The sequence below is a fragment of the Megalops cyprinoides genome, chromosome 6 (assembly GCF_013368585.1).
Source record: "Megalops cyprinoides isolate fMegCyp1 chromosome 6, fMegCyp1.pri, whole genome shotgun sequence".
In the NCBI taxonomy this organism is placed as follows: domain Eukaryota; kingdom Metazoa; phylum Chordata; class Actinopteri; order Elopiformes; family Megalopidae; genus Megalops; species Megalops cyprinoides.
In genome coordinates, this window is record NC_050588.1 from 30,718,226 (window position 1) to 30,787,191 (window position 68,966).

General features: G+C 41.0%; 3 protein-coding genes and 1 non-coding gene across 4 annotated transcripts; 2 read left to right on the top strand and 2 right to left on the bottom strand.

Moving 5' to 3' along the window:
* Window positions 1-2,727: 2,727 nt before the first annotated feature.
* Window positions 2,728-17,908, top strand: LOC118779573 (protein phosphatase 1 regulatory subunit 1A-like). The gene is made up of 7 exons (XM_036531742.1): window positions 2,728-2,972; window positions 9,727-9,787; window positions 14,410-14,447; window positions 14,654-14,717; window positions 15,769-15,975; window positions 16,737-16,850; window positions 17,674-17,908. Exons 1-7 carry the CDS (start codon window positions 2,892-2,894, stop codon window positions 17,742-17,744), a joined length of 636 nt encoding a protein of 211 aa, XP_036387635.1. The 5' UTR covers window positions 2,728-2,891; the 3' UTR covers window positions 17,745-17,908.
* Window positions 17,909-24,187: 6,279 nt separating this feature from the next.
* Window positions 24,188-36,473, bottom strand: LOC118779325 (calcium/calmodulin-dependent 3',5'-cyclic nucleotide phosphodiesterase 1B-like). Its single transcript, XM_036531372.1, has 14 exons — window positions 36,392-36,473; window positions 33,487-33,600; window positions 32,625-32,807; window positions 32,424-32,490; window positions 32,157-32,273; window positions 31,601-31,741; window positions 31,138-31,238; window positions 29,325-29,450; window positions 28,227-28,328; window positions 27,946-28,066; window positions 26,593-26,674; window positions 26,172-26,289; window positions 25,726-25,862; window positions 24,188-24,917 (listed from the first exon to the last, which is right to left on the bottom strand). The coding sequence occupies exons 1-14, from the start codon at window positions 36,442-36,444 to the stop codon at window positions 24,772-24,774; spliced, it is 1,608 nt and encodes a 535-aa protein (XP_036387265.1). The 5' UTR covers window positions 36,445-36,473; the 3' UTR covers window positions 24,188-24,771.
* Window positions 36,474-40,102: 3,629 nt separating this feature from the next.
* nckap1l (NCK associated protein 1 like) lies at window positions 40,103-59,878 on the bottom strand. The gene is made up of 31 exons (XM_036531006.1): window positions 59,486-59,878; window positions 57,788-57,898; window positions 57,501-57,593; window positions 57,021-57,077; window positions 56,559-56,701; window positions 55,532-55,622; window positions 54,884-55,021; window positions 54,696-54,744; window positions 54,281-54,437; window positions 53,376-53,432; window positions 53,089-53,185; window positions 52,706-52,815; window positions 51,725-51,857; window positions 51,384-51,465; window positions 51,197-51,255; window positions 50,951-51,096; window positions 50,494-50,626; window positions 50,043-50,162; window positions 49,072-49,211; window positions 48,534-48,665; window positions 45,950-46,168; window positions 45,507-45,637; window positions 43,444-43,541; window positions 43,219-43,312; window positions 42,951-43,033; window positions 42,480-42,560; window positions 41,832-41,925; window positions 41,588-41,704; window positions 40,966-41,075; window positions 40,731-40,820; window positions 40,103-40,307 (listed from the first exon to the last, which is right to left on the bottom strand). Exons 1-31 carry the CDS (start codon window positions 59,585-59,587, stop codon window positions 40,185-40,187), a joined length of 3,390 nt encoding a protein of 1,129 aa, XP_036386899.1. The 5' UTR covers window positions 59,588-59,878; the 3' UTR covers window positions 40,103-40,184.
* On the top strand, window positions 43,564-43,637 carry trnai-aau. Its single transcript has one exon. It is a non-coding gene; the product is annotated as a tRNA-Ile (tRNA).
* Window positions 59,879-68,966: the final 9,088 nt, after the last annotated feature.

A 68,966-nucleotide genomic window follows, 5' to 3' on the forward strand; every position in this document is an offset into this window, starting at 1 on the left:
TCTCAATGTCACCTTCATAGATTGTGCTGTTGTTGTTTTGCCGTGCTGGAATGGTCACACTGTTAGAGTAGAAGAGACTCCCATCGGTATACTGCCCTGACCATACTGTGCAGTTCATCTATAATGTATCAGGGATAGGTTTGCCTTCAAAGCATTGCTTGGGTCAAAGATGAGGATCGATTTTTGATTCACAATGCCATATAACCACAAGCTTGTACATAGGAAAAAACCGGAGAACGCCACACTTCCAGGACCAAGACTGGTCACTGCTGGATAATATATACATTTTTCATTGGACAATATAGCAAGAACAGACCAGTTCTTTACTGGCCAGTCTGGCATCCCAAGTACAAAAGACTGGTGTGACATAATTTAAGTAAACGCGACTGTGACAGTATTTCAGAGATTTATCAGTCCAGTCGTATGTACCAATTAAAGCTGAGCCCTGTAAATTGAACCGGATCATTTACAGATTGCAGGAAACAGGAGACGATACTAACTCATCATGGATCAGATTCCAATATTTTTTCCAGTGTTACAACAAGAAAGATGTGCTCCAGCCTGGGCTCGGCTCACGTTTCTTCTCTCTCAGCCACGGTGCACATTTGGGAATTTCCGGTGTTCCAGAGATCAATGCATTCGGTTGCAAGGGAGGAGGCCACACTCCACACGGTCACAGTTTGACTAAAGTGAACCACTGAGTGTGCTAAAGGTTCTGTCACAGATATCATTATGGCCAAAATGGTCTCCTTACTTAACACCAAAGTTAGGAATTGCCTCCTTTCTCTCCTATTCAGCTCAATATCAAACAAAATGAACACCGTATATAAAACATTATGTCAAAAAAATTATATTATATAACAGTATGTGCAATATTATGTATTATGAAGCCAATGTCATACAGTATATTGTGTCTAATGTGGAACCTGAAGGAATCAGAGGAATTCAATAGCTAGTCATTTCCCAGGGAGGTGTATTTGCAAATGTGTTCTGAAGCATGTTCTGAGCAGGAAGTAATCCACTGCCTCTCATTTGTCCTTTCATTTCCTAAATGGATTAATGTTATGAATCTGAAAAACATACAGTTATAAATCAGAAAAAAAAATTTAATTTCTAGATTTTTTTGTTCATCTGTTGTGGATATTTTTATGGATCTCAATGAAAAAATAAAGAGGATATACGGAAATTTGGATATATGGACATGGACAATTGCACACCAATGAACCAGCCCACAGTTCATAACATTTCACATTGGCTGCACGGGACTAGGATGAAAGAACAATCATGCTGATCCACACACATGGAGTAGAGCTTGTTATTGTTTGGCAGCCTCAACAAAAGGATCAAACTACCTGAATTGATTGCTATTCTCCTAGGGGGGAAATAGTATTTTTCTAATATCAATCAAATTTCACATACCTCATTACACACCTAAGTAGTGAGACATCAGGAGGGTATAGTAGGGTGTAATAATAGCGTAGGGTATCTCTAGAGTTTTTGCAACCCAATCAATAGGTTATAGTCAATGTCATTTTGGTGAACTTGCATATGCCTATATGAATTAATAATGTTGGCACTTCAAATAAATGAATGTATTGAATTTCAGCCATTACCAAGTTCCATGAAGCCCTGTTCTTAGCTACCTGTTGTTGTCAGGGCACTGCTGATAATTTACCTTTACCCTTTTGAGCATTGCTTTCCAGATCTCCCAAACCCCTATTTTGCTATCTACCATTCCATTTTGCTATATTTCTGTTTTAGAAACAACTTGGAAAATTCATCTTGAAAAGTCATCTTCTATCCAAATAGCACTGCTGGTACTGATTTCCTCAGCAGACCATCGAGCTGTTCCAGTCTCCATGGTTGCACCCTAATAGTTTTTTTTTTTTTTTTTGCGGTTGATGCTGTTGTAATCACAAGTGAAACATAACCAAGGTTTTTCTTGGTACATGCAAAATTGCTCAGGACCTCAGGTGGCTCATTTAAGAGCCAAGTAAAAATTGGCTTCAATTAAAAACACAACCCAAAGGCATCCACAATCACCTTTTTATCTTTTTTTTTTTAACTTTTTTTAGTAACCCATACATGCTTTGCTTTAGCTGCACAGCTTTGCTTTAAAAGATTATGTTTTAAAGGCATTTTGACTCGTGTATGAATATATTTTCAATAACGCTATCAGGCAAACTCTCTTGATGTTATATTGTTTCTGTCCTTCTGTCTATACCATACAGATAGATAGATAGATAGATAGATAGATAGATACTGTATAATTTATTATTCTGCGTAATTTTACTACTCTGATGCATGCCTGGGAGCGGTTTCTCCACCTCCTGCTAGTGAGAAATGCTTTATTTTCAGGATGGATGCAATCTGATCGTAACACCACTGCTCTAAAGAGTTAAAGCCTTTTTGTGCTGGGGTTTGCACTAACAGATATGCCTGTGCACAGAGAGCCAGTGGGGGGGGGGTGGAGCGAGAAAGAGGCAGAAAGAGCAAGCGAGTGAGCGAGAGAGAGAGAGAGAGAGGGGGGTGTTGAGAGGGAGAGTGTCCTTGTCCATGCATTAAACTGAGTGGAGCAAAAGCAGGGACAGGGGAAGTGTGAAGAGGAGAGAGTCAATGAGACCGAGACGGACAGGGGAATAGACTGAGAGTGAGAGAGAGCAGGAGACAGGGACAGAGGTACAGACAGAGAGTAACACAGAAAGAGAGGGGAGAGGGAGAGAGCGGAAGCAGAAGAGAGGAACAGAGGATTCTCAGGACAGCAGTGCCGGTTCTCCCCCCCCCTCCCCTTACCCTCTTCCTTAACCACCTCCTTCAAGCCCCTTCCCTATCCCCTCTCTCACCCCTCTCTCCCCATTCTCTCCTTTCTCTCCTTCCCTGGCATTACCAACATGGAGACCGGCAGCCCTCGCAAAATTCAATTCACGGTGCCCCTCCTGGACTCCCACCTGGACCCAGAGGCTGCTGAACAGGTGAGGGGGGCATTTTCCGGGGGGGGTGGAAGAGGGGCTGACTTGAATGTACCATCCTTTTTGGAATACATCACATGCCAAGCATTTAAAATTATAGTCTGGAGTGTTGACTCTGATATGCAATATTACAAAAAATGAAAATAATATTGAATGAATGTATAAAAAGCATATTGTTTTTTTCTAAATGATTGCCTGTATTTGTCATTTTAATAATTATTATGTCATTTGTAGTTCATTTTGTTTAAATAGTTACACGTAACTATGAGCTGGTATTTTGTTGCATGGATACAGAAAGATATCACTTGGATGTGGTATTTTTGTACCCTTTACTGACTCAGAGTTTTATAATTGGGGTATGTGGGGGAAAAAAGAAAAACACGTACACGTATATATGTATTTGGTCCTCCAAGGATGTTGGTATTGGTCTGGGAAAACAAGACAGTGCTGTGAACAATGATGAGGGACAGAATGCCTGCAATGATTTTGTGCATGCCTCCCTGTCCGCATCTGTGTCTCTTACTCTCACTCTCTTTGTCTGGCTCAGATGTCTGATTTAACTCTACGCTGAACATTAATAATACACTCCCTTTGCACACACTTATAGACACACACACACACACACTGCACCAAGGAGATGGTTACCCTTAGTTAAATGTCCCTCAGAGTAATAGCCTTCCACAGGGGACCCGGTGTTGTTCTCATTGTACAGGAGACACAGACAGCTGCACAAAGCACTGAATGATTTGAAGATACTCATCAATGCATGAAAGCTTTTTTTAACACTTAGAAGAAAAGAAGTGACAGATGAATGGCATTTCCAGTCTTAATGTGTGATGTGATGGGTGCTTAAGCCTATAAAACTTACTTTAGGATGTAGATTAAATGGGCACATCTTCTGGGAGCTCTGGGAGAGAGAGGAATGTCCTATTTTCTGCATTTCATTAAAATAACATGCATTTTAGCTAAAGGAGTCCATTCATTATGAATGAGTAGTACAGGAAATACAGTTCTATGATTTCAGGCTTTCAGAGACACATTCTCACGGGGTGGTTTGAATGGTTCAGTTTCCAGAGGAAGCGTATTTTCAGATAGTAATAGCAGCATATTTTTTTCCATTTGAAACATTTGAAGGGATGTAATTAAGGAAAGGATTAAACACATTTCCAGGAGATGGTGGATTAATTACAGTTAATTCCTGCATTGAGTGTTTATCATTATGATAACAAAGTATCTTGGAGTCACTCTCCAGCGTTACTTAAAAGTGGTCATACATTGAGGAGTTCTGCTATTTTCAGGGAAATCTAATAACAATTGTACAGACAGAGCTATACTTTAGCAAAATGAGTGGCGAGTTTCCATGCTGCTCTATAATGCCATAATGTCCTTCAGTAACATAATCCTGCAATGGTGCTCATGGCACCTATGTATTGACCTGTTATTAAACAACAACAGAAAGTAAAGAACATCCTCTGAAGCAGGTCTTTCATCAGATCTGTTCTACAGTGCACAGTGCTGTTCTGTCATATTTAGACACACTTGTTTACTACAGGGAAAGCCACCAAAGATGATCAAGTGCTATAAACTGATCCTTTTGCTGGGTGGCTGCAGCATTTAAGGGAGAGGGAGAATTCTGGGTAGCCAGATGTGAGCTGGGTGCACAGGATTGGGGTGAGAGGAGGGGTTATTTTAAGCCTAATGAATGAATTTAACAGGCCTGTAATGAGCGCAGTTTTTGGATTTAATTAGTGAAGTGAGATTAAGTGGGCCATTGGATCAGTTGTTGACTGCTTCCTTTCTGTGTGTGTTTGTACGATTGCACATGTGTCTATGGCTATGAGGAAAACATAGCAAAGTGCAAAGCAAATGTTAGTGTCTGTGTGTGTATGTGTCTGTGTGAATATGGTTTCAGCGTGATGTATAAGCTCTGGCGCTGTCAAACCTTACAGAAAATCCATTTTTGAGCTCCCTGGCTTTTCTCGGCCTCACTGAGCAGGTCGCTCGGTGCCTGACAGAACCCCACAGTGCCCCGTCCGTTTGGCGTGCCACAAGCCCCCGCACCAGAGAACTTCCAAGATGATGGTGTTCCTGGCCACCCTACTGCCTCACTATCCTTTTAACCATATGCACACCAGGGTTTCCGCCTGGATTTTTTCTTGCCGGTCTGGTGTCTGGAAAGAATTTATTTTACCGGACAAATTTGAAACTTACCGGTCCCGGTTCAATAACAGTCTATGTTACAAACGCAAATATAATGTACACCTAGGTTGATGAAGGAATGACAATGACCTCAAATCATTTTGACTATTTAATGAACAGTAACGGTTAAGCAAAAAGAACAGTAACGATTGACCAAACCTCAACATTTGCCACTAAAATGTAGGCTATTACAAAACATCTGTAACCTGTAACATCTGTAGCCTGTCTAAAAAAAGGCTAGGCCTACATGGCATCAAATGTAGCCTATAGGCTACCAGGTAACATTTTACTTTCTCCTTTTTTTCATTGCAGCAAAGTCCTCTGCTGCAGACTTGAAATCAAACATGTCCAATGTGTCTTTGCAGCTTGCAGTGCGCATAAGCCACGCCACTGTCTCCTCTTCCAGAAGACTTCGCAGTGCCGTCTTAATTCGATTCTGCAGAGAGAAGTGGGCCTAGTAGCAAGTATCACACAATAAAAGAGCGCACCCCTTTGGAGAAAAAACATACTGTAGGCTGTTAAGAGGCTGTTTCACTGTCAAAACATAAATGTCCTGTTTAGGGATAGCCTTCGTTATAGCTATGTTTTGTATGAGCATTGTTACTGGACATTTTGACCAGCAAGTTTTTAATTTATCGGTTTCTTATAAATTTTACCAGGCAAAAACCAGTAATTACTGGATAACAGAAACCCTGATGCACACATGTATGTTTCCTACATCTTGGTCATGCATTTTCTGTATGAAAATGGTGTAGGCGTTTTCTGGCATGAAGTGCAAATCTCTACAGATATAATCCAGGCGTGAGCTTCAGATTCATGCAAAATATACATGGTTGCCCAGAACCAGGCGTGACAAGTATTCTGGTTTGTGCACAACCTTCTATTCATGCTACATGCTGTATTGCGGGTCTTTTATCTCTGGTTCCAATTACAGGACAGCAGAGATGACAGGCTGTCAGTATACACACACCAATTTGTGTGACACCTCCTTCATCCTTGTGGGCAGGAGAGCAAGGACTGCAACATCCCATCACTGCAGAGATATGCCTCTCTTTCAAAACTGAAATAACTATGCAAATAATGTTCTTCATTATAGTAAAACAGAACAGGAAAGTAGCAGTTGTGCTTAGTCATTTGATACTGCATTGTCTGCATAACCCAGTATATCTTTTTTGTTTTTTGCTCTTTTTACTATTCTATCTCTATGTTTTTGAAAAATGTAGTAAAACACACACTGCAAACCACATTTGTTCTGAAATTGACAGTGTAATTTTTAAGGAGCAGAGGCTCTTCATTTGTTATTTAAGAAAGCTGCACATTTTAGAGCATAACTACGTAAAAGCAGCACGAAGTAAAGAGCTGACCAAAGTCTCAGCGCTGTTGAAAATGAATGTCTACTTCACTCAAATCCAAGGTGAAATGTCTGGTTCTCTTGACCTTACAGGACCTACCGAGAAATCCAAATGCAAAATGCAGCTTTATGCCATTTCGAAGACATGTACATAGAAGCACATTTTTTTTTCATTTTGCCATTTTTTTAGCTTACTGTTCATAGCTAGTAACCCAGGCTTTGAATGCATGTATTCATGCCAAAATGGTAAATGTGTTAAACTGTGGATGTACATCTATTCACAGTGTAATTATTTTTGAAACATCTATAAAATAATGTGTTAAATATGGTGCACACGTGAACAGAATGTGTACAAAATGGGTTTGAAAAATGCTGAATGAATAGGCCATTCAAAACATATCAAAACATGAAAAAGAAACCACTTCACTCATCCACTGTACATTACTACATGCAAAGCATATAATACGGTTTGAAGTAAATTCTAAAGCTATAGAAAAAATGAAGAGAACAGCTGGAGTCCTTTATGAATGACCTTTAGTATTGGCAGAGCAGTGTGTATCAGAGATGGAGCAGTGGAATGGAGCGTGTATCTATACCACCCCATGTATTTAAATAGAGATCCTTTATTCTGTGGTTTTACACCACAAACTCGCAGGAAGAGGGATTAGCAGGAGAGTATAATATTCTATACAGAGAGGTGGAACAGAAATGTGTCTGTGCTGGACCTGAAATCTGAACATAATCCTAATTAAAATGACATGTCAGATGAATCTCTAGTGGTTGCTCACCCTTGACAGATTTTGTACCACTGATACGAATCTAAAGCCAGTAATGTGTTCAGAGTTTCTGTATTGTGCCCTGATGGATGATTCAGCTACGCAGATAAAATACATGCAGAAATGGCAATCTCACCACATCAGACCGAGAGAGCAGGTGGCAATTTAAATTGTCTTCAGGGTGTAAGATGAGGTTTTAAGTGGGATTTTACAGTGTGATTCTATGAGAACATAAAAACTAGGGAAAAAAGTTTGGATAAAGGAACCAAGCGCTTCAGCATGAGGCTTGAAAGAATATGTGTGTGCTTGGGTATAGTATGTCAAAACTAAAAAAAGCCTCCTTGGCATTCATTTTTGTAATCCATATTGTCTTTTTTCCTGAAAATTTTATTTCAGTTCCAACACAGAGCTAAATTTCATTGAATTATTAATTTGGAATGAATGATTTGGAAACTGCAGGCAGCCACAGGCACCTTTTTCAGAATCTTTGAATGCATTGAAAATTAACAAAGCGTTATAGTGTCCAAAATGAAATTCACCCAGTTCCATTTTTCTCTCGACTTTTTATTCTGGAATATGAATGGTCCGTTTCCTTCTTTGTTTCCCGAATGCAGTCAGCGTAGAATATGAAAATAGGGATGGATGAAAACAAGCCTTGATCCTGTGAAGGCAGCCCCGGGGGGCAGTAGTGTGTGTGAGAGACGATCCAGGGCTTTTCTGGTGTTTATGAGAATATAATCAGCCCTCAGGAGCCATTTCCATTGTCTCTGAATGTGAAGGGACCGTGGTGCCAACTCCAGCGAGTCTTAAATGCCTGGAAGAAGAGCTGCTGTATGAGCCAGGGGTAGAAATCTCCAAGCGAGGGCAGAATTAACTGGTGCAGCATTATCATGTTACTGCATTTTATCCCCTTTCCTTCTCCTGTTCTGTTTTTTTTTTCTTTTTTCCTAACATTTTGGAAAAATGGACAGCATGTTAGTGACCCTCAAGGGGCAGAACACTCAGGTGCCTCTAATGCTCCTTGTAAGAGGACTGAAGACTCTCCATCTGGTATCACAGAAAGAGACAAGCCGCTTAACATTCACGGTCCTCTCCTCTCTGTGGTCGTGTGCTGGTAGTAAATGAGGCATCCGTAATGCTGAATGCTCAATTAGTCTCATCGAGGCGCCAATGAAAACTAAGAACCCTCAACACATACTATTGCGGTCTGAAAGAGAGAGTGTGGGAGAGAACAGGGCTTTGATTTCTCTGTTTAAAGTATTTTGATTTTATTCTTTCAGGACAGAGCTGGAATTTGGTAACTTCCAGGGGTGCAAATGAAGGAATGATTATTTGGTGAATAGTTTGTTAAGATCTGTCGACATGTTAAATTGCACGCGTGTGTGTGTTTGTGTGTGTGTGTGCAGGCATGTACTTCTAAGGTGACAAGCTCTATGTGCTCTGTGTTATGTGTGGAATAAATAATTGTGTGCTGGAGGTGCTGGATGAAATGCTTACTGACATGACGTGTGGTGTGTGTGGAGAAAATGTCTTTTCGTCAGAATTCTTGAAATGCAGGAGTTTCCTTATGATTTCTTTCAAATTGAAAAACATAAATAAGTAACCATGTATGTACAATGCAATAAAGTACAATTACAATTATTCATAAAATAAATCTGTTAAATGTCTTGCTTAATAATGGAGGGGAGGTAAAATAGGCTTCCCAGTTCAGGCTGTCTAATCTCCCCTGCCCTCCTTCAGTTAGCTTGAATAGACTGTGGTGTACTCATTTTAAAGGGTTGCTTATCTTGCACTCTCTGTTGCGCTGCGGTCTGCTGCAAAGTCAACGTATTATTTAATTCCATTACCTGTATTTATGTTTCATTATGTTGGCCTGTGCTGACGGAACCGAACAGAACAGGCTGTTGTCATTCATGCTGCAGTAGTAAGTGGGACAGATGCCCACTTGAGCATCATCATTACTCAGCATTCCTGGTGGCATTAAGCCTCTATCTCTCAGTCTTACCCCTGGTGGTGACCTTCCTTGTGTCAGTGGATTTTGTGTGTTTTTGAGCTTTGTTTCACAACACTATCCAGCTGAGTTTGACTGACAGTGTAAAACACTTCTACAGCTAAGCATAGTATGATATGTTGAATAAATTATTTATAATTGTACACCTCAAAGGCAAAAGAGGCATTTTTGGCAACTCTGGAAACTGATGTTAAAAGAGTCAACTTAAACTGAAAGCAATGGCTGGGTGGCATGTAGTTTTGAAAGAAAATGACATTAAGAGGGTTGTGATATTTAAAAAGGTGATATTAACTGGGTTTCTCTTGCAAAATGTTTTTTGAGTGGCCATGATTGCAGTTGATATCTTTATGATGATTATTCCATATGTCAAGCTCTCTGAAAAGCAATGTAATGAGGGCTGTGTTCCTTCTACCTTTGCAGATTCGAAGACGAAGACCCACTCCCGCCACTCTGGTGGCATCCAGCGACCAGTCCTCACCAGGTATGCACTCCTCTTTCACTTCACCTTCTCTGGGACCTCAACCTACATTTCTCACCCTCGGTGAGTTCATTTAAAGGCACATCACAGGTACCCTGAGCTACCGTGCCAGCTTGAGCAATCAGGGCTCAGCTAAAAATAACACTCCAGATTGGCCATTTTCACTCCTAGCTAAAAGTGCTGCCCTTACTTTTGAGGCATGATCCCTCATAAGCTGTCCCATGTGCCTGTCAGACTGGTGACACATTATGTGCTTTCACACATACAGTATTGTTAATACACCAGAGCAGGTAATTATGAACAAAAAAAATAGATGTATCAATAGAATATATCATATGTATTTATATCATTCAAATGTTTTTAAATCATAATGACCACTAGATACACAGGGCCAGTCCTTTCACCAACACTGGCCCCTAACTGGTCTCATTAGTGACTATTATGGTCTTTTTTATGAACTTCCCACCAAGCATCTAACATATTTTTCCTTGGTTTGTACAAAATCAGAAAAACACAAGACCAGTCAGGAGCCCTCAGTAGTATGACGCACTTGAATCTGCTCCTCCTCCTCCTCCTCCTCTTCCACCTCCTCCTCCTTCTCATTCTCCCCTGATCCCCACTGCCTGTCTGCTCACCATTAGAGATGAGTCACTGGGGAATAGGGGAGAACCAGTGCCTCTTTTACGGTCTTCATTTCATTTCATTCTCAGTTTTTGGATGACGGTATCACGCTTGATGGCTATATCTGCACCAGATGAGTGGGGCTGCTTAGTCACTCTGCTGGTTATTTATAGAGAATTGTTTTCCTCATGGTCTGTGCCTCTTATGGATTTTTCATGGATCAAGGCCTCAGATGATGTCAGAGTGATATTTCCTTCAACAGCTTCCATCATTTCCTCCCATGTGGCCAAGAATGATCCAAAAGCATTCAAATATACAATTGAAAATAGGTACAAGACTTAATGCAAACACCTTATGTGAATGCCTCTGTCTGGATGTCACAGATCTATACAGTTTCATTTACAGTACGAAAATAATATGTTTTGTCTTGTCTGTTGTTGTGTTTCCACCGTCAGCAGATTTTTATGTTTACTATCTGCATGGTCCTTCAGATAAAATAAAGGCCCAGGCAGAGGTCTGTGTGTGTGTGTGTGTGTGTGTGTGTGTGTGTGTGTCTCTATCTGGTCATGTTTCAGTGAGATGTTCATGTGTGTGCTTGATGGTGTTGATACTGGGACAGGGAATGTCCTCCATGCCTAAGGCTGGCACGGGCCTTGATCTCTGAGACCCCCCTTCTTGCCCTCCCTGAACCATGCATGGAAGATCTGAGGAAAAGAGCAGGAGGAAGGAGGAAAAAAGAGAGTGATTGACAAGAAGAGTGAGCGGATGAGAGAGGGAGAGAGATAATTGGAAAGAAGGGAAAGGGGGGGGGGGGGGCGGAGGAGGGCAAGAAGATGAAGAGCGAAAAAGAACGTGATAGAAAGAGGGGAGAGGGGGAGACAGAGCCAGAGTGGGAGAGGGATGGAAAGAAAGGGTAAAGAGACAGGGCGGGGGAGTGGGGGGGAAGCTGGTGCGGCAGAGTGCCTGTGCAGACATTTGCTACATTATTCAACAGCATGCAGATCATGCAGCCTGGCTCGCCGTACTCCTCAGCTCTCTCATCGGCGCACTGACAAGGAGGCCTGCACTGACTGACACACACACTCCCAGCTGCCACGTCCATCAGGACTGACAGTCAGTGCAAACAACTACATCTAGGCTGCGTCTGCTCCCAGAAAAGCTCTTATTCCCGTCTTTGACACAGCAGAGGCTGGCTCTACGTTTGCAGTCCAGCGTACACAATTGAGATGTGAAGAATGCATTTTATGTAGTCCTACAACAGTCAGGTTGATCTGTCGATGGTGCAGGGGTTTGTTATCAGCCAGTGGCTGACTGAAAGTGCTATCAGCCTGGTTTCCCACAGCTCTAAGAAGGATCAATAGGGATTTGTCTCTCCTTCAAGGTCCCCTTTGCTTGAAGGTGAGGCTTCACCGATTTCTGATGCCTCGGTGGAAGGTACTGGATGAAGTGACAATACAGCAAGTGACGATGTAAAAGGTCTTCATGTGACAAATAAAATCTTGCTGCAAGTCTATTTTTTCTTGTGTGGGTGTAAGCACCTCACCCAGATCCATTAAAATATGTCAAAAAATGTACGTCAAAAAGAAACCTATTGCCGTGTAGCATACTAGTGTGGCATCCATCCTCCTAGCAAACCCGCCTGTGAAAAGGAAGGCGCCTCGACTGGATTATCATGGCTAATTTACTACCATAAACAGAAGGGCCAGCAAACAATTATTTCCATGTTCAGTCAAACGTCTTTCAGTATGCAGCCATAGTGTTTGGAATGGCCCCTCCAAGCCAGGACATTAGCCCCTTCTTGGGACTCACCAAGGATCACTTACTGGGACAAACCTAATCACATTTAAGAGTGGGTGTTTTTGTGTTCTGACCCGAACATCAAGTCAATACAGATAAGTGAATCACAATGCCTTCTAAAGTGTTCCTGGCATAGTAGTGTCAGAAAAAGCAAGGAAGCCCATTCCCTGCATTGCTCTCTGGCATGAGGTATTTATCTATCCTGCCATAAACATGCATAATATACTGTGCAAGTATACAAACCATGTTTTTTTGTTCTATAGGCTATTTGTCCACAATCAGCCATAGTGAAGTGAGATGATAATTGAAAGAAGTTGACCTCTTTTGTATCAGCAAACTCAAGCGTGTTGTCTGAAAGACTGCCTTGACTTTTTGGAAGGGATTGGTAGACAGAAATGGGAACATTGTCTTAAGTTTAACAAATGAAGTATCCAAAGTTTGTCTTGTTTTATTGACAGTGGATGTAGTTATGTCTCCTGCTAGCATGAAGGTAGGGAGAAAATCAAATGGTGCGGTAAATTCATTCAATGTGCATGGGAGTCACTATCTGTTGGGGCACATTTGTAACAACAGTTCTATAAAGGATGTCCCTGTGGATTGCACAGAATTGTCACATGCCATTACAGTAATATGCACACCTACTGTATGTTAAACCCTTTCTGATATGGCACTCTTGTCTTTGTACTCTAATCATCAGCTCAGAATTGGTGTGTACTCACAGATTATAAAAATGTTTATTGTGTGTCGAAAAATTATCCTGTTTATACAAGCTAATTCTTACGAAACGCAGCAGATGCACACGTAGCTAAGAATATTGCTGCAGTAAAATGAAGCTGCAATAAATTTCCATTCTCCTGAGGCACACAACAGCCCTCAGATTAGCAAATTTCATGCATGCGCATGCTTGGCAATATGCTAACTCTGAGTAACCTGCGCTTCCTTTGATGTCCTCAAATCACACATACTGGAGCAGCTGGCAAATCATTCAAACAAAGCTCAAAATCTTAAAACTGCTTACGTTATATTTTCAGAAAAAACAATCGTTCCATTTTTATTTCCATGTAATTTTACTCACTATAATTACTCATTTACAGAGAAAACTAAAAACAACCAAAATTGAGCCCTCCATTGTGATAAATACGGAACTCAGCATAAACTGCAATAATTGCACAAAATATTATGTATCAATTTTATTAATATAATTTCGTAGAAAATTGTCAAATCCATTTTCCTGCCGGCCCTTGTCAATGCCTAACTCACAGATATACAGGCACATTCACTGCGTAAGTAATCATTTTCCCTTTAGATTCTCGTTGAATGTTGAAAGCATTGCAGAACACTTTATGTATTGACATCTTAAAGACAACAAGGAGACATTCTATAATATTACTTATTCAAAGTCAAGTGCATGGCAGGTGACAACACTCTTGGCCTGAATAAGAAAGATCTCTATACTTCATGATAAACATTGAGAAGAATGTATGTTAATGCCCTGATATCATTTAAATGCCATGCTGCTTTTGGTGCAGTGGAGTGATGGAATAGACACATCACACATGTTTGGCAGCACACACACATAGACACAAACACACACATAGTGCTTGGTGTCTGGGGATGTTTAGGTTGCCAGGCAACAAGGTGGTGTCCTAGAAAAAGTTTAAAGGCCCAGAGACAGATGAGTGTTCAACAGATACAGAACTGAGCTAATGGTTTTACTCCAATGTAACTGATTGTATTTTCCCATGTGTCTTTCTTTCAATAAACATGTTGTCTTGTTTCAGATATTGATTAAAGCTGATAAAGTATCTTTTTGATTCTGTCATATTTGTCTCCTGTGTGTCATGATTTTATTTTGTTTGGCTTGCTCTGCCCTGTCACAAGTGCTGCTGACGAAAGCAGCTGTCTGAACACTGTCAAACCATCTGGATCAGCACAAGGTCACCTTGCTCCACAACACTGCAATTTCCCATTCTCCACCTGACTGTAGCATACAGCACAGACTGCAGAAGGCTCCAGAATTCTCTGCTGCCAAAATTGTGTGTGTGTGTTTGTGACAATGTGTGTGAGCTTCTGGGCTTTTGTATTTAAGTTTGTATGAATAGGTTTTTATCTAGAGTATGAAGAATGTCTGTGCTGTTTGTTATGAGCTTTTTGTTTTTACCTGACCTGTTTTATTCTGAACCAGTCTATTCTCCTTTTTGCTGCAGAAATCGATGAAGACCGGCTTCCAAACCAGCTCTACAAGGTAATCGATTGTGTGAATCTTTTGTCATTCATTTAAGTGATATTGACTCCCAAAGCTTACATTTTTTTAAAGCATGGATTAAATTGCCACAGTCATTTAAAATTTGACAGATACTAAGCAGAACAGTCTTGTGTGACAGCACTTTCACATATAAACTTTTGTATACAGTACATACTGCAAATTTAAGACCCAAAGATGTTTTCCAGGCAGCGCTGCTGAACTCCCCCCGGCAGAGGAGGAAGGGAGCACGGGGCACGCCCACTATGAAAGGTATAATGACTTTAGTTTCCATTGTTGGTGGGTTATGGTGGGATGGCAGTGTAACATAGCGTTAAGGAGCAAGACTTATAACCAAAATGTTGTCTGTTTGATTCCCTGCCTGGGTCATTGCTGCTCTACCCTTGGGCATGGTACTTAATCAACAACTGCCTCAGTGAATATCCAGCTGTATAAATGGATAACATGTAAAAATTGTTACCAGCGTAAGCTCTGGATGAAAGCATCTGCTAAATGACAATAATGTAGTGCAATGGGTTGTGGTACCTCAGACTTGGTAACAAACCCAGATCTGGCACTACAGTGCAAGTGGAGGTGCCAGACTGATCAGATCATCACCTCTCACATGCCCACATGGGCTGGCACCGAATGTAGCTTCTTTGCAGCTGAACGGGCTCTCAAAATTATGATGGCAGTAGAATCAATGGCATTAATTTGCAGCTTGCCTCTGCTCCTTGACTCAGCATCAAGCTGCTTCACAGCAATTCCCTGGCATATTTCTTCTGCTGATTTAAAAGAATATTACACAATGGATTTAAACAGACTTGGTTAAACAGATTTAAACAGATTTGGTTACCTCCTTCTTGAAGAATACAAAAAATGTATTTGAGGTGTGACAGATACATTAAAAAAATCACCTTTTAAATTTCTGTGACTCTGAATTTATCTCGATTTTGTTCAGTATGTTCACATATTCTGCTAATTTAGAAAATGATTAGCCTTACTGTGTCCAACACCAGACAACCACCAGGCCAAAAGCAGTAAGGCTTACAGTATGTACTGTAGCTCAATCAAGCTGACAGTAATCACTGCAGAATGTGTACTGTCTATCAAATAGAAACTTGAAATTAATGTAAAGTTTTGATTAAACAGTAACGTGAAACTCAGCTCCCAGAAAATGGTTTCACTTCAGTGCAAAGGCACAGTACCAAGTACAAGCACATTTAGTAAGGTTTGGTACATCCACCTAAATACTCTTGTATTTATGTGATGACAGAATAGGCATAATTGTTCATTTCCATCCTCCTTCCCTTTCCTCTCACAGAGCTGCAGTTCCTGGTTGAACACCATCTGTACCGGCAGCAGCAGGGTGGAGGAGGGGACGAATGTTCCTCTGAGAGCTGCCTGTCGGACCGGCCCAGTCCCGACTCTGTCCCCGCTGGAGACGAGCTGCCCGAGGACGAGGGGGGCTGGACCGGTGGAGACCAGGCCACTGCCGAGGCCTTTGAGAAGCTGCGCTGCCAAATGGAAGGTGAGAAAGGAAAAGACTTCCCCCATGCTGGTACCTCCATTAAAATGGAGAGAGGAGAGAAAATAATACACACACACACACACACACACACACACACAGAGAATGAGATATTGGCAGTGATTCAATCTGTGTCCAGCCAATTGATTCCAAGGAGGAATCTGAGAGCTAGAGAGCTCGAGAGCCATGGGAGAGATAGACCCTATTAGGGTGGGATGAAAGGAAAATTTATTGTGCTCCTACAGTGTTATGTGTAGGCAGACCAGTATGTGCACTAGGGCTATTATAAGAAACCGCCAATGCTCACACTCTTTTCTAAGCCTCTGCAGTGCTTCTGAAGGAGTAAGTATCCCCAGGGAACTGTAATGTAAAATGCAAATGAATTCACCCTGTTTTGGAAAACAAAAACACAAAAAAAAAAAAAAAACAAGCAGAATCGGTTGCCAGTAGCTCACTCAACTCCTCTATTTGCCCATTGACTTATTTAAAGTTCAGTCTGTTTACTAATGCTTTGTTTCCCAGACACATGCCAAGTTTACCCTGGCCTGCACGCTAATCATATGCAATTAAATGCCAAGATAAGGTGATTGACAGTCAGATCACCCTCTCTGAGATGCATTAAAATGAGAAAAGAAGGGGACTGACAGGGATTTTGCCATTCCCTGATGCAACACCGATGTAATTCACAATATTACTGTTGATTCATATATTTGAGGAGGGTAATTTATAACAAAATGAGTAATTATGATATTGACTTTTTGCAGCGTTTTCCAGAGAGAGCCTATTAGAAGATGGTGGTGAAATGGAAGGCCCCTCACCAAAGGGGGAAGGGAGTTCTGCCATCATAACCACAGCAACAGCAACATCACACACGCAAGGTAGAGCCTACTCAACTGGTAAAAAATATATATATTATCATAACTGCAGAGTAGTATCAGTTGAACCAAGCTGAATTGAATTGGTTTGAGTTGAACTGAACTGAATTGATGTATAGAAATGTTTTGCAGTACAACATGCATGCCTAGATCTGATTGTAATAATCAATAAGAAAGCAATATTCTGAAAGATCAGCATAGATATGCCATTTGTTGTAGTGCAAACGTGCATGATCCATATAGCCTTTATCAGTTCAATTTTCTTTCCCTGATATAACGAACCCAAAAATGGAAAATTGGCTTCAGTTTTCCCTTTTTTGCTTTCATAATAATTTGAAATTTTGATTTTTTTGGCAGACATTTTAGCATTTTTTAAAATTTTAAAAAATGTTAACAATGAAAGTGGAAATATTGGTGTAAGTTGAGAAAGGAACTCATTCCAATTTTGACTCTACCGCTATACCATCAGCGCAGACAGACTAAAGCAAAAAACTGAATGATCAAACCTTATTGGTCAGTAGTAATTGCTCAGAGAATAAAACAAGCATCTTAGTCTAAGACCATTTGATTTACTCTCATCATGCACACCATGAAGTTGGGGTCTACCTGCACTCAGTGGTGCTATCACAATCTGTTATTTCACATATGCACCAAAAATCCTACTAGGCAGTGAACCATTTTAGTACGTGGGATGGTGATACAATATAATGGATTTAACTGGCAAGAAACTGTATATTTGTGGAATTGTCCCTAAATAGAGCTGTGCCCCAACCAGAATAGCTGAAAAAAGTGCTCCCTGACATCCTCTTGTGTTTTCCAACTGCAGGCGCCAAAGCGGCCCCCACTGTGAGCCCACTGGCAGAGGAGAAGAAGGACACAGAGAGTGAAGAGAAATAGGACTGCCTGCAAAACACCCCGATTTACATTTCTGGTTAGAAACAGAAGACAATGTTTCATGGACTGAAGCAAACACAAGTGTCCCTACCTGCCCCCGAACTCCTGCCCCTTCCTGTAACTCCTCTGAAAGCAAAAAAAAAAAAAGAAAGGCCCTTTTCAAGCAATTACCCACATGTTAATTCAAGAGTTTAAAGGTAAAGTAAGACTATTTTATTCTCTTTTTTCCATTAAAGTAAAAAAAAAAAAAGGTCCAAGGTAAAAAGCTTTATTCTCTTTCATTGATTTTTCCATGTTCATTTTCTACAGTTAGGGGTCATGTGTGCTGTTCAACCATGTATGGCAACAGCATGGAAACATCATTAAAATACAGCAGAGCACTGCTTGGAGAACAGGGTCAGTAGCATCTGTTTTCAGTGGAAATCTTTTTATTTCATTTCTTAATTTTCCACAAGCATATTGTTAAATAATCTGTACATACACTTTTGTTTAACAATTCTTGAATACATTTCATTACAGTCCAAACTAAGTTTTATTTCAGTGCTCAAGATGTTGAAATTGACTTTTTGTGTTCTGATTTTTTCCCTCTTTTTATGCTACTGTTATTTAACTGTACAACTTTCAAGGGCATTCCATCTTAAAGCAATATCAGTATATCTAACTTTGTTGGGCCAAGGATCAACATAGTGAAAACTGTCAATTGAATCTTTATCTGTATTCTAAAATTAGTTTTGCCTTCACAGTCCAGGAAAGGCTGAGACAATATTGATATACCTGCTTTGATTTCTTGCTTTGTACCAGTTCTTTAAGATGATGTTATTGTTGCTGTTGTGTTATATGAGGTAAGAGTTTATCACAACCCTGGGGTTCTTTGAAAGTGGGTGTCTGTGTCTGATAATACATGGCCCAGTTTTAGAGGGCAGTATTTTTCCCTTCTTTGTCGTACTGTGCATACTGCAGTGATATGCACACTGCAGAAATAAAACAGCAGTAGAGATCACTTTAAGATCCTCATCTATAGACTTATTGTAAATGGCAACAGGGTTTTTTTCTGAGTCAGTTTCTAAATACAATACAGGCCTTATATGTCTTCTTTTATATTACTTGTGTGGTAGATTAGACATTTAATTTGTGAGGAGTAAAAAAAAAAACACGGTTTAGAAGAGGGGGATTTTCATAGCACCATGTATAGCCAATTTGTTCTCTGACGTAGCTAACAAATCATAATTGCATGATACTGTTGACAAAAGACAACCCACCCCACCCCAACCCTAAATCTGCAACTTGGTAATAGCAGGACTGTTTGGCGCTCTTGCTTTTTCTAGAAGTCCCGTTTGTTAAGGGATGATTACACCTGGCTCTGTGAAAGATTCAGAGTCAAATATACTTTGTTAGCTGAGTGGTCATGCAACACAGAACAGCTGTCCGGTGACTATTCCTTTTGCTTGCTTTCGTCCCCTATGTATATTTTAAACTCCAATTTTTCAGTCTGGGTTGGGTTACTTTTTCAGTGTTCACTGTCATAATCTCACTCCACAGCACATAAACCGCATGTCAAGCTAGGCTCTCAGCATCAGATACTGACTGTGCTCACTACTGGGAAAGGACTGGCTGTCAAGGAGTCTGGATGTTTATTATTAGCCAGACCTGACTAACAGTAACACTTTTAGTGGGCCAAGTCATCTGTAGGTGTTTCATCATTAAGTGTCAAAGGAAGGAGATTCTGATAATGCGTATGTAAGAACTGTAGACAGGACTCTCTAGTAGACATTTGTAAAATATACATTTGTATACACTGCTGTAAATGTATGATTGCAAAATGTATAGAATATTGTTTATATGACATTGCTGATATTAAAAAATCTGCTACATGAGCACATGCACTTGCTTTTTACTTTTCAATACACCCGAGCGTAATTGCAGTTTAATGGAATTTCAAATGTCTGGTATTCAAAGTTCAACTTAGGCAGGGAAAATTGCTTTTGGAGGTCAAAACCCTGTGGATTAAACATTAGTGCAACCATTGTAAGAGGTGATATTCTGTTATGTTAATCAAATGTTCACTTTTATCCAGATGGATCTATTCCTCAGAAGTGGGCAAATTGTCACTGAAGGCCAGATGAATCACCTGTTTTGTTGAGAGAAGTAGCCCTTTAGAAAATTTAAAGAGGAAATGTAAGAAATCCAGAACACAACATTCACATCTTTGAGCAGCAGTTTGGAAATCATCATCAGTTGAAAAGGTTTGCGAACCTAGAAGCAAGAGTTGTATTTGGAGTAATTCAAAATTAAGCCTACAAACAGGACCACTATACAATGCCACCACAAATTAACCAGCAATGTCTTGAATGAACTTTTTTTTTAACATCATTATGCATTTAACACCAATGTGACAGTAATGTTCCCATAACCAATTAAAACACATTTCAAAATTCAGTACTCATAATACAGTTTTACCCCAGTGTCTTCTATAAGTGGAAATTTTCCATTTCAGACTTAAGGTTAAACATTACTTTTGCATCACTGAACATGTGCAATGCAAGGCCCTCATGCAGGACTCCTAAAAATAGAAAGCTAGCATATGAAATATTTAATGGACAATGAGCAGTGAGCGTAAAACATCATTCACATTAATTTTTCAAAATGCTGCTGGTCTACGATGTTGAATTGAAACCATTCAATATTTTACTGCGTGGCACACAAAAAATATTGTTTGAATGTTGAAATCTGATGGCAAAGTGAACTTATAGAGTTGACTCAATGAAGAATTAAAAAAGGCACACTCTATATCAGGGCTACTAAGCAGTGGGGGTCAGAAGGAGGGTCAGAATCCCACCGGATTTCAGGGCATCCTTAATATATTGTAATCTTACATGAACTGGAGAGGAAACTGAACTTCCTCAACCAAGACAACAAACTGACTCATAGAGGTGAGTGCAGAGGACAAAAACTGACGTATTTTTAAAGTAATTAAATCAATTTTCAACAAAAAAAGCATAAATAAATAAATAAGGATCATAAATTAACTGACTAATTAACTTCTGCTTTCCAATGATCCAACGAAGGTAAAATAGTCTTACATGTCATTGGTTTATCGCAGACAGCATGCCTTTGGGATTCAAGAGTATGCTCGATTATTCTTGACTTGTTTTTGGAGTGACAAATGGCACACGACCTGTAAGAGGTTTGCTTTTGTTAGCGAATGAAGGGGAACATCGTGTATCCAACGACAAAGTCGTATTAAACACGAGGGCTTCATGGAGGATTTAGGACTACTGGACGCCGAAATGGACGTGGTTGGGATAAACACGCTAGCCGCGGCCATGCGAATCTCGCGGACTGCACAGAAAATGAGGCTAAATCGAGATATGCTGGCAAACTAGTTATACACGCGCACCTACCGTCCAGCATCTACAATAGTTAGCTAGCGACAGAGCTGCTGCATGTCAGTAGTACAGCACCAATTTTGTTTTCTTTCAAATGGGCGTGTTTGTAAGACACCTGCCTAGGAGCCGAAGCGGTAAGTTATTTCTCTGGTAAGGACTAATTCTGCCGTAAACAGACTTAAGTGGCACGCAGACAATTGTATACTATTTCAAACTGTTTGGCGGAGTCCATGATTGCGCGAGCCTTAAGTGTGTGAGGAGGACACGAGTACCATTGAGTTCCATTGTGGAATTTTCTGCCCGCACTATAAACTACCCAGACTCCATTGCTCGATTACCTTCTCGTTGTGAGTTGGCCTGACCGTTCCTAAAGGCGCGAGCGTTGTCATATGAACTAACGTAAGGACGTAAGTAAAATCTTAGCTAGCTAGCTAGGTAAATACTGTGCAAGTTTCGACCATTTAGCTCGGTACATAAATATAAACTGCGTTAAATATAAACTTTAAGAAAAAAATCTGATAAAAACTGAGTTACTCTTTTGATGTTTTACCCCCATATGAGATAACTAACATCAGTAACGTTAGATTAGCTTGCTAACGTAAGTCCACTAATTGCGCGCTCGCTAGCCTGTTTGTTTTTGTTAGCAAAAAAGCTGTGGGCGCTAAAACCAAAACAAGGTGGTGTTGGCTAGCTAGGTTAGTTTAATCAAGGTTGCTATGAAGAAACGCCAACATCCAAATCATCAGCATACTTGGTAAGGCGATTGCGCTATACCCAACTAAGGGCGTTAAGTTGTATCCAGATTCTTTTGGATTCATTTGACTGGTAATGCAGGCCTGCACTGAAATTATGTCATTTAGTAGCAGCTTTGTTGTAATGCTTTAATCTTTACATTTTGGTGGTAAAACAGGTTCCTGATACATGTCTTTTGGGGGTGGTCATCAGTTAAAGATCATAAAGCATCCTAGTAATAATTCCCAAATGCAAGCAGTAGTAACAGTAGCACTGTCACTATTACAAAGAAATGAAAAATCCCCATTCCAGATTATGAGCAGGTGCTAATGGCAGTGATCAGAAACATCTGCTTTATAACTTAATTTCATGTCATTTTTATTGTAGGGTAACTGAAGCGCAAAAAATGATGGCAGAATGCATATTAACACCTAAAAGCCATATATATCTAAATGTCAATTCCAGAAAATGAGGCATCTAATGTGTGTTTTTCAACCTCAGCCTCCTTTTGACAATGTTTTGAAGCCCAGTGTTTATGCTCTACCCCCTCCTGGTGGAGCAATGAAACAAAAACAGTTGCACTACCAATAAAATGTTTATTTTCCAAGTTCACTTTGATTTGCTTCACATATACAGACACATAAATGCTCCTTGAAGTGGCTCTGCTAAGGGACTGGATGTCTGAGAAGCAACAATGAATATACAGGTTGAAGGGACAGTTTGGTTATTTGGTTTAAACAATACTTACAAATACAATAAATTACAGGGAAATAGACTGTTAAGTGGTATAACAGATCTCAGATAAATAAGGAAACACCAGAACCAGGATTTGGATTTGAATGAATACCTCAGTCTTTTTAGGGGTATTGATTCATCAAAATCTCAGGATTTAGTCAGTTGAACCAAATTATCTCATGTAGGTTTATATTTTACAAAGCTAAAGTTGGCCCTGTTGGTAAATACATTGTGTTGCTTTCTCCCACAAAGAATCGCGTCACAGGAAAAAGTAATATGTTTACAGTGAAAGGATGATTTGGGGAAAGGTGACAGTCTCTATATACAAGACAAGAATAATCTTCTGTCATCTGTTCTTCTGTAAATGCAGCAGGAGACGTTGGACAACCTTTGCACTAATATGATTAATGCAGCTGTTGGCGAGATGGTAATGGATATGGAAACTACGTAATGGAAGACAGGAGTTCCACAGATTACACTGTACAACTGAACAACCAAGGTACCAAATCTCACCTTGCCATTTTTCCCCCCTCATACCAAATAGTACGTGATGTGTGAGAGGATGTAATAACGATGTCGGCTCCCGCTGAAACATCAACAGCATTTGCAGTTACATTTGATGTCGCTTTCAGGTGCATTCATGCAGTTTTACAGCGGGAGGCTTTTGACAGCAGACACGCCACAAAGTATATCACTGATTACTTACCGGGAATAATGGAAAATAACTAGGGGAAAACAATGTAAAGGAGAGAAATGGAAAAAGAGAACAGTATTCTTAATGTGTCTCTTGTTTTGGACTGTACCTTTGATGTTGGTCTTTAGACAAGGTATGATATGGGATTTAGTTTGATATTCAGCTGAAACCTGAAAATATAAATCCAGTGTGCGTATTCCTAAAAATAAGTACATCATATTTTCCCAGCCACAATAAATTCTGTATTTGGTATTCTGTATTGATTGTTGTGAATAACCCTTTTGATGCCTCAGAATATTAGGATATATGGATTATTATTCATGGTGACCAACCTGGGGAACAAATAGGGGTGTAACAATACATCAGTTTATATTGATGCATCGACACAAAAGCGATGACACAGTTTGGACATGAGAACTGATCCATACTATTGGCTTTTTACCTTTTTTGTTTTTATTACTATTATTGCATCACTTTGGATAAAATTACAGCACTTACGACAATTCTGGTTTTCTTTGCTCATTGAGTGTTATTTCAATGGGATGTAATTAACTAATGCTTAGATACTATACGTTTCCTTCAAACCATAGAATACTGTTAAGTTTATGTTGAATCATATTGTATGGAAATGTCTGTAATCATATCACATTGTATTTTGAATATATATAAGCAAATTCTTAGATATATTCTGAAATATTGTATCATTGCTTATGTCTCAATACAGTATCACTATAGTATTGTCTTGTTGAGAGGTTTACACCCCTAGAAACAAAAGGTATCCACCTAAGCTTTAACTGACAGAAAGGTCTAACACACTGATCCAGTCCCTTATGATTCATCCTACAATATTAAATACAGTTACAGTAATAATAACAAAAATAAATCTTGGCAGATAAAAACTTATTCCTTGCTGTCTGGCATTTCCTTGGGGAAGATGCCTGTATCTGGTTGGGCTTATCCTTATCTACAGTGTTGATGAAATGCTATGGCATGTGGTGGTTGTGTTTTTTTCTTCCTTCTTGTCATTCCATTCATTTATTCAGTGATTGAGTTGACGAAAAGTAAATCCATCACTGAACATCCCTTAGCTACAATAAATTTACAACATGACCAGCATGTTAAATCATTTACAGTATTATTCAGATCTAAAACAATAGGACTGTGTATAGTCTACTTGTCACTTGTATTTTTTGCTATATAATTGTATAATTGCTATCTTCCTAACTTTTGGCTAACTTGCCGAACTAAGGGCTATTTAAAAATGACACATTTACAGGAACTTTTACTTATGTTCTCTGAGCATTTGCTTAGGAGGTTCAAAGGTTACAGTCGCTAATTCATACTAAGCAAGTAAGAGAACGGGGTCGGGGAGGGGGGCAGTGCCCTATGTCTGTGAGCCCGTTTTTTTACCTGCCATTTAAACATAGCCGCTGAGGTACAAAGATAAAATACCCCGTAATTTAGCTGACAGTCACTGTTTCATTTACTGGCTACAGTATATGGTGTTTGATCTCTCTGCTTTTGGCAATCCCTCATTAGTGTTCATCTCTTGGGGTTTCTGTGCGTTCTCCTGTGAGGCATCCTCAGTGCTGGGTGAGAGCTCCTCAGTGGAGCTCTGATCCATTGAGCCTGTGAGACCGATCGAAAGACAGTGAGGCCAAGGGGGAAATATTGCTGTGTGTTAATTATTGCTATTAATTCATTTACCTGAATAATGACTGAAGATTAAGTTCTAATACGAACGCTGTTGGTAAGCTGCATTTTGAATTACAGTAAAAAAGTTGTTTCTTACCCTTCATTTTCTTACCCTGCTGTTCATCTTTCCATAAGGCAAGGTCAAGATTTTTCTGACTGTAAACAAGCCACTGTAGCTAAATATCTACTTTACTGTACAGCTGCTGTACTCCATTGTATATGAATGAGATGGCTACAGTAGCTACTTAACTGAAATTTGTGGACTGCCAGTCTTTTCTTTTTCATTTTCTGATTGATTTATATTATGTGTAGCCATTGGTAGAGCTCAGCTTATTCAGAGTGACTTGACATTCAGTAGCATTTAAGTGCACTCAAAAGGATTAGGCAGTTAGCTTCAAAGATGCAAAACCATGAGTGGCACCTTAGGTATGTAATGCCATTGTGGGAAGCATTGCTGCAGTGAATGGGATTAAGGGATGATTGTTAAAGTTGAACTGTTTAACATCTTTCAGAACGTACCATATTCCTTCAGGTGTTCATGGAGGATTTGGCAGCAGCCATGACAAGTTATCTGTGTCCCATAGTAGCTGCAGCTCACCAGCTCAGAATTGATTTTAAGTTCACAGACAGAGCTTGGAAAGTCTTGGAATGTTGACAGTATTAAATTACTAGCTAGTTAAAGGTTGTGTGTGTGTGTGTAGAACTGATGTTAGTGATCTAAATGAGTTAGCTAGCTACTTACCATTTGACGCTCTCTCTTTCCATTTAAATTTGTTGTCTTCAGTGTGCCGAGTCCATGTAGACCTGAAGCTGACAAGTTCTGCTGTGATGTGAGCAAGACTCCACTGCAAGCCTCGTGAGCTCTCCTTCCACAAAGAACTTTGGGGGGGGGGGGGGGGGGATATATAGATTTTAGAGCAGTTCATCCATCAGTCTAAAAAAGCTAGGGAGATATCTATGGATAGCTACAGGATAGCTAGGGATAACTACAGGAGTTAGGAAGATATATAAGTAAATAATGGCACAAGATTTCTGCCATGTTACGTAGCAAGCTCAGATTCCGTTAATCAATCATTATACAATTTAAACGATCAAAGCACACCTGGACTGTTATGTACAGATGTACATATGAATGTATAACCATTAACAGCTCTGAGAGCAGAGGACAGATCACATTAAACAGTACACCTGTTTCGATTGCAAGGGTCTGGTGGGTCTGGATTCTCTTGAACCAGAGGGATGACAATCCTCTCAGCCATGTCCGTCAGCAGGGAGAAGGTAGGATCCACAATGAAGTCAATAAAACCTGTATGTACATTATGGTCCATTAATTTATGACACGTATCAACAGCTATAATTGAGGGAACACATGCTTAGCAATTTGAAACACAAGCTGTGAAGCAATATCTCTGCAGTGCAGATCATAACCATGCGCAAACAATTTCCTTGAGGTAGTAAACATGACATATAGGATGCTCACGAGAATAAGACATTGAGAGATCTGTTTCTATTGAAAAACAGGACCGTAGTTATTTCCCATGGTCGTAAATGTGCCATAACACAGTAGAGGAGTGATTACCACGTTGAATTATAAGGTTTGGTACATTACCTATCTGGGACTGGGCGACTAAAGTGTTCTTCCGATCACACAGAGGAGAGAATGGGAGGCCTAGTTCTGCCTCTCTATCACCCTAATGAAAAGGGAAACAGTTTTACTGTACATGGTACCTAGGCCTGTTCTGCAATATTCTTCATTACTGCATCTGAAGATGATGAATTTATCATTGACATAGTGTTTTTAATGTGTTATGGAGTATGAATGTATAATTTGTTTGAGCCTGCATTTTCATTTTCTTTTTTACAAACCATCAGATATTTTATTTTGTCATCCAGTTCATCTCATGTCATGGTGGTGTGCGGTTCACAAACTAACAAATCTTTTTGCCCAAATCTTTACTGTGCTGTATGCACTTGGACACTTTTCTAAAAGATTTGTTCATTTCATTTACCAGTCCAGCAACTCAGATTATTCACCAACCATCAGCCTATGAAAAACTACAGAACTAAAATTGACAAGTGAATGTAGGCAAGTGTTACTTGGGCCAGGCTGATATACAGGCAGCTTAAAAGAATTATAGATATGTAACAGATGTCCACAAACTGCTTAGTACTCAGTACACCAGTTTGGTTAGTGCATCCTTTTCTTTAAGCATGTGACTGTGAGTCTCACAAAACAGTTCATTCTATAAGGTATTTCCTTCTTCAGTCAAAGGATGAATCCATGGTGATGCTTTGTTGTTTGGCAAAAAAAAAACAAATCTGTCTCTCAGAAAAATCTAGAACTGAGATTACAATATATTTCTAGGTAAGTACTGATTAAACTACTTGCTCATTTTCAATAATTATTGAACTAATACCTTGTTGATACCTTGTTTTAGCAGTATAATATTAAAAAATACAGTTCAGCGGTTTCATGGCTTTCCAGTCTGACTCACCGTCGCTGTTCTTTTCCGTTCCTCCTGATTTCAGTTTTAAAGCAGAGCTAGGCTAAAATACCACTGAACTGGACAAACTGGAAGAATGTGTGAGTTAGTGAACGAAATCCAAATGAAACCATTTGGTTTTGTCAGAAGATCCCAACTGCCCATCTCCTCTCTGTCAGTGTTGTTTGCATGAGCATGTAAGTGTTTCTGTGCAGACGTTGAGCAATTGGTTGGCTAGTTCTTTGGCCACGCCTCCAAATTAGGAAGGCCAGTTTGGAAAAGGGTGCAGTTTTTCTCGTTATAACCGTTTTTGTCCCCTTTTGCCTGTGCTGGTTTGCCTGTTTTTGTCCTGTGTGTTTTAAACGAAATGAATCTTCCATTCATGTTTTTTTTTTAAGAAGATTTTTAAGAAGACATTTTATATGAATTTTTTTTATATTTGGCCAGTTTCTTCACATCAGGGTACTGTGGGCTGATACCTGTCTGAAGAACTCCTCCATTAGTGCCTTTGTCCAGCGGGAGTGAAGAGGCCAGGGCTTGGTGGGATGGCTAATATCTGCCGTATGAAGCAGCAGGGACAGTGCTTTGGGCTTGTCAATCCTGTAAGATTGACATGTACAGGTTCAGTGTATCTGATGGTGTGAAGCCTTGATTTTCCCTAATTAAAAAAAAAAAAAAGCTGCACAGAATCCGTGAGCTGAGATGGCAAAATAGACTTTAACGTTAGTGTTATTTAAAGTGTGATGAATGAGACTCTTACCGTTCCTGCTGCTGTAGGCAGGCTCTCATGCCTTTTACTTGCAGGAGGTGAGAGGACATATCCGTGGCCAGTACCATCTCTATGACCAATGCGCGCATCTCCCTGTTATACAGCAAAATATGAGAAGGAACCACAAAACAGTGTGAGTCATGAGATGGATTATTTCCAGAGCCCTTCAAAGCACCTCATTTAAAGCTGGCTTCTGTAGTATATTATTAGTATGATGAACGTGGTCTTGAGATTTGCTATGATGGCATCCTTTTCCCACAACCTGTTGATATCAGTCTTTGGCAGAATAATGCTGACTACATGTGGTAGCAGTTGTGTCAAACTGATAGCTTCTTATTCCCCGACATCTTGAAGCGGAACCTTTTTAGACAGCAGTGAGGGTGCTGTATATCTGGAATAAAGTGTACGCATTTCTTGGAAAGCAATGAAAATTTCTATTAAAAAGCAGTGGAACTAAGCTGCCTGGCTTCATTTTATAAACAGAGTTCAAACCCCTGCCAACTCAAGCAGGAATGAGAATGCACACCGATTTCAAGCCTGTGACAGTGTTGTCATGAATATGTTATAAATCGTATTGTGCCTATGCTGCTGGGTGACCTTGCTTAGCCAGTCATAGCCTACTAGCGGAAATAAATGCTGGCAAAGGCAAAAAGGGCCTATAGCAGTTACAGCTATCGAGTGTGCGGACAGTACAGGTACAGTTTATGAGACCGCTATTGCCATTAGCAAGTTCTCTCTCTTTTATGCTGTGAACAGACAGCATGCTTGACTGCTAGATGGATGACGCACTGAATAATAATGTCGTCTGCATATTATTCAGTATTTTAATCATGCTATGATGAAATGCATAAAAGGCATTCAGGAATAAATCGTCAAGAGCACATTCAACAATCAAGGAGCACAAGAAATTGTCAATGCTAGTCAATATAGTAACTACTTTGTTTAAAAAACCTGATCCACCAACCATGGCAGAAAGTAAAGCTAAAAAGGTGGTATAGACAAAGTATAGACAGCAGTGTCTGAATGTAGAGAGAAAGGGAGAAAGGAAGGGGCCCAGATGCGGAAGTGGGTAGCCTTGGCTGCTCTTACACCCATTCCTCTCGTGAGAGGTTGATGAAAATATTCATCTCCTCGTCCTGTAGCAGGCGGAAGGTGGCGCTGACATGGTGGCTCTCCTGGACGGAGCGATCGTTGTAGATCATGGCGAAGTCGGACCTTTCACATCGTAGGAGACAAAGAAAGACATGTTAGGAAAAAAGGAGTTGCCACAAGGCCAGGCATTGGTCCTCATATTTAATGGTGCGAATATTTGAATTTTGCATATAGTGTCCTGTATCTGTATGCTTTACAAGTTGCTGAAACAATTCCTGTATCTGGCCTGTCTATGTACTTGTATTTTATCTGCGTGGGAAATGTTTAAGGCAGTGCTAGGATTCAACTATGAACTGGTGACATAAAACAAAGGCGCACATGCAAACTCATTTTGTAAACATTGTATTGTCTCAAATTACAGCTGAAAAGCAAATGGTTTATGCAAAATAAATTTAGAGGGGCATGTTTGCAATTGTTAGAATTGACCTGAAGGAGCACACTGAGAAGGCAATTTGAAAGATCAAAACAAATGAGATTCATATCAGGCCCATGAAAACAAGAGATAAAGGGCTGTATAAGTACACACATGTGCACACATAAACATACAGTTACACTGCTAACAAGAGAGCTTCTCAGCACCCCATATAGTGAATCATCTACTGTACAGTACATTGGTCCAATTAAAACTAAGCTACATTTCTCTCTTGGAGACTGTTTTACTTGTTTGTTGTTTATTATTTATGGAGGTTGTTTCTTTTCAGTCGCTGACATGATGTGTGGGTTTTTTGTGAAGTGCAGAGCCATAATCAGAATTATGGGAAACGACAACATAAAAGGCCTTATTTAGGAGTTCTGAGTCAAAAGCAATTGTGTGGGATGCTTTTTTTGTTAGTCATATGTTGACTTCAGTGTAATTCTGGCTGAAAAAATCTTTTTCAGGGAGTTTTTTTATGGGTTCAAAGTCTTGGAGAGATTTTTTTAAAGCTACAGTGGATGTCATTAGATTGGACCCTAAATATACTTCTTTGGTGTGGGCACAACTTAACATCCAGCTCTGATGAGCAAAGCAGCAGTAAGCCTTCATCAGCAACAGACTATAGGCAATGCCTCTTTGCATTTACAAATGCAGAATCTGGATAGTGTGAGCATTTATAGAGGTTTTGCATGAAACATTATATTAGCAGTGTGCATTCTATGACAAGTATGTGTTAATTTAATATTGGGCCTGTCTTACCTTGAGATCCATAGAGACTTTGGCTCAGTGTTTTCTTTCCCAAAATAAAAATTGAGAAAACATGCCAAGAGACAGTGCTCTTTAGTTCTTCATGGGGGAAAATCTTCTAAAAATATGCCTCTGAGAGAGTTGTTTGCTTAAGCTGTGCTGGAGCTATTTGAGCTAGGTTTCTAAGTTACCACCACATTCAGAATGGTGCCTAAAGAAGCCGAATTGTGTTACACTCAGTCAGGCTCTTTTTCTAGGGCACTGTGTAGCCCTTTAAAAGTATGTGGTGCATTTGTGGCTTATCTGCTGCAGAGCGTGCAAAGGTTTGATAAATGAGAGCATTTATGTCTGTGCTGTGTGTCTTACAAAACAGCGCAACTCTGAGAGGTGACAGGGAACCTTCTGTGACCCCTGCAGTGAGTCGAGACCAATCACCTGAGTATAAGAATGTGCTGTGTCATTTCACACCATTAAAATGGCATACAGCTTGTTTAGCCAGTGACGTTGGTTTTGTTTGGTGTGCAGCTGCAATTTCACATTTTCATAACCCAGGGAAATACTGGTGCGGGCAGCGAGCGCCTGCCTTACCTCGTGTGTATGAGGAAGCTGTTTGTGGTGCCTGTGTGTTCGTAGTCATGGATCGCTGCTGCAAATAGACAGGCCAGGACCTCCAGCTCAGTCAGCCAATGCTGGGGCCAACCCGAAAGAGAGAGAGCATACTTTAGAGGTCGAGTGTTTCCTATTGAACCAAAGTGTAAAATAAATCGGTACAAAATTTAAAAAAGCATACTTGGGAGCTATGTACGATTTGAAAGGCCAAAATATAATACAATTCTTGAGTCTGAAGTAGATTATGCACACTTGCCCTGAATGATCATAGATCATGTCCTGAATAATTAAAAATATTAGTATAAATCACCACCTCAAATGTTAAACAAGGGATGCTAAGTTAATTGAGAGATACAGTTATAAAAAAAACCCCTTGAAAAACATGGAAATGAGTGTTGTGTGGTGGGAGGAAGTGGGTCGTTGATGTGGCTGAGCACCGTACCACAAGTCCGGTGCGCAGTAGCAAGCAGTGCAGGGTCTGCGTGACGTCAGCTGCATGCGTGTGACAGTGGTAGGGGTTCCTGTGCTTGTTGTATCCTTTCTCCAGCGCAGCCAGAAAGGACATCAAACAAGAGAAGGGGATCTGTAAAAAAACAAAACAAAAAAACACTTAGGTCAGAAATGGGAATGACTTGAGAAAAGGATGTGTAATTTTAGGGCTTTTTTAAGGGCACTACATTTCGCTAGAGATTTAGAGCATTGTGAGTTCAAGTTTGAAATCACAAGGTACATGAAGTTACTGTGCTTTTATCTTTCCTGGCATTGTCTAGGCTGATGGAGTAACTACTTAGCAACGTTTGACTTTTATAAATAACAATAAATCAAAACTGGCTGAATTGGAGCTGCAGATGTGTGATGTACAGTCATAGTAATGAGCTCATTGTTTCTCCTGGGTCATCAGTGATAACAATCGCAGGAACAATAAACACCAAATCCACCGTGCAGTTTGTTCTGTGAGTTAAATACGTGCGTTAGTATGAAGGAAGATAAAAGGAGACCTTAAATCGACTGTTGAGCTCGTATCTGGTGATCAGCTCGATGAACAGCGTCTGTAATTCATGGCCTGAACTTGCAGAGTTCAGTGCAAACACATTGAAATTCCACCTGTCAACATCCTGGAGATGAAAATACAAGATCTTGAGAGGGATTCAGTTATATAATCACACGCTATCCAAAAACAGCTTTAGCATGATATGCACACCCTTTCACAATTTAAGGAATTCACAGTGCAGAAAAGTCTGAAATTTCTACTTGATTTGCCTTACCCGGAGACAGTGAACTACAGCTGCAGGTTGGTTTGGCATGGCTGCAGTGTAGGCCTTACGAAACATCCTGCAACGCAGACATTCAGAAGGGAAAAATAAATGGCACTTTTAAATAAACTTATGAAAAATGGTGACAGATGTTGGCATACTAAATCCCCAAAATCACACCCTTGAGCGTGCATTTATATAGGGCCTGCTCACCGTTCAACGAATATCCCAGCCTGCACCGCGTGGACGATGCTGCGGAACTTCGGTTTCTCGTAGGACCGTTTTCCAGGAGGTCGTGCCTTTTGGGTGAAGGTGGAGGCCAGCCAGTCGCGAACCTCTGAGGGCACAGCATCAGAACGAAGCTGCTGGAGGTCGTCATCACCGTCAAGGGTCTGCCTGCCAGTAGGGGGTGATGGTGAGAAAAAAAGGGTTGAAAAAAGTGACGGGAAGGTCTAGCGAGGGGGGCAGGACAGTGCAGTACATTGCAGTACTGAATTATGATTATACTGAATATATTAGCATGTTCTACAGTAAGATAAAATGCAGTGGGATGCACCTGCACCGGCATCTTGACCACAGTAGTTCACAATCTCAAAGTTATGAAAATAAAGGCTAATGTAACTTTTGTTTTGTAGTACATGGTTATCTGGAAAATTTGGGAATTGGCCAGAGATTACAATATTTGGATGAGAAACAAAGATGTGCTGGCAAGGGGTATTGGCTTTGCGCTAATAGTTGGCTTGTTTTGGGTGACATGATCATCAGAACCAAGTGGCTCGTGCAACTCTGATGCAGTCTCACAGATCAGGCTGTCACTGGTACCATGGTCATTTCCAACGATACTAACCTCCTGAGTTTATTAAATATTATTTCAATTTGCTTTTAGTGTTATTTTCTTTTTTGCCTTCATTCCCTGATCCAAAGCAGCAGATTCTACAGTCTGTTCACTAACGAATGACCTTGTTAGTTACAAGGGAAAGAGTGTTGCAGTATGGAATTCAGTCACAGTACATATTTGGAAAAACACTTATGGAGTTCTATATTATAGTCTTACAATGTTGCCTCAGTATCATACCTTGTCTCATCAATGTAAACTGCCTCAAGTAGGGAGGCAGTGTAATCCAAGTTCTTTTTGAGCTCTTCAAAGTCTACGTCTCTCTCATCCAGCTGCTTCACCAGACACCTTAACCTGCACATAAAAGGAAATATCTTCAAGGCATTGTCCCCTCGTGGATCCTGAACCAGACCTGGAGACTGTGTGCACATCTTCCAATGTGACACTGAGAGATCCACGTCTTGGACAACTTCACGCCTTGTTTGCAAACCAGCCCAGCTTAATGATGGAAGAATTCTAAGTTATATGCAGTTTCCAACATATTGTAGCTTATTGTTTTGTACAGTATGTGAGAACCTTGCTGTGCATATACAGCACTGCTGAAACCTCTCACACAAAACAAGAGTGGTGGGTACAGTATGTAGTGTAAGCACTTGTTGCTAATATTTTCCCAGAAAATGAGAGCACCGATGTTATGAGTGCTTTTCCGAGAAAAATGACAGTCTGAAAGACTGCTGTGGCAACAGGCTGAAACAATTTGCTGCCCTGCGTTTTCTCCTGAAATTAGGAAAGCAATAAAACAATTTAGCACCAAATACCATGTTGTCTGGGGAAGGCCGGTAGCTGTGATGAATCATTAAGGCTCAATTTGCCATGACAGAGGAAAACTAACCATCATTAAGTACTGCAGATCCTCATTCTTTAAAGTTACTCAATGTTACAGTAGACCCTAAAAGGTAGTGCTGACTTCATGTGAGGTCTGTGAGTTCTCAGGATTTCTTAAATAGAAATGCTTTTCTTCAGCATATCGAACATGACTATTCTCAATCAAACAAATATCATTGAAATCCATGTATTTTATTTATTTTCTCTAAAACGTTTAGTCATGTTTAGTTAGTTTATGTTTATCATCATATGGATTCAGTCAGTCCAGGTAGTAGTCCAGGTAGTATCATGAATACCTATTGCACTGACATAATCTTTAAGTTCAGAATTATATTAAACTCCTACTAATTCTCCTTCATTTTTGTGGATGCCAAAATCTTACAGATGTCTCTGTCACTTTAACAGGGCAAATGATCTGTGGCAGACAGTGGTTAAGTACAAGTAAGCTGGAAAAAAAGTTGTCCCCTACCACCACTACCACCGTGAACATACCTCACAGGAAGTAAAAAATGTTAGTAGAACCTTTGCTTTACTTAAGCCCTGTTCCTGTAATGGACACAAGTGTAGAAGACAGGAAAACCTCAGAACATGCAGTCACTTCTGCAAAGCCATTTTATAAATGCCACATGCAAAGGAGACATTAGATAAGTATAGCCAACAAAAGCATTATATTTAAGAATACGTATACGTTCTTCAATAGTTGGCATATACACTATGGTTCCAATCTACTGAATGTGTGTTCTTGGTAATCTGTGTTGCTCTGAAGAAATGATAAAATGTTGCAACATAACTCAATAATCAACCCAAAATCTTCCCCTTGGCTTGTCACAAAGTATATTCTAACAGATATTACTTGTTTCGTATTTTTGTCTAAAAGAAGTGGAGCCAGACTCCACCTTTATGTAGTTTTGCCCTTTTTTTTTTTTTTTTTGTAGTTTTTGCTCTTCATAGGTTAACAGTTGCTGTTGCTATTGGCGGCTGTGTCAGGAACGGAGGACGGCCCTCACCGTCCAAGAGCAGTGAGAGTCTGACAGCTCTTCAAGTGTCTCTCCAGTTGGCAAAGGTTTTATAAAGCAATTATGTCACAGCAAAAGCACGCATAGCAAAGTTGCAGCAGGCGCTTATCTAGATTTTGATATTAGCAGCGTCACTTCAGTAATACATTTACATAGCTGGTGCACAAAGTGGAAAGCGGTATAGAGATGATTTTAAAATAGCTTTGTATTCTGTTGGTAGACTCACCAATTCATCAGTTATTGAATTGGAGTATGCTGGATTGAAAGGGATTGCTTAGATGAATCTGTTTACAGTAGGCAGCTACTGGTTAATGTCTTATTTTAGTACATGAATTTCCTGGAAAGTCAAAAGGTGTGGAGGTAGCATGTAGGTGTGGGATGCCTGAACTTTATGTTTCCCACATGAAACAAGTTTCTTTCATTGTGCTAACACTTCCTGCTAAACAGTCAGTACTTTTACCCATGTTTTACACTGTAAATATTTATAGCATTAGTTACTATCTGAACACTGATTTATATCTGGCACAAAGGGTCTTTTCCTTTCTGGTTTAAACAAAAACAAAAGCACATGGCTTGCAGATTTTAAACCAGTACAACCAATAGTGCTGTTATTGCGTATGGCTTGTCCTTGTTTTGAACTGCTTGCAGAAAAGTAACGACAGATAATTCAAGATGTTTGCTAATCAGGCTATATGAAAATAAACATTGAATTTCTGAGGTTGGGAACATGCTAAATTTTCTGTGTTAGTCAGTGCAGACTCCACAACTAACTGCCATGGAAATAACTAATCAAAGAACAAAGCATATCTGACAACACAGTTACTTTTGGTCAGTTACTAAGCAATCTGTTCATAGAACAACTTAATGGCCAAGAGTTCTACCATCACTCCACTTGGAATGCACACAGTTCTAAAACTGACAGATCCTCAGTATCAAATGTAGGTTGAACCAGGCATAACCAAATGATAAATACAATTTGGAAACGGCATCAGCTATTTGGCTTACTGTTACTAGATATCGTCATCAAAAGAGCTTCCTTAAATGTCAGAGCACTCAGTAAGTGAGAATTGTTTACAGTCCCGAAGGTGGGAGGGAACAAATGAGCTGTCAGTGCAACTTTTCTACTTCTTTGTTTCTGCAGCTGCTAGTTTAGATGTCTTGCAACAGTGCAAACGTAAATCACGCCTTTGTAGCAATGTCCTCCCTGTACCTCGAGCCCAGAGCTCATTCTGCTGCTGACTTACCTGCAGATGGGAGTCTGAAGGTGTTTCTTACGAATTCTCACAAGCTCAGCCATCTGGTTGAGACGCAGGCGGTAACCCTGCACCTCCGAGCTAAAGAAAGTCTAACAGAGTTGCGCAGAGAGAGAGAGAGCTAGAGAAAAGTGCTCTCAGGATATGACAAAAGTTGTCAGTCCTGCCACAACTACTAGCACAGAGCAGCCGCCCACTCCCCAGGGGACTGCCTCTGCTGTGATTGGTCAGGCCGAAGTGTGTTAGTATGAGTCTGTCAGATATGGGCTGGAGAGGGAGGTGAGCTTATTGCCATGTTTTTAAAGGAATGGACACTTAGCACCAATCATGAAGTGCCGTGTTTTTCACTGTTGAATTAAAGGAGTGATTTCAGCCTTACTCGAGGAAGACAAAGGAAAACAGAAGATAAACATAAAGATAAAACAAAATATAAACAAAAGATAAACACTATAAAACAACATAAACAAGTAAAAAAATTCATTCAAGTGACCTCAGGGCTCTCCCCAGTCAAGTGATTTTCTCTGGATATTTAAAGGGGAAAACAAGTGCAAAATACAAAGTTGTGCTGGATTGGGGTTTTTTTTTTCCCGTGCGGGGGTGGCTAAGAGCAGTGAAATACTTTTGTTTTTATTCATAATTCATTTATGTATTCCAAATAATACATTCAAAGATCAGTACAGAACAGCACACACTAGAGTAACTGTATCACAGAATATGTTTCATGTAATCACATTTTGGCAAATCTTTTAACAAGTAACTTTGGAGTTTTGGAAATTTGCAGGTTTCTTCGTGTAACTTTTTTCTTTTTAACAGTTCAAATACTGTGATCACAGTTCTGTAAATGAACATTAGATGCATTTTAAAATAAGATTTTGATCCCCTCTTGATAGCATATACTCTTTTTTTAGTCTTTGGGGATCTGTCTTGCCCTGTCGCTTTGAATACGTCCTGTGTGCCTGCCTCTAATACCACAGGACTCATGACGCAGAGGCAGGGTCACTCTGACCGCCATGCTCCCATGCTCTTTGACTTCATTCAGAATGCCCTATTTAAGAACTGTCTTTAATGGCTTTAAGTTAAGATTCCGTGTCTGATAATTCAATGTTTCTAACAGAAAGGCATTAAACGCCCTAGCGGTATCTGTGTGTGTGTGTATGTGTGTGTGTGCGTGTGTGTATGACATATTATGTCATGACATATTACAGTGTTACGAAGTGTTTTATCTTGGTCATATTAGGAATTGTAATAATAGTAATATTTTTCTATCTTTATGGTTAGACTCCACATTAATGTTTTGAGGACTCAAGCTGGTGGATTTTTTTCCAGTTGTGGGGTTATTAAGTTATTCTTAAATAGAGATATATAGACAGAATTATCCATCAGTGAAAATGGCACAAATGAATGATATTATTTCTTTTTGTAGCAAGCTGTATGACCATGTGACTGTATTGCCAAGTTACCATAGGATACCTGAAAAGCACTATATAACTAGAGCCTTTAAGAAATCCAGGTTTCTGAAACTGGGTTGGTCTTAGCAAGCTACACTAAAGTGCTATCCTCTAAATAAGGAGTCAGATTAATTAATTCACTAGCGCTTTACTTTACACTTCTGACATGACTTAGTGTCACTGTAAAAGCTTATTTGCTCTTTGTGTCTGTGCTTCGATCTGTTCTGTGTGAGGGATGTTCAAGTAAATAAATTTTACAACATCGCAGTGTTCCCACATTTTTCAGTATATTATTGCTCTTGTATCCTGAGGTGTAAAGTGTAAGTGTGCGTTCCTATCTGCTTTGCATGAGTTCATGAAAATCCTATTTCACATTTGAAGACCAGTGTTCCTCTTGATGGGAACACCGTGCTCATGGTTAAAAGCTCCCAGTGCAATCTTTTTGACGGTGACTGGCTAAATTTAATCTTCACTATGTGACGTATCCTGTAGCCCTTCTCCCCCCAACAGAATATGCCCAAGTTGGTAGATTTCTCTCTGCCTGCTTTTTCCCTCTGACTAAGGGATGCACAGCTATTGGTATTTCCTCTGAAATCTCTGTCCAGTAGCTGACCTCAGTGCACTTCCAGCGTATTTCTTCGTCTAGTTCCTTTTTTATTTGACAGATTTGGCCTCTGACAAAGTAAATCTTTTTTTCCCCTATCATTTGTCCATGAGCCATCATGGGACTTTGTGCCTAGTAGTTTGTGCTTGTCTAGATGTTATTTTTCCTGTGTTTAAATAAATGCATAAGTTTGACTTTTACAGTAAATCAGTTTATAAGAGAGGTTTTGTAAGAGAGTCGTTGTTTTATCTCATAACAAGCTTAACAAATCTGGTTTCATCTTATTTCAAGCTTTCTTCCTGACTACATTTACCACACTACTTTCTACCAACAAGAACACAGTTCCAAACCCTAAAAACAATACAAGGTATTCCTACATGAAATAAATAAATATTGTTAAAATGAAGATAGTTCTTACAATATGAACGTAGTCTTCCATGTCTCCAGGCTGATATATTGGGTCGGTAGTCTGCAGTATACTGGCTTCATGCCCTATCTTGTCTTCAGTCTGCCTGTCAGGCAGCCTGTGTGGGTTTAGGTCCTGAGGCTCTGAGCCTGACGTTGCTCTCTTGGTGAAAAAGTCATCACCTCTGCCTGCAATAGACGGCTTTATTTAGCCTGTGCCCCTGCTAATAATCGTCATCAGCACCTCTGGAGGACAAATTCACTGTGGAATGAGGAAAAAGTGTTCTGTTTGAGAGAAGCGCACAGGTGTACCTGTTAAATTGCACACCAAAGAGAACAGCAACAGAAGAATACAGAAGAAATCTGATGCTTTATGTCAGGCTTCTGGGTTTATACAGAAAAAGCCATATTATCTACCTACCTGCTATATGAATTCTGTGGCTGACAGTTCACAGACCTCTGTTACTCAATGCATTGTGCTGGTTGTGCTGACAAAGAGTTGTTATTGTTAATGTTATTGCACCCAAAAAAAATCTCACCTCCTCTCTTCCTCTCACTCTCTTTATCTCTCTCCTTTTTACACTTTTATATTGCAGCTGGGTGCTACTGGTGGTTTCAATGTGTGCGATTTTAACAGAAGTGTACTTTTCAGTACCGAAACCAATGTAGCAGACCTTTAAAGTAGCTAGTCAGCTTTAGCCTATATTTTCGCCGTCGTGAGTGCGGGGTCGTGAACTCGCATCTCCGCAGATGCAGAAAACCCACTTGGCCCCGGCCTGATGTGCGTCACAGCGCTCAGGTTCCACCCCCCGGGGCTGGGGACGAGCCGCGGCGTTAATGCCTCCCAACACGCGTGCAGGCGGGCTGCTTCCTCTGTGTGCGCAGAGGCCCTAACCGGCGCACACACACCGCTGGGAGGTCACACACAACCTGAAGCAAAGGTAATGGAGCCCCCCCCCAGCTCCCCAGCTTGCCAACCCTCCCCACGGGTGGAGAGAGGGGGGGGACAAGAGGGAGAATGGAGGTGACCTTGTGCCATCGGGAAGGATCGGTTTACAAACAAGGCGGTCTGAACAGTTTTTCTCTTTTGAGGGTTTCAGCTGCAATCTGTACATCTCTGTTAACAACTGAAAAATGTTCAGTGGTATTTGGAAGTTTTAAGCTTTTTTTTTATTGAAAAGCAGTTGGAAGTTTCACAAATGTTAATTGCTTACAAACAACTCTAGTGAGTTTGACTGCATCTCTGGGGAAAAAAAGGCTTGTTTTAAGTTTTCTTCTGCTTTGTGTACTTTGTTTAAGATCTTATAAGTGAAAGAAAGGGGCCTTTTCAGGGTCCACCCATAGTAATGATGGAAGCTCTGTACACATCTCTGTAGGCGTTGCGTAGCAGGACATATGGGAAACAGCTCTCCAGCATGTCTTGGCTCAAGAAGGGGGACTCCTCCACTATCTAAGAAACAAGGACAAGCACGGGGTAAGGAGAACAAGTCAAAAACACAAGTCAGGATGACACAAAGAATCATAAACATTATTACTAAGAAGGAATAATGCATGTGCAAAAGACAGTGGCTTTGGACCCTCGTTTCTGATGCATGGGAGTTAAGGAGCATAGAAGCATTGCCTCCATGAGTGCTGAATTCATAGCAGGGGGCAAAGTTGAAGAAAAAAAAAACAAAACACATTCATCGGGTTAATTAACTAATAGATGATCCACTGCTGCATTTTAATGTTGTATTATTTATTTTTCCTGGTGAAATATCTACTCAGTTACACAGCACATCATCTGCAGTGTATTCAGAACTGACATACAAAAGATTCAGCCTTATGCGTTACTGTAAAACCAGTTCTGAGATGGAGAAGAGGAAAAGCTCACCAAGTGCAGGAGAAGGTAAATGGAGTCTCTGTTTTTGCTTTCAACTCTCTCCACATTCTGACCCAGCTGCAACAGCGTGGAAGATGCCACCTACAGGGGAAAACCAGGGGACATAATCCATACAATAGTGTTAACAAGGATTAAATATCCACCACTTCTGTGTAATTGGATGACATTAGCATGGCCAAATTGCCAAATGCATTTGCCAAATGATCATTTAAGGAACGAAACAGACCAAGAGGAATTCTTTCAAGTGCTGCTCAATGTTCTTGTTCTGGACAGTGAACATGGCTGCAGCCAGCTGGTTTATGGCGGTGGCCAGACAGTGGATGTTATTCTGGTGCCCTGTGAGAAAAGGAGAGTGACAGTGAAATGTGTGGGATATCAATATAACATATAGAATGGAAAAAAAAGAGAGCGTGCAGTTACAGAATTGAAAGCATCTGGTTCATTGGGACCTACTAAATTAGTGTGTCACACATACTCACTTCTACAACTGTATGAAAGAAACTGGAGGGAAAAGGCAGTACTGCATGTGAAAAATGCCACCCTCTGGTTTTCTGGGTATTTGTTGATCTTAACTTTTTATTTAGGCTCCAAGCCAAATAGCTGGGGTCAACAGGCAAGAAGCCAACACTAACTTTATGAATGCACGTCAGCACTAGACGTCTGTAAATAAAGTTCTCTCCAAAAACATGTTTATCACAATTTAAGTTGTGCTGTATGGGGTTTGGGGTTTGAGACAATAGAATCTGTCAGGTAAACAGAGGTGGTGTTGTAGGATTCACTGTGGTGTGGATTTGTAAAGTGTGGTAGGCAAAACAGTGTGTTTAACATGGGGTGTAGCCAGATCTTACCTCCATTCTCACGGCTGTAGTAAGAATTGGGGTCGAGTGCCAGGCTTGGCAGCGACACTGCAATGTACACCAGTAGCAGACAGGCCAGCTTGTAGTCCTCATCGACAGATGAATTATCTGGCAGGGCGATTTAATCAATGACTGAAAAGTCCTATTGTAATGTGTGTTGGGTATTGAGGAATGTTACACTTTAACAGGTTTTAAGTCTTTACGCTCCCCTCCCTGTTGGCCCCCAGGTATTTACCTGTGCGCATGCTGCCAATGGCGGTGACAAGGGCGGGATCGATATCACAGGACAAGCCTGCTGCAGAGGCCAGCTCAAATACACTGAGAGTCACCTACACAAAGCACAAGATGCTAAATATTTAAGCGATCAGCCCTGGCACAAACAGAACAAAGGCAAGAAATCACACTGTGAAAATAAGTGTCATTCATTGTGCGGCCGGCGTCTTTGTTGCAAGTCACCGTGCAGAATCTTTCCGATGTTTTTGTGGTTTTAGCTGACAAGCAGCAGATAAGATCTCAGTGTGTCTCATCAGTCCCTAACCCCTCCTGACGTCATCAGGGGTTAAGTAGGTCCATTTAGCCAGACAAGATTTTTTATCTTGCTCGTTTCAAGGGCTGAGGTTCAGACAGAAGTAGGGACTTTTTAAAAAGTGGCCACAAAGGCATATTATCAAAGTATTGATTTTTTTTAACATCTTAAACAGGCTTAGTGTAGCGTATTCAATGCATGCAAATCAAAACGTAGGGGATACAAAGTATAGTTTCCCCACAGCAATGGAAATACATTATTTCTAGGTTTCAAATGTAGTTTTTCTTTGCACGCTAGGACCTGCCTCCACATTCACTTGTTGAAAAAAACCTTGAACTGGTTGAAAGTAAGGTTTACCTTGATGTCTGTTTCAGGAGAGACAAAGTTCCGAAGAGATTCGATTGGACCCATGAGGTATGGACAATGCCTGTGCATAATCTAGAAAAAAACACAATACCACAAAAGGATCACAAGACAATTGGTTCCTCTAATGATACAGTCATATAAGGAGAGGGGACTGCTCTGTATTAAAAATGGTTCCCATTTATCAAATAAATTGTTGTGTTTAGGTTTAAAATGAATGCTAATAAAAATGAGATCCTCTTGCACAGGTGAAGATTTATTGAATATGCAAATGACATGAGTACTTTGGGAAGATACCAAGCACACAAGATTGAAACACATTTGTGTTTTTGATATACTACTGTTAGTAGTAGGTCTTCACATTATTAATCTTCATTCTCATTACAGACAAACCAGTGTATGTCTTTGTTAATTTAAGTTCAATGACAAGGATTCAGAAATGCTGTGAAGGTGGCATATACATACATCTCCCAGCATGTCCTGTGTCATAGCCCTGAAGGAGAGGATCACACCAATGATGGTCATTCTCTTCAGGACGCTATCAGATGCTGGAGAAGAATACCAAAATGACTGTATTTCAGAGAAGGCTTTTTATTTAAAAAAATGGTGAGTGGCTTGCATTATGGTAGGTCATTTGATTCATCGGGAAAACCATTCAATAAGCAGGACATTCAGCTAAGAACCACTTAAAACACATTATGTTTTGCTGCTTTCTCCCCACCTTTCCCCTTACCTGGTAGTCTCCTCTGCAGATTGGTCATTACCTCTGGCTTATCAAAGTTGGCTCTCATCTGCACTAGAATGTCCATGTTCTCAATCACAAGTTTCTGAACAGCAAGAAAATAGAAGTCATGATGTTTGCCAGCTACAAATCTCAATATTGATATCATGTGGACTCTAATCACTGTGGTTGAACAAGGGGGGGAGGACTGAACATTGTCAGGTAGTGAAATATTACCTTCAGCTCGCTGACTTGTGAGGTAATATGCCACATCAGATTCTCCCCCAGGAACTTCAACCCATATGGGCCAATCAACTCTGCCAGGGCTTGCAGCTCTGGACAGGAGAGAGGAAGGCAGGCCGGTTAGCTCAGCTGGTTAGAGTGTGGTGCTAATAACGCCAAGGTCACGGGTTCAAGCCCCATACGGGCCATTACTTTTGCTATCCACTTTACACAAAATAATCGGACCTTGATGCTGCTTATATATCAAAGAGGAAAAATACCCATGCATAATGCTTTACATTCAAATGAAGCATCTGATTCAAGCTGGTTGCACTTAGCTAGCTTGTGGTAGGGCTTGAATGGTGTTATGCTCACACTCACTGGTCTGACAGTGTTATTAGCCTAGTCTGACACTGTCGCTTATTTAACTCGAGAGGATACACTTATGTTCTATTGTGCGGGGAGTCACTCTGGATAAGATGACCTGCTAAATGCATGTAATATAATGTAATACTGTGAGATAAATGTATAAAATGAGGAGGCACACAGCTTCACTGTGAGTGGAAAGTATATGTTTCATCACTAGCATTTATAAATATATGTGGTATGGTATGTGATATGGAAGATCAGTGGGTGTTTAGCCCTTTACCTCTCTTTACACCGAGCCAAGCAATGAATAGGAATACAGATGGGTTTAATTACACCATAAATTCCTGTGTCGCCTCTCTGAAGGTGGGCGGGGGGTGGAGAGCAGGAGGGGATGCTTTAGGTCAGATTCATGCCAAGTAGAGTAATGTTATGCAATTTGGCCCGCCCGTAGCAGAGAATCCTGCCCCTGAAAAGGCCCTGAAGGTGGCTTCTTCTCCAGAGCACCACTCAGGGATGCGTTTCACATTAGTGGCTGTAATTTATACCCACTCGCCTCCTCCAGAGGACTTCTGGCCCTTGTGGCAAAATAGGCTGTGATCAGATACTGCACACGACGATAGGGAGCTGAACCAGCTGCTCACGGCGGTATGCGAGAATACATGGGATGAATGGAAGCAAAACGGAATGAGAAAATCTCTGCACTCGGCTCTGTGTGGGCTGAGAGAATGTGTTGTGCTTAGCATCCTCTCAAGTGGAGAGAGATGAATTAAGCATTTGAGAGGGCTGTGTGAAGTGGCAGTGATATACAGGTGTTTGTTTAGCACATAACGCAGATCTCATTCATATTTGTTGTGCACACAGTGTGATTATTTTTGCAGTCACTGAGTTGGTCTGATTCAAAATGAAAACTTTAAGGTTTCACTTGCTGAAGAGGTGTTGTTTTAAGACATATGGGGGCATTTTTTTTTTCCATTCACTGTTTCACTTGTTATCTGTCTTGAGTGATGAGCTGTCTAGTTATTTATAGGTAGGCTAATTATACAAAGGCAGAAAAGAAAAAAAGTCTGGTCAATAAGTTCAAAAATAGCTGAGCAGTTTGCATTATATTGGTGAGCAGAACAGTAGTGCACACTCTGAGCTTAAATGCTAGATTTAAAATACAAATTTTGCCTTTTGTTAAATAGATTCATGACGACCTTTTTAATGTGGATTAGGTTTAACTAATTGTAACATGCCTCTTATGCAAACATTGTCTATTGAGGCCAGATAAATACTGTACATGGAAAACTGGAAATTGGAATGTGCACAGCAAAAGGAACAAAGCAATACAATAATAAACACAGCCATGCAATAAGTCTGTAGTGGTCTGAGAACAGAAAAAAAGTCCTGAAAATTAAGAAACTCAGTTGTACTGTTCTCATGGCACTGGTTGATGTGGACCGGTCAGTGCCAAGAGAACCTACAGACAGTACCATATTGCAGGTGAACTATACAGCTGTATTAAACATATGTTGTGGTTTCCAGCATGAGAATAATCACCCTCTCATTCAATAAGGATTAATTTGCCAGTAGCTTTTTTTAATAAAACACAGAGGGTAAATTGTACTCTGTGGATTAAGACTATTAATTGCTAGACCAGTTCAGCTGAATATAATGTAAAAAATATATAGCTAACTCAGAACCTGTGGCAACAGTGAAAGTGTTCTCACCAGGGATGTCGGAGTACTCCTCTGCTCTGAAGGTTTGCTCGTTGTCAGTGGGCTGGTTTACAAAGCAGTGCATGGTGGGACAGTGGACAATCATAGCACTGCTGGCCTGTCGGAGAAGACCCTCAAGGTACCTACAGAAATTGTGGAGTATTAATCCAAAGTACTGTGTGGTGAATACAGGTTATATGTAGTTAGTGAATATGAAGTGAAAGTGTCATTGTAGTGCATTTTTTACCTTCTGTGAGATTTAAGAATAACTTACAGGTGGCAAATCTAAGATGACAGTAGTAGTATACAAAAAATAAACCATAAATATTTCTAAACCAAGTGGTAGTCTATTCTTTAGATCTTTTGGTAGTGCATGTATGCATGTGTGTACTGTGTGTGTAGTTGTGTTGATGTGTGTGTGTGTGTGTGTGCGCGTAATGAGTAACGGCTCTAACCAGTTGGTGTAGAGGGTGGTGATGGTCTGCTCGCCCTGGCTGTCCAGTGGCTGGGTCTGCTGCAGCAGAACACTCTTCACCAGCCGTGTGATGTCAACATTAATGTAGCGGGACAGGGTGTGTAGGCTGGCGGTGTAGGCCTTGATCCCTGCCAGCAGGTCAGAGGGTCGAGCGATCTCCTGGGTGGTCTGGTTGTAATTGGCCATTTGCGCAATGATTCTGTGAACAGCATGGGATCAGTGATTCATGACAAGCGGTCCTTTGCAAGGTTAGTGAACCATTTTACACTGTTACACCTTTCCCCCTGGGAGTGGGGCTTCAGAAATTTACTGTACATACTTTCTGTATCTATAAATATAATCAGTCACAGTATGACTGATAACACTACATTGACACTTCCTAATTTTGTTGCACTGGAGACTGTGGACAGCCAAAGTAGGTTTGTAATGGCTTTGTTTTATAGGTCAGAAAGTAACAATTTTTCCATGAATGCATTCCATAGGGCATCCAAACCATGCTGGACTTGAAGTACATGGTATGTTACAGTGAATGTTTTAGATGTTGTAACACAGACCTGTATTTATCATGTGATCTTAATTTCAGTTAGTTTAACAGTTAAAAAATGTGACACCATACATGGGGAACCAAAATTTCTGAATGAGATCTAAATTTGCGTGTAAAATACCACATTACCATCTGTGGACTGTACCAAACTGAGACAGAGAATGTTAAGCTAATGTATATGCTACCAGTGGTTACAAGGCACTTACAACGGACATCTTTATTAATCTAAAATGGAACAACAGTGTTAGCTAATTGTTGTTGGCTGAATGAAGGACAAGCCATATTTTTCTAAGCTATTTTTGGTTACAAGTGACCAGTCCTTCTTCTTATCACTAGTGCTATAACTGCCCAGATAATAAGGATAATTTCTCCCCAGGCCCTGAGTCATAATGCATTTATCCGGATACAAACTTCTGCTTTCATTTGCAAAATATGTGGTGAGTTTGGCAACAGACACAGCACTTATTTGTTTGTAAGTAGTTAGGTATCGGGCCATTTGGCACTCAGTATATCTATAACTACAGGGGATAATATGGTTGGGACAACAAAGTACTCATCAGTGTCATGCCTTTGATCACTTAAAATGAAATTGGGTAGTGGCCTGACACTTCTGTCCAAACTGTCAAACTTCCTGTCAAATTGGTGTCTGGAACACAGATGTCTGTGTATTGTTCAGCATGCATGCACAGCAAAAAGCCTTGACTTGCTCAAGGGGACATAGTCTCGCTGCTGGTTTGTCTGACTGAGGTACTGCTGCCACAATCTCTTTCTGCTACCTCAGTGAACACTGGTGAGCAAAATGCCCGTGTGTGGTCATCATGGCAGCAAACAAAGGCCATGTAGCCGCCTCCTCAGTTTTTAACTGCTGATACGTGAGATGGTGCAGCCTGGGATTTCCGATACAGAGGGCCTGCCAGTTCCTAAAAACAGCCCCGTAGGTGGTGCATAGCGATTGCTTTGTCTTGACAGGGTGTTGTGATTCATGGTATCCCAGATTGCGGCCTATTTGGCTGGAACATTACATAACAGGTTAGAGATGACCGGCTATAAACATCCCAGGGAGTGAACAACAATGCACCAGCTTAGTCCAGCCTCCAACACACCAATGACCCAAAAGCATTGCTCTCTAGAGCTCTCAAGCAGGGCTCATTGGTCATTACTTGGCATCCGACAGATTGAATCACCTCATCCTCTGTGCCTAATCATCTCTAAGAGTAATGTGGTGGTGTAGCATCATGTAAAAGCAAGTAACTCTAGCAAATAACGGTCAAGTCAGGAATGATACATTAATTAAATTGATGCCAAATATATTTTGCCTACATACAGAATTGGTATACTTTGCTTTTCTTACAGCATATATTTAAATGAGTGATATATTTCTTTTAAGCTCAGTTAGGTTATTTTTTGCTGTGAAAGCTAATTTCTTAACAACCTGCACTCTGCCTACTATACTTGATTTTACGTGGTGCTGCTGTAGCCTGGAAAACTCCCAAAGGAAGGTGGGATGTTCTAAAACGCACCATAGTTTCCTTCCATTTTAACTTAAAAACGTTTAGCTGTTTAGATGGTGCAACGCCCCCAGGAGCATTTAATTAATGGTTCATTAAAACTGCTACCTACTGTTTACTTTTTTTATCTATCATAGTTTGGAGCACCTGTGGACTAATTTCTTTGAAAAACGACACTTCTTACACCAGTATGGCATGAGTTTGACATCATATGTTGACATGTTTTTATTGCTGCGATAAGCAGTTTTCTTGTTTTGCTCTGTTTTGTTTTTAATCTCAGGTGTGAATCAGATTATCCGGTTAAATGTTCTTGTTTTGCCATGTTACCTGCTGTAATATGAACCAGTCTTGTGTTGTATAAAAACAAATATGTGAATTTGTCCTGTTTTGGAGTACTTAAGGGCAGCTAAACTTTCACGAAGGCCTCAGTCTGGAAGGCTCATGAAAGAGTGAGGGCTGAGGAGAGAGGGGTGGGGAGGAGGAGGAGGAGGAGGAAGAGGAGGACACAGTACTTGGTGAGGCGTGTCTCCAGCTGCGAGACCAGGAACTCGGTGGGGATGACGATATGATTCCAAACGGTGAGCTGACTGTACTGGCTGAAGGAGGAGCACAGTTCTGACAGAGTCAGGTGCAGCTTGTCCATGCTGAGAGAGAGAGAGAGAGAGAGAGAAAGAATGACTGCTGGTCTAAGCCCTTTCACAAATTATAGCTGGCTTGACTTTTGCTGGCAGTTATGCTTTTCCATCCATTCATTTTTATCTCTTAAGTAAGTAGGCTGAAAAACAGCTGAACACATGGCTGTGTAAATGATTGTCTGAGTTTGGTAAGCAAAGCATTTCAAGGGGTGGTTCTTGCCCATGGGGCCTGCGTTTTGAGCGTTTTCAGTGGTGTTTCTCATCTGTGGGATCCATGTGTTGAGTATTTTGAGTGGTGATTGTTGCCTGTGTGGTTTGTATGTTGAGTGTTTTAAGGAGTGATCATTGCCGTGGGGTCTGTATGTTGAGCGTTTTCAGAGGTGGTCATTGCCAGCGCCGGCTGTGTTGAGCGTACTTGGTGACGATGGCCCGGTCCTTCCTAAGGCTTTCGGCCCCAGGCTTTTCCCTCTGAACCTCCCCCTTCTTGGGCACCTGCTTCTTCTGCTTCTTGTTGCGAGCAGTGCTGATGGTCTGAGCACAGTGCTTAGGCAGCAGCTACAGAGGAGTGCATACAGTGTGTGAGTGAAAATAGGCTCTGAATATTTATGAGCTAACAACACTGATGTCATTGCCAATGGGACTCCGTGTCCTTCTTGTACACAGCATACTAGGAAACAGGTAAAGGTTCAGTGAACTATTTCTGTATGAATTCCTTGACACATTTTCAAGAATCAGGATCGGGTTTTTTTGTACTTAGTGTTAAATGAAAAATGCCAAGTAAAGCCAGTTTGTTCAAGGTAAAAATATAAAAACCAAATATTTTTGGTAATGTACCACTGGGCTTTCTTTCCCTCGCAGTGTAAAACACAGCCGCTGTAACTTAAGCTCCATACTGTGGTTTAAATGTGGTTACTCACCACCAATGGTCGATTGGAAAAAGGTTTCTTGTTTGATCTCGCATAGCATGTTAATGAATGGAGATCATGCTGCGGTTTCACACCTTTTCATCCTTGCCTAGAACTGAATTAATTCCGTGAACATGGTTTCTCATTCATTTATGGTTGCTGTGTGACTGGCTGATTACCTCCATGAGCTCCAACAAAGAAGATTGCTTGTTACAAGGAGAGTAATCGATATTTAATGATGTACACTATGAAAAAAGGGGTTATCATCCTGATATCAATCAGTCATATGCCTTTTTCATCTCCAGCTTGGTATGAAGTATATAAATGTTTCCTTGTTGAACATAACGTAGCATTATTGAACTTGTTGGTTTGGCTTTTTGTACTCACAAGACATTCTTGCAATTCATATTTTCCTCAGCAATAAGAAGATGGTTGATACAGATCAGAGAGGATGGTATTTGAAATCGCATCCTGGATTCACCTGGTCATTCAGATTGCACTGTTCAGCACATATCTCCAGTACAACGTTGCAGGTCTGCTTTGCAATCTCCTCCAGAAAAGTCACACAGATCCGCAGACTCCTCTTCTCAATGGCCTCTGTCTAAAATCAGTAAAACAGAAAGACCTTGAAACCAAACAAATGCTTCCTGTGTATTTGATCATAGGTTGTTAAGTTTGGGCTTGTTTCTAGTTAATAGGGTTTGTCTGTTGCACAGCAAAGGTTAATCTTTGCATGTCCCCCAGATTTGTTTCAATTGGCTGAAAATTATTTCACATGCCATTCATAGCACATGGGCATATTTCTATTAGCAGTGCTATTAGCATTTCTGTCTACTGCGAGTGAATGTGTTTCATATTTTCTTTGCAAATCGGTTGCTTTTGCAAATTAGGGCCAGATGGTGGTTGGGTGCTAGGAGTTGCTCATTACTGACCTCCTCTGGGCACATCTGGTGAGCACATTGGTTGAAGTGGGAGCAGACCAGAGGAAATGCAATAAGGTATCGCTGCATGGCCACGTCCTCGCTGCTCTGAGAGAACATCTTCTCAAACACACGCGGGTAGAAGCTGCGCAAGAAGAAAAAAAAAAGGCAAAGCTGTAAGTGCTTAGCTGGGAAATTCAAACAGTACGCACTGAATTGTGCATTGAAGAGTGCAATTTTATACTTATAAAAACAAATTATTGTGGTTTTTATATAGTACGTTTTAGATTGTGTACACATTTTACCATCCATTAAGACACTATTTGTAAAATGTGCAACAGCTGCACAGGGTTGGAGCCCGCTCACCTCAGGTCTAGAATCCAGTGCAAAGTCACAAACCTACACCATGCATGATGTCTAGTAAGAATGAAGAATAATGTTTTGCTGATGAGAACATATAGACACTGACCAGAGTGTAGAGAGATCAGAGGTTTCCTGAAGAAGCCCTTCCATATCGTCCATTAACCTGGTGTGGAACTCTGTCATGTTCATGATCTTGGCCAGGTCGGGATAGTCTCTCAGAGGCAGTGGGGCTTTGGACACACTGGTGTATGCCTAAAGCATAGAGGCAGCACACACTCAAATTTAGATGTCTGTTGTCAAATTCTGGAGAAGCAATGCTGGAGAGTGAAACTGAAAACAGTGTTGATTATACCTGTAGTCTTAACCAGTCCAGTCTGAGTGCCCTGAAGTCAAACTCCTCTCCATTTTCCACTGCAGACAGACACAAGCATAAAGGGGCATCACAAGTGAGGGTGCGTAGTGCGTCTAAGGTGTGCCTGATAAACCTACACTACTCAATGACGAACAGAGCATGTGGCAATAGTGGCTATGTCTCTCACCTTGCTTGATCGTGAGTGCAGACAGTGCAGACACAAAGGATGTCATCAGCACTGACTCCTCCTCTGGACACACATTCATATTCTAAAGAAAGGAGCAGACAAAGGCCCACAAATGTATCCTGTGAATACAATCCTCTGTCATCTTGCAATGTGTTCATTTTCTGTTTGACACCTGTTAACCTGTCCGTGTGCACAGCAAAATGAAGTAGTCAGAAAATGGATATAAATTTATTCAGACGTGGACATGAACTTGATCCAGCGATGGAACAGGAGTTTGTGTGACATGTCATATCTTCTGTCGCAGCACAAGGGAGGCCCCGGGCCCCATCACAGTGCTATACCTGCATCGTGTCGTTCAGTGCCAGGGCGTCAAATTGGGCCAGGTACTGCAGATGGTAACGCTGCACCACACGAAAGTGCTGGTGCATCAGAGTCCTCAGTTTCTCCATGTAGAACAAGAGCTCTGCCATCTGCCTGCAGCGGGTATAGCCATGCACGTTACCTTTCACACGTCAGTCACAATTTCTCACGTGCAAATAAAGTAGGATTAAAGAGAGTTGCACTTTGCAGTGATGAGATTGGAGTGGTCTCACTCCCCTGTATGAACCTTATTCTTTTGACCTTATTCTATGCTTGTATTTTACCCTTGTTTTTCAGCTTTGATGCTCATATACTGGCCCTCTGGGTGTTCTATACCTGTGATATGCATTGAATGCATGCTTCCATTATAGTCTCATAAATTTTTCTGGATTAGACAGTGTGCCAGATAAATAAAGAATAATTCTAACTCTTGGATGAAAGCTGTTTTCTGCAACTGTCATAAAAAGCAGTGAAAATGCACTGTAATTAAGCCTTGCTTGTTGGGTTTAACCATTGCTTTGGTGGCTTTTTACCCACATAAGTGATACGGAATTTGGGTAACACTGCATAAAAGTGGCATTCCCTGAGATGGCTTGTGGGGGGAGGGGGGAGGTGAAGCGGTGGAAAAGAGTGGTCCCTTAGGCATCATAGACAGCCACTGGAGAGCTAGACCACTGCAATGGACTGGCATGTTATTCCTTTAGAGTAGGATGAAGTTCCAAGTCAAACACTCTGTCCAACATTCCCTTTCATTTCCTTTGTCTCACTACATTTTTAGTGTGTTTTCACAACGTTTTGCCTGCTCTTTCCAGAGTGGACTGGAAATTCTGTCATATGAAAGCTATGCCCTTTTCTGCAAAGCTTTGATTGTCTGTTTGGATTGATTCTAAAATATGTAAGCAATATGAGAATATGGGGAAACTATAAAAATATGGCCCTTAAGGTGTCTATATATAACTCACGAGTCTACGTAGTCTTCAGGGGTCTTGGTCTTGGGGACGTTCTCAGAGTGTCGTAGGAGCCAGAATACTTCGTCACGGGAAAATGACAGCGCCATGAAGACAAACAAGGCCTTAGGGGATATGGGAGAGAGACGGTGGTAAATCTGCAGAGGTTTCTGTAAGACATTCAACTGCTGTGACACCCAAGAAGCAGATTACCAGTATGGTCTCTTTTAGCATCAGTTTTCGCTTTTTTTTTTTAGCATAAGGCGGTTTGCCCTTTCTGTCTCTGTGTGGGGGAAAGTAGAAAAAGCCTAACTGGCAGAGAGAATTCATTCCAACAGTGTTGAGTCATGAAAGTGGTGAAATGGAACATACGGGTCTCCTAGCTGACAGCTACATACCTTGGGTCCCAGCAGACCTGGCTCGTCCTCTAATACTTTGTACAGTTCTTTTAATGCATTCCGCAAGAAGTGCCTTCTCTCTCTGTGCATCGCTCCACTTCCACCCACAAACAGATGTACACACATGTGCGTAGCGACACACATGGACACGCACACACACACACACACACACACAGAAAAGGACATTCATTTTAGAGCGTTAGGAAGAGGTTTTTTATCTCACATTGTTGATATCTGCAAGATCTGCATTAGATTTCCATAGATATTACATAATGTGATACACTCACCAGTTGACTATAGCATGTTCCCTGCATTCTTTGATGTCTGCAATCCGCTTGCTATAACTGTTACAAAGAAAGAAAGATGTACTGTGGGGATGTAGTGCTGGTAGGGGGTAGGTGGGATGGGAGACATTGAAAATCTACACTATCAGACATTTTTAAATGGAAAGCCAAGCGTGTCTCGGTGGGGGGGGGAGATGATCAGATCAGCATTGCAAAACCAGGATGTGCTTTCATGCGGTCTGTGAACGCTTACTGGAGCTTTCACTCTAACCTTCTGGAGAGGACATTTCCGTCCATCTCTCATCAGTCATCCAAAGCCAAGTTAAACATGGAACGTTTGCACTGATGTCTAGTGTGTCGTTTCTGAGTTTCCATAATTACTATTACGCTCAACAGATGCTTTCTTATTGTGATTGGGAAAAACAGATGGGCGATAGATACGAATTCCCAAATGCAGGGAAGCATGTTTCCCTTCAGACAATTACAGCATATTCAGTGAAGATGACACTGCGGGACTGTTTATCTTCACTGGATGACTTGTATCCACTAAGAGTGGTGTCCGTTTAATAGAGCGTTTTAAAGTTACCGAAGCAGATGACTGTATGCTTCCATCATCTTTAAGGTGTTTTAGTTCCACCTTTTAATCTTAGTTCCACCTTTTAATCTTAAAATCTCCTAATTATCTCAAGTAGTCCATTCCTTTTAATGCAGTTATTGCTGTAGTTTCTGCTTTTCACAGGTCAGACTGTGTCATCCACCGATAGATTATCAACATTATCATGTAGGTGTTTCCACACATAGACAAAGTTGTGAGACGTCCAATCTACAGCATTACACTGGCTGCCCATGTTAGGCTTGATCCAGATGAGTAAAATACATAAACACAAGGTGTACAAGTCACTACACACCCTTTAAGGCTGTCAAAGTAGTCCTCTGTGACCTTGTGGATGTTGAAGGCCTCGTCTCGGATGAGCGTGATGTACAGGCCGCTGCGCAGGGCCATCTTCCACAGGTCCTGGGACGGCTGGTTGGTGTTTAAACTGCTGTGACACAGAAGGAACCCGACTGCGGAAGGGTTGGGGGCGGGATAGGAGAGACACTGTCAGGGAAGATGTACACACACTCGAGAGGGGCATTCAGAAAAGCTTCAGAAATGAACCCGCCACACAGCTTCTCTTCTTGTTACATTACATTCATTTAGCAGACGGTGTTATCAAGAGCGACTTCCAACACAACAGAACATTGCACTGGGAAAAACTTGTTGCGCATGAACGAACTTGTGATTCCGCACAGACTGCGTGAGGGAGCAGAGCCGATACTCACTAATAATCCAGCGCTCCATCACTTCCGTGGGCAGGTACTCGCACGGAATCTGAGGGGGGGGGGGGACAGAAAGCTTTCCGTTCATAGCTCATCAGAGCACTTCATTTCTGCGAGCCGCATGGGGCATGTTAACCCGACGCAGAGAGCCGGGGAGAGAGCGCGTTTAAAAGAGAGGCAGGGGTACGCACCGTGTCGCAGCAGGCTGGGCTGAGCATGTTGGCGGGGGTGCTGAGTAGGCTCAGCAGCTGGGCACTGCGCCACTGCTCAGCTGGCAGGTTCCTGCGCGGGTACACCATCTGCAGTGACAGCACAGCCTCCGTCACCGACTGACCCCACCCCACCCCCAGAGCGGGAGCGTGAGAGAACCGGGAGGCAGGGAGAAGAGGGAGAAGAAGAATGGAGAGAAAACCATTAGCCGGTGTGCTGAGGACTACTTAACCTGGACGACTACTTACAGGCTGGATTAGGAAGTAAAATCATTAATCAGCTGCTGTGTGTTTGACCTCCTGTAGTACTGCTTTATTTATTTGATAGGATTTGTGTGTCCCCCCACACCGAATTTCAAAACCCTCAGGATCTCAGGATCCCAATGCCCAGTAGATGTAGCCGTTTCTCCAGTTCCCTAATTTAATATCCACTGTTGCTTTGGATAAGGGAGGAGTATTCTAGGAGGGTCTCTGTAAAGTAATCTCACTCAGTGACTGAGATTGCATGACAGAAGGACATTACTTTTTATTTACAGTTTCCACTGTTGCTTATTGTCTTCCATTTTCACCATTAAAACCACACATAATGACCACAGCCTCCTAGGAGGAGAGGTCCTCCATCCCCCCCACCTTGGTGTGTGGGCCAAACTCCTCTGTCAGCTTCTTCCAAGGGTGATCGTACTCCAGGAACATCTGTCCCAGTCGGGGGTAAGCAGGGTCACTGCAGGAACAGAACAGCATCACTAGTCACCATGGGGAAACACTACAGTACATGTTAACAATGGCCCCTGTTAATGTGCAGTGAAATTTTATCAATGGCATCCCCACAGAATTATCATTTGACATGTACATCTAATTAATCTAATTCTAATTCTAGAATCTAATTCTGTTCATTCTAATCAATAATCTAATTCTAATTACAGCTTGAAATTAGTTACAGTTTTCTGCAAGAAGTCATTGAATCAATTACATACCACATGAGGTGACTTTAAGTAACGGCAGTGTTGAAAAGGGAACCATATAAGATACTCTGGAGCTCTTTGTTTTGTCATTACAACAACGGAGTAGAAAACACGTTTGGTCTACAACCATTATTCAGTTCTCACAGCTTGCAGGGGCATTTGATGGGCAACGGAATGTTCTTTTTTTCTGTGTGTGTGTGTGTCTGTGCGTGCGTGCGTGCGCAACACGCCATTCATCTAAATGAGTGTTCTGTCATAATGGGGAAAAAAGTAAACATTATTTGAAACGGCTGCATTGGAAATGTCAGTGTACTGCTTCAGTGCATTGTTGAAAAGGTTAAGCTATGAACTGCTTTGTGTTCCGGCCAATTAGGCTGCAGTTAGTCTGGGAGCAGCTATGTGTAATAATGAGCAATCATCTTTGAAAAGCGTGGACATTTCGAGAGTTGTGATGCTCTTTAACCAAGTCTCTCTTCCCTTTGGGCTGAGCATTGACTGTCAAAGGATCAGGCTGTACCATAGCTATATTTTAGATAATGTCACTTGTGAAAGAAAATAGAAAGTATGATACAGCACTCAGTAATGCATTGTGTGTGTCAGAAGCATGTGATTTTAGATGGAGATTGTGTTAAGGTCATGGTGTCAGTGTCTGTCGGTTGGATTTTTGATGCTGTGCAGCAGTGATCGGTGTTTACCTGCTGCCATTTGACATCTCATGGGCACAGTTGTACATGCCCACTAGCACCTTCTTGTCATCAATGCGGGAAAGCATTAGAATGACTGAAGTGTAGGTCACAATCAGGTCCAGGTACTTCTTGGTGAAGTCAAAGTTCACCGTCTGGCACATTAAAGAGAGGATGAGTTTATCTTGTTATTTTAATCCTTTCTGTGTACAGTAATATTAGGAGACCTACAGCATAGTGTCATATATATATGACACTATGTGTCATATATATATATATATATATATATATATATATATATGTGTGTGTGTGTGTTACTATTTTAAATTGTATTAAAATTAGCTGTATTTCGGCACTCTGTGTATTGTTTTATGTGTATTACATAAAGTGCTTACATTAGAAAAACAACCATGTAAAGTAGTTGCATCACTTGATTTTTGTTTCAGTTGCGAGATGCCAGTTTTCAGTACTCACGATATTGAAGAAGCACTGGCAAGCATCAATGGTATTGAGGAGCTCATACACATGATCCTAAGCAAAGATATGAAAGGATGATTTGTGAAAGAGCAATTAAAACTGTAGAGAGGAATGAAATGGAAATGCTTTCTATGAGGAATACTAATCCTACCCACAGCCCAGATTGTATGAAATAGCCTAAAAATGAGAAAAGAGATTGCATTGTATAGAACTTGACTTTCAATGTACCACTCAGTCCAATCGGGCTGTGCAATTCACTCTCACTGCAGAGAGGAGAATGATTGCTTTGGGTCTCTTCTGATTATGCTACAGCATTATATTATCTGTTGCATTTGTCAGACTATTTCTCTGGCACTGATCGTCTTTGGTGAAAACATGGCGGGGATCAAAAAGCACACGTATCGGCAGTTTTATATTTAGAAATGTAGCTGTTGTAAACCACCACTGTAACAGACCCCACTGTAATGACGTTCTCACCCTGAACTCCATCACGTCCTGGAAGGATTGGTAGTAACTGGTCAGGGCGTTAAGAACCTCAGACTTTTGCCTCTGGATACTGGTCAGATGTTGCTGCAGTCAGTAATGATCGGATATAAGATTAGAAGATTAGATATTAGTTGTTCTTTCTGAATGTGACAGGTGGATAGTTGTCAGGTGAAAGTGTGTATTGCAAAAAATGTAAATTCTGTAATGGATGTTTTGTAATAAATACTGTAATACTTGAGGCAGAAGATAGAAGTCTGTGAATTCCTTGGAGTACTTACACTGTTCCCTCTGAAGTCAATGGTGGGGAATTTCTTGTTGATGTACTTGGCAGCTGACTCCATGCCCTTTTCTGTCAGAAAGGAAGGCCTGAGCTTCGGGTCCGTGCAGGTCTGAGATAAGAGAGTTGGAGTGAACGAACAACAGTGAGGTGATGCATCATGGGGTTTAGTGGTTTATCATCTTTCGTTTGAGTGAGACTTTCTGACTGGAGCTTTGTCACCAGACTAGCTGAGAGGAGAGGTGTGAGCAGCACCATTTAACTTATGCACATTCAAACCATTACATTGCATTACAGTCATTTAGCAGATGCTCTTGTCCCGAGCAACTTGCATAGGTTTCAGTTTTTATGTTATCCATTTATACAGATGGATACTTACAGAGGTGGTTTAAGTATCATGCCCAAGGGTACCGCAGCAGTGCCCCAGTGGGAGACTGAACCAGCAACCTTTCAGTTACGAGCCTGGCTCCTTACCACTATGCTACGCTGTACAGTATGTGAGTTTTAATTTCAGTTAAAGGATTAATCAGCGCTGTAAGATATGGGCTACACGTCAGCCGTGGAATAAAGTAGTCATTTGGGCAAACATCAGATACTGTTGCTTTGCTTTTGGGGGATGCTAACAGTATTTTTGAAAATACAAATTTTAATATTAAGCAGGAAGCCTGAGAAGTGATAGAAGTTGAGCTATTCATACTGTAACGTACTGTAGGTCATTTCAGGAGCAGTAGCCTTTTAACACTCAGTGATTCATGAAAACAGTTGCAAACTGTAATAAACTTTTGACCGTTTTCATAATCCCCCCCTATAAAGACACACTGACTTTTGTGATTTCCTGTTTTGTGAAAATGGAAAAAAATACACACTCAAAAAAGACAGTCATTTAATTTATGCAAACCAGACAGTTTTTTTAAGTGTATCAAGATGGCATAATGTGGAAGTTCTGGAACTATTTTAATAACACACAATAATATCCTGACAGGCTTTGCCCTATTTGACTTGAGCAGCTGTTAGCATGTAAAGTTCCTTGCGGTGTTTGCAAACACTCAGCAGTCCTGCTTCCTGTGTGAACTTCCCCTTTCGATATAATTGTGGCATTTAAGAATGAAGTTAAGGAACGATAAGATGAACCCTGTCTACGGCTGTTTAATGCAAACACACATGCCACTGCACACAAAACCACTGCTATTGTCCAACGCTCCTTTGGCTTTTCATTACACTTACACAATAAGTGTAACAGAAACAACACAATAATAACCTCAGCAACAATTTGTTGGTTCTTCAGATAAATTCATATCAATATTGTTTTTTTTTCAGTGGCTGTGTGCCTATCTCATGAGAACCATAACACACCTCTGACAAAGTGGTTTAATATAACTTTGATACCCTGCTCTATCATAGTTTAATGAGCTGTCTGCGCCGTCACTGTGGCCTTGGCCGTGTACCTCAGAATGAAGAAGGAAGGCAGGCCTCACGTCTTCCTTCTGTTACAGTTCATTTTTAACACCAAGAACAGCTTCCGAGCACAGAGCTTGTAGAGCTCTTATCACATACACCAGTTCCCTGACTCCTGCGCTTATACTCTGTGCTTGTGGTGATAAGTGCTAATATTTAGTTTCAAAAAGACAGTATCTCACAAGTTCCCTTTTGCACAAGGAAAGCGTCATTGGCCTCCGCGAGCGATCAGCGCCTCACCCACCTTTTTGATGTGGTTCATCCGAATCAGCACCCCTACCCCCCTGTCGTTCAGGATGGTCAGCTTCTCCGCCAGCTTGTGCTGGTAGGCCATGGCCCTGGACATGGTGGCGCTCCACCTCTGAGTCCCTCGGTCTCCCGCTCTGACTCCGGATCAGTCCCGATGATGACAAAAGGCAACTGCAGCCTCGCCGCGCCCTGTCTGAGGAAGGGCGGCGCTAGTGAGGGTAGGCGGGGGTTGGCGGGGCTCAGGCCACTGTCGAGTTCATCTGTGGAGGACGGACAGCAAACGAGTGTCTGTCATTGGAGTCCGCTGGCAAGGTTTTCCCATACTCTAGGCTTAGCCTTACTCAGTGTGGCCCGCACCGCCTAAGCTCTCTTTGCTACCTGTTCACCAAAGCAGAGATGGCAGATAAGGAAGACTGGGGGGGCAGGCGCTGAGGTCACAGCTTCCTGTGAGCTAAAACATTACGTTGCTCTCTCTCACTCTCACTTCCGCAGCTCACCAGTTTCTCTCTGTTGTGGGACTGGAACTAGGCAGCAGGCAGCTGCGTCTGTCTTGCACAACAAACGAAAAAACGCGTGCCCTCTCTTTGCAGCTCATACCGCTTTGCATTGTCCAGAAGTCCCTGTTTTTTAAACATGCACTACTTATGCTTACTATGAAATCTAATCATTCCTTTTTCCGTTCTTTACATTGAGCCTTAAATCATTTGAAACAAAAACCTAATTTGCAAAATGTAAAGGTCCTTATGGGACAATTTCACAGATCTGAAAGCCTGATTGACATTTTTTCCCCTGTCCCCTAGATGTCAGTGTCCACCACATTGTGATTCAGCTAGTCTGTCTGCACTAAATGTTCCATTCGCTCAGCTTTTGTGGCAGGTTTCCACCCCACATGTGACCCCAGATTGGTTGATCATTCCCCAGCATATTAAACCACACAAAATCCAGGCCACATCTCTACAGTCACCAGACGTGGACGGCTTTTTCCCTACTGCAGCTTTTGATCACAAGGGTATAATCATATCAAACTGACAGTTTTTCACAGTGAATTAAATGTCATGGTGTCTTAAAGTACCACCTACAGTAATGAGGTTTTTGTTTTCCCACTCCCCAGGTCTAATCTCGCATCTCGATCATTCTTGTTTAACTCAAGAGGAAATTGTTGGCTCGGTAAAACCTATTTTACCTTGTTCTGACCCAGTCTTCTAAAATAATGTTGAAGGTGTTCTTGGCAAGGGCTAATACACTGTAGCAGGAATTCTAAGGTGAGTATAAACTCCTCTGATTTTCCAGACTGATTGTCTGATTTTAGAATAAAAAAAAATACTGGCTCTCTTTATAATTGGTCAATTAACTGGACTGCCAAGTGATATGGTTCCAAAACACCAATGAAAAGGCATGAGCAAAATTTAGGTTTGATATTGTAAGTGTGGGTAAATGCAGCGGAAGTGTACTTTGTATACAAATGTTGAGCAATTCTTGCTTGCTTATTCTGTAAGTGTGTAAGGCCTTACTGTTTTCTTATTGTTCCATAGCTAGTGACCTTTCCAGCTGAAATGGAAATGATTATTAGATAGTGTTAATCAGAAAATTAAGTGAACATGCACTCAAGATATAGTCTATTCTACAATGTCTGAAAAAACTGATGTAGTTTTCTGGGCCCATGGAATTTTTTGTGATTATAGATATAACAGAAGTAGCTGTTTACAGTGTCCTGTGTACAGAAGCAACAAGTGGAAATCAGTACAATGTTCATTAAGACATTCTTAGTGAGACCCTAAAAAAGCAACAAATGCTTGTGTGATGCAGTACTTTCAGAAAGACAGAAATGATTTCTGTTAGGAATATTGTAGTTCAATTCCCATCACTTCAGCGAAAAAAGTGAAAAGCAGACATGCTAGCAGCCTCTTCCTCAGCCATATCCTGGCCGACACAGCAGAGCCATCTTCAGCTGGAGATACAAGGATGGAGGGAGGAAGACTGGGTTGGAGGGTGGGGCTCTGAGGCACGGCTGGTGCCCAGATGCCGGTGAGAGAGGTGGGGAGGAGGGGGTGTTATGGAGGTGCCGGATACGGGCTGATCCAAACACGCGCAGGCTACCCTCCCCACTTACGCGTTGGAATCATAGTCTACAGTATGGCACATGTTTCTAACAGAGGGCCCAACGCAGACTCAGTGTGCATGTGTGAAAAACAGTTGCTGTGAAAGGAGTTGCACACTTTTTCACTACTACATATGTAGGTTGAGTGCTGACTTCACCTTTGTGAGGTAATAGCAAAGATCTGTACATGGGGTGCAGTTCTGTAAAAAAAAGTTGCTCCTCGTTGATCCTTACATTACCTGTATTTTGACCTAAATATGCGAGCTTTTTCACTCAATGACCTTATTTGCTTTGAAAAATGTATTTAAAAATGAGTTGCCATTGCTGCACTGGCAAATGTGGAATCAGACAAAATAAATCATGAATGACTTTTTATAATCTATAATTATCTAATATACAGTCTAATCTATATTATCATCTGTCAAGGTCTTCTGAGTGTGGTGGTAAATTTGTACTAAAAGTACTGTTACCAAATGAAATGGGATGGAATATAGAAAGACTATATCCCTTTGCTACATAATCTCATATGGACAACATATATTTGATAAAAAAACAGCTATTAATCTACTCATTATTCCTGTATATCTGAATAAAAACAGTATTTGACAATTGGAAATGAGTGTTTTCACATAGTTTCTGCACTGAATACTGATATAAGAAATACCTCCATGCATGAACTGTAAGCCTTTCCAGCAGATATGCTCATGTCAGTATCTGTGATATGGTGGCAGCACAAAAATTTCAATGTGGATTATGGTTTTTGACAAGAAATCTTCTCTACTCTTGTCTGAAATGTGCTGCAGTGCAGAAGCTGATGAATCCACTCTTGTGAATATTGTTAGCCGTTTAATCATGATTTGTTTTTTAGGGCTTTAAGTTGTTTATTGGAATTTATATACAATCCCTTGCCTCAGTGCTGTTAGCTGTGGGCTCCTTTAAATATCACTGAGTGCCTCGGAGTGTGTCAGGCCAATAGTTGTGAGACTGCAGTTTTATAAGCCCACATTGAAAGCATCAGTTGCACTGAACCTGCCAGGAAAGTGCTATATGAAATAATGGTAAAAACAGAATGCTTTAATGATTCCTTTTTCAGAACCCACAGACCCAATCTACAGTACATGTATATCCACAAGATGGCCAGAAGTAGGATATCACTGTGGAGCCTGAAATGTTCCAGGGTAAATTTGAATTGCTTCATACACATATATATATATATACGCCTTCATAAACATATACTTTCCAGTGGTTTCTGTGACTTGGCAGAACTGTATAGTCATTTTTCATTGCATTTTACCCATAGATAATAGTAAGCTATGTGGGAAGCTGTGCTCTGCTGTAGTGTTGCTTTATTTGTGAAGCTGCAGACTAGTTCTTCTGTCCCTTTGATAGAATCAGTCAATGCATATTGAAGTAGTCAGGCACTGGGTTTCAGTGACAGAGCTTCAAGATGGCTTCCTTCAGAACAACCATATAACCACTGTCCTTAGACAGCAACCCACCCTTGTGTGGGAACCATTTTAGGCTCAACGAGACAGACGTCTCTCCCCAACCGCCACATGAGACCTGTTACGTTACAACAGTGGTATTCGAACTTTTTCAGATGAGACCTCCTTCCCCAACATCTGAAATACTCGCTTGAATGTCTACAGTAATCAGAAAACATTTTCAGCCAAAACTTTGTTTTGTTTAGTTTTGTTTTCTGGTGCAGGACTAGTCGCTGCAGCTGAGGGCCCAGCCTCAGTCAGTAAGAGAGAATGTGCAAGAACACAGTGCTGTTCCTCTCGCCACAGCAGTCCTATTTTTATGGGCAGACACGGGTCATATCAGAAACCGCAAGAGGTTCTCATGTATGCACAGCACAATATTTAACACACAGAGTGAAGCAAATGCAGCTTTACTTATATTAGGAGGTGGTTTATCTATGCTACCAGTTTTTATCTATGAATGTATGTCACAGGTATTTCATAGATCGTTAATTTAGACTCAATTAACGATCAGATCAAACTTAATTATTCAAGCTTGATAGAAGCAAAAACGAGCACACTCAGTGGGTCCCAAGGATCGGTACTGGGTCAGACTTAATTAAAATAGGGGAGTAATGAAGGAGCCAGAATTCAGCACCGTGAAATATCTCAGGCAGTGAGGTCTTGTCTGTATGATTATGGATGTGAATTGTTCACACATACAGTTGGTGAAACACAGTATATTCCATTGTATGTGTAATTATATGCCAGGAAAGAAAGGAAGAAGAGCTTATAATAGTGTTTTATATATATAAAAAATACAATGTAAAGCAGTTTCCTTTTCACAGGTGTATCCATTCCACAACATTCACAGCTGAGTATGTCACTTCTTTTAGTTCTCTGTGGGCTTAGTTTTACATTTTGTCTGAAGACATTCATACATCAGTTGTGTGAACTGTGTAGGATTCTCAGGCATGTGTGTCAGATGAGGATTTGCCTAACTAATGAAACCAGCTTCTGCTACATGTAATTTAATAATTAGGTTGTTTCATATTTCTCCCCAGGCAAAGAATGGCATGACAATCATGATATTAATGATTGTCTTGTGCTTGGTTTGGAATGAGGTGTAGTAGCAGTATCCCTGTACAATAAACGCATTATCAATGGACCATGTGTAACCATTCTGATAAAGCATTTCAGCATGCCAAGGAGCTTTAATTAAAAATACATTTTTTACTTAATGTTTGAATGTCTCGCTTTGTGTTCACCTATAGAGGTTCTTGTACATATACACTTCCATATAGTTTATTGCAACTTAATTTTCAGGTTTGTTGCTATAGCCATACAGTTTGGTAGAGGAACAGGGATTTACAGTGTTAGCCATAAATAAAGACATAATTAGTATGTGTTGTTTTCTGGTGTAGGTCAAGCAATTTCATAAGTGCATTAGCGTGTGCAGTGACTTGGAAAAAAAATATTCAATTAACCTGGGCCCTAACTTCCCATAACTCAGTGTGCATAGCTGTTGGATCCTGGCGTGTTCAGAGTGGTAATTGCACTCAGAAGCAATTATGGGGACATGACAGTGTTAAGAAGTAACTGAACTTGCCCAGGACACCTTGTGCCAATCACTAGCAGACATTGCAGGCTGGCATTGATTGGTAAATTCCTCAGCCTGGCAGTCTATCACAGGGCCAGTATGTGTGTGTGTGTGTGTGTGTGTGTGTGTGTGTGTGTGTGTGAGAGAGAGAGAGTGTGTGTGTGTGTGTGTGTGTGTGTGTGGGTGTGTGTGTGTGTGGAGGGGGCAGGTTTGGCCATCTCACAGAGGTAGTAATCCTCCTACCTGAAGAGCGAATGTCTCTCACACCTGAGAACTGGCTCTCAGACTCAGGTTCAGTTCTGGGTGAAGGAGAGGAGATGGGTGAACAGGAAAAGACTGTCTTTAAAGAACTGGGCTTGTAACCATAAGTCTCCGGGTTCACTTCCCGGTTGGGACATCACAGTTTTATCCTTGAGCTCAGTTGGGATGGCATTCCCTTCTCACTTGACATGAAAGAGATCTGTGGCATAATCGGCCTTCCAATATCATGAGAATACAGAAGAAAGCATTATTTACTGTTTTTGTTGTAATAAAGTAAGGGGGATGGTAGAACTACTCATTGATTTACACTTAGTTAAACAAATCAATACGCTCAGGATATCTCTGCACCGACCTCACATTCATATTTACAGCCAGTTCAGAAAGCAACACCTATGTTGTTTTGCATAGTTCCTTTTTGAACATTTTTTATAACTGATTTGCCTTACCTTCTGAATCACTCTTACATCTCACCTGCTTGTCAGTGACACATGCCTTAAGACCTGACCCAATCAGGAGCCTCTCAGAGAACAGAAGTGGAAATGGGTCTGTGTTGAAGGGAAGGGAATAACATGCTCAGAACAGCATGGCCTGCGATACAGGGCTACCATCAGTGACCTTAAAAACATCTCCGTCAAATGTCTCCTCAGCAAATGAATAATGTACACCTGTGTGACTATTTGGAAAATAACAGTGAGAGAGAGGCCAGTTAAGATTTGAGAAGATACAGATCACAGCAGTAGATCTGAATGAAGGATGAATGATTGATGAATCCAGATGGATCCAAACAATCAAATAAACAGATGCAGCGTTAAGTGAAGGATAAATCACCAAATTCAGGCTGTGCAGCAACAACTAGCAATAAGCATGATTTTTGTGTCAGTTAAAAAAGATTTTAAACTCTTTATCTTACTTATACACATTACAAAATAAATACATTTGAGGAAATTTGTTACATACAAAACACAGAAAAAAAACGCTGTAAAGAATACAATAGGAAAATACATGTTTATTTATTTGCAACAGAATTTAATTTTGAAAAGTAGACTATGAGGGGTCTTAATTATACACATGGCTGAATGTGTTATCTTTAGTCCATTTTACTCTTGGGGTATTGTTAAGGTATCAAAGTGCTTAAGCACCTACCATTATTCTGGCCCGCGGTTTTTAGCTTTATGTTGTTTGGCAGGGCATTTTGTAGACAGGGTGTGTCCCTCGCAGCAGCGGAATCAATTTCCACCACACATGGAGGCAACGTAAACAGAGCAGTGCTGCTCACAGGCATGAATCTCTTTCTACAAGCCTTTGAACCGCATGCCAAGAGTACTCTGTCTGCATGTCTGAAGCCACGGTGACTTCAGAGCGCTTGAGAGGCACAGAGCCTAACGCTAAAGGGTAAGACTGACTGAATTCACTGCTAGGAGTAATGCAGTGATTGCGGAATTCAGCGATTTCATATGATTTTAACGTGCCGTCGATGACTCCTCTGCTCCAAATGTTTACAGCACACGGGGCAAAGTAAGACGAGTATTTCTCCCCGAACGGCTCTCAGCATTTCACAACGCTGAATGGAACTCAGCTGATGAAGTGTTCTGAGCCTTTATGAAATCAAAAATGTGCAATTCAACTTTCTTTTGCATTGCACTCAGGTTAGACTGGTATTTAATATCCTTTATTGTGCACAGAAACATATTAAGTTCATTATATGTGTAAACACGTCAACATGTACATGCAGATACATATGTGCAATTCAATCAAAGATGTAAATGGACCAAGAAAGGTGCACAGTCACTGGGTGATAATCGTAGTGCTTAATTGTACAAACCACAATTATCATTTTTATGAGTTCTGTTCTACTTGGACGATAGCGTAAGCTATAAAACATGATGTTTCCTAGTTTTTGTGCAACAGAAGGAAATGCCCCCAACACTAGTATTGTGGTTGGCTTTGAAGCTTTACAAAGGCTACTTAATTTTATTTATTTGGGAGGTAGTGGAGTAGAAGCCAAGACCATGGTGAAAAGAATGTAAATTGTTAACAGACCAGCAGTACCGGATATGGATGGATTGTGCCAAACGCTCAGCTGGGTTTGGGGATTAAAAGACAGGTGGTCTAATTTGCACATTTTCCCTTCTTTTTTCTTTTGCCGTTGCCACTGTAGTGATTACTCAACCTCTGCTGGTAGCAGTGGCAGCCATGGCGGGGAGGTGGGCTGGGTGTTTGTAGATGATGCTAATGGTTTGTGAATGGTGTATGTGTTAGTCTGCCTCATGTCTGGTTGCAGTGTTTGGGGTTGTGGTGACTCTGGGTCAATGCTGATCGTAGTTACAAGGGTAACAATTACGGCTACCATTATATTACTGGCTGCAGCAGCTTAACCAAAATGTATTATTTTCCCTGTAACTCTGTCTGTCGGTTAATGTTTCATGTCTGTGTGGTGTCTGGGATTTCTTGATTTATAAGATTGCAAACTGTATGATTCATAGCACATGCAATGCAAAAATGACTGAGCTACAACAATGAGGAATTCTGCTCTTGGCAGAATTCTCAATATGAACCATTACTCAATCCTGAAAGAATGGAAGGACTTCCAACAAATATGTTCACATCTGCATAACTGTAAATTCGTAGATTTGTTTATGTAACTAAATGCCTGTGTGAATGCACTTGTCTTAAAAAATAATTATTTAATGATGAGCTCTGTGAATATGAAGCCTGATACTGCACCCAGGAGTGTAAATTATTAACAATGTCATGTATTGTAAAGTGCCAGGTAAATTTGTTTATATACATCAATCTCTTAATGATGACATCTTCTAAGCAGATACATTAATATGTACCAGTCCCATTAAAGTTTACATCACTTGCTTGCACATGTTGGATTATCTGTCTGTTTTTAATTACAGTAAGATGTTGACGTGCTGTCTCTTACGGTCCAAGAGTTGTAATAACACATGCAAGGTTCAGTTGCGGCAAAGAAATCAATATATTTAGCATGATCGGGGAAAAGTATGGGCTGTAATATTTAACTGTTGTCCTTCAACACATTGTGTATGTCATTATATTACATTATTGTTTTTCTTACATGCAGTACTGGCTCCAAACTCTGGATGTCAGCACTGTGTAATTTACAGATGTTCTAATTATCTCAGTTTTGAGTCTTTTTACACTGTAATGATCTTGTTTCCTATCAGTAATTTAGCAAATCTACCAATTTAAACAGAGTTCTCCCTCTACTGTTAATATTAATTATGAAATGTTATTTTGCAGTGATAGGTGGCTTTGTGAGCTAGGGGGCTGGGGGTTGGTGGTGGTGGAGGGGGTTGTCAAGAGGGAGAGAGTTTTTTTCACTCTGGCATCATTTCCCATCTTGAAACAGTATAGTAACATATGTTATGCAATTGGAACTGCTCATGCCAGCACAGGATCAGAAGCTACCGCTGCTCGCCATGGGTGACTCCTGGTGTCCATGGTATTTTAAACTGTGACATGCTCCTCTCGTTTTCCCTCTGTCTCCTCGTCCCTCCCTCCTGCCCAGCAGGCCCGTCATGACTTCAGCACGTCGCTGTGCCAAAGGAAATAGCTCTCCCCTTTCAGCATCCAAAACCGAAGCAGTCCAGGGGCTGCCATTGTAAGCCATAGAAATATGACTGAGCAAAAGATGGTGGTGCACTGTAAAACAATGGAACACAAAGGAGACGGCTTACAAATGCTGAAAGGACAATAGCAAAGCCAATTTATCATCGCCTTTTACTCTCCCAGCTTACAGAAAAACAAAGAAAAGCTTCAACTTGTGTGGTGTGTCTGTGTGTATGTGCTTGTATGTGTATGTGCTCCTACTGACCTAGAGGCTTACAAGCCTCTCAGCCAGTAGGTGGCGCACTCATCCTGCCACTGGAACCTCTGGCCATGATGGAGTGGCCTTGTCTATGAGGCCATTGTATCAGTGGTAAAGATAGCATCTCACAGGGGCCGTCACCTACACAGACAGAGCCCTAGTGTTCTCACCCACCAAGCCATGAATAAAGAAGCCTGGCTTCGCACACCGCTTCACTCC

Bases quoted from the DNA above. Each gene is read 5' to 3' on its own strand.
- LOC118779325 (XM_036531372.1), bottom strand. From the start codon at position 36,444: ATGGCTGAGCTTGTGAGAATTCGTAAGAAACACCTTCAGACTCCCATC. The intron at 33,601-36,391 runs GTAAGTCAGCAG...TTTTATGTGCAG, and splicing joins CTTCAGACTCCCATCTGCAG to GTTAAGGTGTCTGGTGAAGC. The intron at 26,290-26,592 runs GTAATGTACCAA...ATGTACATACAG, and splicing joins AGTCGCCCAGTCCCAGATAG to GTTTTATTGACTTCATTGTG.
- LOC118779573 (XM_036531742.1), top strand. From the start codon at position 2,892: ATGGAGACCGGCAGCCCTCGCAAAATTCAATTCACGGTGCCCCTCCTG. The intron at 2,973-9,726 runs GTGAGGGGGGCA...CTACCTTTGCAG, and splicing joins ACCCAGAGGCTGCTGAACAG to ATTCGAAGACGAAGACCCAC. The intron at 14,718-15,768 runs GTATAATGACTT...TTCCTCTCACAG, and splicing joins GGGCACGCCCACTATGAAAG to AGCTGCAGTTCCTGGTTGAA.
- nckap1l (XM_036531006.1), bottom strand. From the start codon at position 59,587: ATGTCCAGGGCCATGGCCTACCAGCACAAGCTGGCGGAGAAGCTGACC. The intron at 41,926-42,479 runs GTAAACCTTACT...TGCTTTGTGTAG, and splicing joins CTCCTGAAACAGACATCAAG to GTGACTCTCAGTGTATTTGA. The intron at 41,076-41,587 runs GTAAGATCTGGC...CTTTTCTCACAG, and splicing joins CTACAGCCGTGAGAATGGAG to GGCACCAGAATAACATCCAC.